Source organism: Solea senegalensis, linkage group LG10, assembly GCF_019176455.1.
Source record: "Solea senegalensis isolate Sse05_10M linkage group LG10, IFAPA_SoseM_1, whole genome shotgun sequence".
Classification (NCBI taxonomy): Eukaryota; Metazoa; Chordata; class Actinopteri; order Pleuronectiformes; family Soleidae; genus Solea; species Solea senegalensis.
Window position 1 is genome coordinate 24629184 of NC_058030.1, and position 72089 is coordinate 24701272.

At 43.4% G+C, this 72089-nt stretch overlaps 2 protein-coding genes and 1 long non-coding RNA gene across 5 annotated transcripts; 1 reads left to right on the plus strand and 2 right to left on the minus strand.

The window, feature by feature from the left end:
• The first annotated feature begins 31236 nt into the window (after positions 1–31236).
• On the plus strand, positions 31237–31598 carry LOC122776516. The gene is made up of 2 exons (XR_006361229.1): positions 31237–31308; positions 31421–31598. It is a non-coding gene; the product is annotated as an uncharacterized LOC122776516 (long non-coding RNA).
• Positions 31599–45553: 13955 nt separating this feature from the next.
• On the minus strand, positions 45554–54244 carry LOC122776179. Its single transcript, XM_044036579.1, has 11 exons — positions 54145–54244; positions 53360–53522; positions 53010–53202; positions 51991–52086; positions 51337–51432; positions 50641–50751; positions 50436–50522; positions 48226–50323; positions 48023–48106; positions 46391–46517; positions 45554–46295 (listed from the first exon to the last, which is right to left on the minus strand). Exons 3-8 carry the CDS (start codon positions 53127–53129, stop codon positions 48926–48928), a joined length of 1908 nt encoding a protein of 635 aa, XP_043892514.1. The 5' UTR covers positions 53130–53202; positions 53360–53522; positions 54145–54244; the 3' UTR covers positions 45554–46295; positions 46391–46517; positions 48023–48106; positions 48226–48925.
• An 817-nt stretch (positions 54245–55061) lies between these two features.
• On the minus strand, positions 55062–56958 carry LOC122776454. Of its 3 annotated transcripts, XM_044037006.1 has the most exons (7): positions 56945–56958; positions 56751–56871; positions 56484–56650; positions 56046–56335; positions 55761–55933; positions 55403–55651; positions 55062–55297 (listed from the first exon to the last, which is right to left on the minus strand). In XM_044037006.1, exons 3-7 carry the CDS (start codon positions 56606–56608, stop codon positions 55223–55225), a joined length of 912 nt encoding a protein of 303 aa, XP_043892941.1. In that variant the 5' UTR covers positions 56609–56650; positions 56751–56871; positions 56945–56958; the 3' UTR covers positions 55062–55222. The 3 variants fall into 3 exon arrangements, with proteins under 3 accessions (XP_043892941.1, XP_043892940.1, XP_043892939.1); XM_044037005.1 differs by lacking the exons at positions 56751–56871; positions 56945–56958 and having other exon boundaries at positions 55422–55651; positions 56484–56668; XM_044037004.1 differs by lacking the exons at positions 56751–56871; positions 56945–56958 and having other exon boundaries at positions 56484–56668.
• Positions 56959–72089: the final 15131 nt, after the last annotated feature.

Below are 72089 nucleotides of genomic sequence, written 5' to 3' on the forward strand. Positions count from 1 at the left end.
GGACAGTCCCTCAGTAGGTGACCCACCTGGCCACACCCCCAACATGAACCCGCTGGGCCACGGGGCGGACGCCTGGTCAATGTTTGCTGGGGTGCAGGGCTGCGGAGCTGCGGAGCTGGCCAACCTGCGTGGTGAGCGTCCTCATCAGGCCGGTCAGATCGTCCACCCACTCAGGCTTAGTCTCTGGTACACGCACCTCCCGAGCAGCTCTCACTACGTTGGCACCGCCCCCTTGGTCTCTGGCATGTGACCACACTGCCTCTCGCTCCACTGCCAGTCTCAACGCCTCTTCGATGGAGGAAGGATGAGCCAACTGCACCGCGCAACGTAACTCCAGAGGATACAGAGCCCCTACAAAATGGTCCCGGGCCATCTGACTACGCACTTGTAGGGACATGTCAGCATATGCTGCGTCAAAGTCTTGATGTCGCCATACAGTGCATTAAGCGACTCACCAGTGCGTCTGTGCCTCCCGCTGAGTTCAGCCTGCACCGTCCACGGCCCCATGTCCGCTCCAAAACGATGGCTCAAAGCGGCCACCAGCTTGACATAATCTCCCCTCTCCTCCGGGCTCAACATGGTTATGCACATCAGTGCGTCCTCCGATAACTTTGATGCCAGGAAAAACGCCATGTCTGACGGCGACCACTCCATCCTCCCCTCAATCAGCTCAAACTGGCTCTCAGTCAGTCTTTCCATTGTACCGGGCTGTACCGCAGCTTCCAAGCGGGGGAAGAAAGCGACGGCTCCAGCACACGCTCCGAGTCTCCGCCGTCACCCGCACTCCGCCGCCTCCATTGTCTGTACTGATCTGTCGTGCACAGCTCGAGTGGCAGATGAGCCCACCGCAGGTTGACTCACCCCCGGAGCAAACAACATCCGCGGCCCGCCGTCCTCCTCCAAGCCTCCACAGGTACGCCATCCTCCTCCGGCTCCCGCTTCACATACACGCTCTTGTCCATGGCCGCCCTATCGCACACAAAAACAAAGAAAGAGAGAAAAAGGCGCGGCGAAAAATCTGCGGCGTGGATTCAATCACGATTCTGACACCAGTGTAACACTCTCAAGTGACGAGGAGAAGTCTCTCTTTCGCCGTTCCCGGCTAGATTAATTGCGTAACTCCATTGCAGCCACAGCACATGTCTCTCACATACCGCTCTTCACTTCTGGCGCTGAACCAACGTAAACACACTGGATGGGGGCGTGCTCTTAAACGTAGCTACGCTACAATAGACTTATTTCAAACGATTAAAATAGATGAAAATGAATAAACAATAAATAAAATAAGAAAATAATAATAACGCTAATAATAATAGCATCAGCAGGACAAGCGAATGATAAGGGACAATGCAGCTTCTTCAGGTGAATGTTTTGGTACTGATATGATAATTCACTAATCTGTATAATAAATATAACAGCTCCTTGTGATTTTTTTGGATTTCAAATAATATTGTATAACACCAATATTTCTTATTCTTATCACCATCAGACAACACTTCATCTGTAGCTAAGATGGAAACAGGGTCGTCAGATCAAGAGGCACAGACATGTCAGGAGGATGCTGCTCCAATGGACAACACAGATGGACAGCAGGTGGACCAGGAAACTAGCTCACGCCAAGATCAACGTGGAGCGAGTTATTGGTTGTATGCACACCAAGTTTAATATTAAATGGGACCATGCATCTGGTGTCGTGCAAATGAAGGCAAGGAAAAGACTTTACTTGATAAGATTGTTATGTGCCCAAGTGTTGTTCTGAAGCTGTCATTTTACAATGTAAACCTTGACTGACTTGTAAATATGTATCTTAATAACCAAATTATCTTTTTATGTCATGCATTTACCTTCATACATGTAATGATTTTTACCCATTATATGCAAATCAAATTTTTTTTGGCTTTTTGTAAAAATATGGTGCAAAGAAAAGTTGCATAATATAGCACTCAAAGAACAGACAGTGTTCACACTGCAAAACTGAATTCACACAGTTATTAAATGTACAATATAGAAGTAAAATGACATGACACCTCGAGGTAGGGGATGAGTAGGGCACATCAATTCCACAAGAAGGACATACTTTGCCTCCAGGGCCTGTTCAATGCGACAAAGTGTAAAAGTACAGAACATGTACCTCCATTGTAAAACATACAATAGTACAGTGCCTATCACAAGTATTCACTCCCTTGGTGGTTTTACCCTTTTATTGCTTTCATAAATCAATCATGGTCAATAGAATTTGGCTTTTTTCATACAAAAATGTATTGTAAAAAACTCTTTTTTCTATGAAGTAATGTTAATGAAACAAAATTATATAAAGAAAAATAATTGTTTGCATAATTATTCACCCCTACCTGGTTCTTTTTAAACCATTCCTGTGTAGCTTTTGCAGTATGGTTTGGATCATTGTCTTGCTGGAAAATAAATCTTCTCCCAAACTGTAGTTCTCTTGCAGACTGAACAAGATTGTCCCCCAGGATTTCGGTGATTTTGCTGCATTCATTCTGCCCTCTAGCTTTGGAAGCCTTCCAGGGCCGGCTGCTGAGAAACATCCCCACCGCATGATGCTGCCACCACCTTGCTTCAGTGGGGATGGTGTGTTTTTGGTGCTGTGCAGTGTTTGGTTTCCGCCAAACATAACGTCTTGTCTGATGGCAAAAAATCTCAATTTTGGTCTCATCAGACCAAAGAATCTTCTTCCACTTGACCATGGTGTTATGTCCACAAATTCACGTACACGACTGTGTGCTCACGGAGGTTTATTTTACAACGTGCACTCATAACAACACTTCCAGCGTCTCTCTATTATGACGTCACACTTATGCGACTTCGCTAACCTAGAGAGTACAGCCGTATGGTACATTTACCCCCCCGTCAGAAGAACACATACAAAAACAACCTGAACCGTACAGTGGCCTGAACATGGCCAACCTGACTAGATAACCCGGGTAGACTGCCGGATTACCTGCAAAGCCTTGTGGGTTATTCTGCCACATAACAGGCAATGCCCTAACTGTTTTTGTTTTTATGTTTTTAGCCAGTATCATAGTCCCTGAGGTAAAGAGGCCTACGGCGGACCCGGAATGGGCGGAGGTTGGGCTGTAGAGGTTCAGCTGGTAATTCCGCTTCGGGCGGTTGCCCAACTGGGACCTCAGGTTGGTCTCCCAGGAAGTCCCAGCTCGGAACCGTGTGCCCTTGGTCAGCCACAGCTTCTTGGTCAGAGGTGGACGGTGGTTTCACCAGCCTAAGACGGCTGGCGTGACAGCGTGAACCATCAGCCAGGCGAAAGGTTGCTGGTCCCAGCTGTGCGGTGATTTGTTGTGGTGCAGACCAGAATGAAAGAAGCTTATGGGACCGACTGGGTCGACGGATCCGGACCCAATCTAAGACACCAAGTGAAAGGCCCTTCACGCGATGCTTCCTGTCAAAACGCTGCTTCATGCAACGCTGCTGCTCTGCCACTCTCCCGCGTAGTGAGGGTGCTGCTGCTGGAGTGTTACCCCTCTGAGGACGTAGGCGATCCAGGGGAAGCTGCATTTCACATCCCAGCATTAGGAGTGCTGGAGAACTGCCCGTCGTGGCGTGCGACGTAGCCCTATAATGAAGCAGGGTGCTCTGTAGTGCTGATAAGAACGGGAGGCCGCCTGCCAGGTGTGCTCTGAGCCCATTCTTAAGGGTCTGGTTGAACCGCTCCACGCCACCATTGGCCTGGGGGTGGTAAAAGGTCGTCTTAATGTGTTTAATTCCCCTCCCTGCCAGGAAGGAAGAGAAATCGGCCGAGATGAACTGGGGCCCATTATCAGTCGTGACGGTATCGGGCACACCCCAACGGGCAAATAGAGAAGAGAGGAAACCGGTGACCACACTGGCAGTGACGGAACCTGTGGGCAGCACCTCAGGCCACTTAGAGTGGAGGTCGTAGGCCACCAGGAGGAAGCGTTGGTGCTGAGGGACGCCGTGAAGTTCCCCGCAGATGTCCACCTGGATGTGGGTCCACGGTGTTAGTGGCCACGGCAGGGGCTGCAGCGGCGGAGGCGGGGGAAGGCCTGTCTTACCGCTGGTGAGGCAAGCTGTACAGTCTTTTACCATAGTCTCCACGTCCCTGTCGATGCCTGGCCATCAGACCAAGCCCCTGCAGCGTTGCTTGACTCTAACAACACCCAGGTGACCCTCATGCACCATGGCAAGGATGCGCGCCCTCAAGGCGCTTGGGACCACTGTGCACAGCCCCCTTGCCACGCACACATCATTCCAGCATGAGAGATCGTCCTTGACGCGGTGAAAGGGTGCCAGTTCCTCCGAAACTTTGCTGGGCCAGCCCTCTCGAATGAAAGTGCGGAGTTGATTGAGGACGGAATCCTGCGCAGATCCCGCAGGGAAACGGCTCCTTGGAGGGGCGTGTGCAGCATGAGGACGAGCTCCGGCTCTGAAGGGTCCTGAGCAACGTCTCCAACAGTCTTAAGCTTGACCCTGGAGAGCAGGTCCGCCACAACATTGTCCCGACCAGGTGTGAACTGTGTGGTGAAATTGTATGCCTGCAACCTCTCAGACCACCGGTAGAGGCGCAGTGGCTTGTGTCCCGATCCCGTCGTGGCCAGCAGGGCTGTAAGGGCCTGATGGTCTGTCCGCAACGTGAAATGACGTCCGTACAAGTACATATGCCACCGTTCACATGCCCAGACACAAGCCAGCGCTTCCCTCTCACCGACAGAGTACTTCTGCTCGGCTGGAGTGAGTGACCTAGAAGCAAATGCCACTGGGCGTTCGCCCCCTTGCTGAAGTTGAGACAGTACAGCGCCAACCGCAGCATTAGAGGCGTCACAGGTCACAAATGTGGGGCTCTGTAGATCAAAGTGGGCGAGCACCGGTGGGGAAGTGAGCTGTGACTTGAGCCTAGAGACTGCGGTGGAGCAAGCAGGGGTCCAAGACCAAGCTGCATCCTGCTTGAGGAGGGCGCGCAGCGGCGCAGTGGTTTCGGAGTAGCGGGGAAGGAAGCGCAGATAGAAGGCAGTCATCCCCAGGAATGATGATAGCTGTGCAGGGCAGGAGGGCTCAGGCAGGCGCAGGATGGCATCGACGTTTGAGTGGAGTGGGCTGAGGCCAGAAGCAGTTAGACGGAACCCCACAAACTCGATGACCGGCACTGCAAAGATGCACTTCTCCCCGTTCACCGTGAGGTTGTGGCGAGCGAGCACATCAAGCACTCTGGAAAGACGGTCGTCATGTGTTGCAGCTGTCTCCCCATGCACCACGATGTCATCCAGGTACACGACCACACCCGAGATGCCAGCGAAGATGGTGGCCATGATCTTCTGAAAGCAGCTGGGGGCGGAGCTGAGACCGAAGGGCATGCGGGTGTAGCGGAAGACCCCCATGTGCGACACAAAGGCAGTGAGGTTGCGGCTGTCCGGATGTAGGGGAACCTGCAAGTAGCCCTGGCGAAGATCAAGTTTGGAGAAGACCGTGGAACCATGGAACTGAGCAGACAGCTCCTCCATCGTAGGCAGTGGATATTTGTCTGGGATCACAGCTCTGTTTACCTGTCTGAGGTCGACACAGGGGCGCAGGCCGCCTGACTTCTTCTTCGCCACCACCAGGTTGGAAATCCACGGCGAAGCGTCAATCCGCTCAATAATGCCCGCTTCCAGCAGCTTCTGCAGCTCAGCTGTGACATCGTCACGCAGGGCGAGGGGTAGCCGACGTAGAGGTTGAATGACAGGGGACACTGCCGGGTCAATGAGTGGCTGATGGTTGAACGCGGTGAGACAGCCCAGGCCAGCGAAGAGCGACGGCCAGCGTTGCTGCCAGGGCGCGGTCACCGTAAGTATGGTGGCGCCTGTGTTGTCCGTGATGGAGAAGCCCAAGGCGCAGAACAGATCAAACCCAAGGAGGTTGGCACCATGGCGGGACACCTGGAAGGTGAATGCGGGCAGGGATTTCGAGCCGTAGCGCACAGAGAAGGTAACGGTGCCCACCATGCCGATCTTAGTGTGGCCATAACCGTACAGCTCCTCTGCGCCCGCCCTGATAGTTTGATGGGGAAAGAGCTGCCGAACTGTGGACTCGCTGAGCAGAGACCTAGAGGCCGCAGTGTCCAACAACAGTGGCAGGCACACATCATCCAGCTCCACGGTGCACCACTTAAAAGCCTTGACGCTGGAGCCAACAGAGTGGATCGTGGATGGGCTGGACGGACGGGACAGACGAGGTCGGGGGTTCGTAGAGGTGGGCACAGAGCGGCACACTCTAGAGAAGTGGTTCAGTCTACCGCAGCGTTGGCATCTCTGACCAGTGGCTGGACAGGTCGGTGCGCGTGTGGGGTGAGAGGAAGAACCACAGTTACCACAGGGCCGACGTGCTGCGGTGCTCTGCCGTCCTGCGACATTCACTTCGAGTTCATCATGTGGAAAAGCGGGGCCTGAGAGCTGAGTCGCAGGCACCACGGCTTGTGCCAATGAAGCAGAGTGCGAGGGGGCGGGGTCGGAGGCTGCCAGATGCGAAACCAACAGAGCGGCAGACTCCAGCTGGAAGGCAAATTCCACCGCCTTTGACAGCGGCAGGTCATCTGGGGACATGAGCAGCCTCTCCCGCAACTTGGGATCAGTTGTGTGCTCCGCTAGTTGGTCCCGAATCATCTCGTCTTCCAACCGTTCAAATCTGCAGAGGCTAGCCAAACAGCGGAGGTCGGCGATGTAATGCTGGACCGACTCACCCGGCTGTTGGCGGCGCCGCCGGAAGATAATCCGCCGAACGATAACGCTCTGTGGAGCAGCGAAATGCCCAGTCAGTAAAGCAACACAGTCTGCATATGTTTGCGCGGGTCCGAGAGTGCGAAAGATCCGTTGTCCCTCGCTCCCCAAGCTGTGGATCAATATGGCCCGGCGTCTAGCGTCGCTAGCATCGGTTAGCCCGGCAGCCGTAATGAACGTCTCGAACGACTCGTGCCAGCGGGACCACGGGATCGGCGGCTCCCCAGGCAGGGCGAGGAACGAAGGTAACGGCAAAAAGGGAAGCTCCATCCTCGTCGCCAATGTTATGTCCACAAATTCACGTACACGACTGTGTGCTCACGGAGGTTTATTTTACAACGTGCACTCATAACAACACTTCCAGCGTCTCTCTATTATGACGTCGCACTTATGCGACTTCGCTAACCTAGAGAGTACAGCCGTATGGTACACATGGAGTCTTCCACATGCCTTTTGGTGAAGGAGGGCAGGAGTTGCTATATGCACAGTCTCTCCCATCTCAGCAGCTGAAGCTTGTAACTCCTTCAGAGTAGTTGTAGGGGTCTTGGTTCTCTCACTAGTCTCCTACTTGCACGGTCACTCAAATTAGGAGGGCGGCCTGATCTAGGCAGATTCACACATGTGCCATATTCCTTCCATTTCTTAATAATTGATTTCATTGAACTCTGGGGGATGTTCAATGCCTTGGAAATGTTTTGTTATCCATCCCCTGGATTGTACTTTTCAATCACCCTTTCCCTGAGTTGCTTGGAGAGTTCTTCTGTCTTCATGGTGTAATGGTAGCCAGGAATACTGATCAACTAGTCTCTGGACCCTTCAGACACAAGGGTTTTATACCTCAATCACTTGAGACACACCCATACCACTCACCAATGGACCTCTATTGAATTAGACCATTAAATTAAAAAGGGGGTGAATAATTATGCAAACAAATATTATTCTTCATATATTTTTGTTTCATTGACATTACTTTGTAGAAATCTGTTTTTACTTTGACATTAAAGAGTTTTTTCCAATAAATTTATGTGTGAAAAAAGCCAAATTTTATTGACCATGATTGATTTATGAAAGCAGTAAAAGGGTAAAACATCCAAAGGGGTGAATACTTATTAGGCACTGTATATTGAACAGTAAATAATGTATTGAATGAAGCATAGTTAATGATAGACAGCTGTACGCAGCTCTCCTGTGATGGACTGGTTGAAATGGTTATTTTACAGCAACAACTGGATAAGAAAGGACATTAACAGTCATTCATCAACGTTACAGCAAGTCAGCACTGCACACTCGGCCGAGTGCTTAACACACCAGCAACAACAACAACAGTGTTTGACTGGGAATGACATTCAGTAAGAGAGAAATCTTCCATCATTTTACATTTACTTTATGCATGATGTGTTAGTGAGGAAATGAGGTTGTTCTGTCGTATGTTGAAAGTTCGGCAGGACCTTATATCAAACGTCCACTCCGAGGGTTCGTATGGGTCTAGCCCTTTCACTCCTTCTATCCTATTCTATCCCATCTTCTGCAAATACCGCAACCTTTTCTTTCGTGCCTTCGCCCGTTCCATTTGTTGTCCTTCTTCATGTTTGTGTTCATTTGTGTGCGTCAATAGTAGCAAAAAAAACAGCCCCCAGGATGCATTGCGTGTTGGTCACATGGTCTGCCAAGCTCTATTTTATGCCAGTCCAAATTCAATTGCGCACCACGTGATCAACAGCGTGCAGCAACAGCAGGACACGTCGTAACGTGTGCTGGCGCAGGTGAATGTCCGACTGTCCGAGTGAATCTCGCGGGGAGACCGCTATCTCCTTTAGCTCGGATTAGCTCGTTACGGCACTTCGTCTGCGTTGAAGAACTGCACTTTATTCACAGCACTGCAGGGTGATACACAGACTCTCTTATTATTGTGCGGCCCAAACAGTAAGAGGAATAACTCGAAATATGCAGGGTGACAGAGAGATTCACCTTCGGCTCGCTAATGTAAACACACAGCACATATTACTTCGTGCTCCACCTACGCACCTCTGACAAAAAATGCCAATCAGTGCATCCCTAATGTAAACATAGCGCCATAGCGCAGTCTTTTCCGGTCAGTTGTCATGGAAACATGATGCTTATCCAGTGGTCCAAGTTTTGACTGAGAAGTTGGTTTGGACCAGAGTGAAAACAAACATGTGTCCAAGCTGTGAGATGAAACTAAGCATCACCGTATCCCACCAGTATGTGTGAAAAAACCCACTGTGGCTGCAAGTTTTTAAAGGAATTGTTGTTCATAGGCCAGTCGTGTTATTCATGAGTGGGTCAAGTAAAACATTTTTTTAGAATTTTATTTTTATTTGTCAGTGCTTAATATATTTTCATATTTCTTTAATAGATTTATTAGTGAGACCCTAGTGAGGTACAGTACAGTCTGTTATTTCTGTATAACAGACCCATGTCATGTATAACAGACCGCTCTGATCAGAGGAGCACAGAGGAAAAGAGTTTAAAGAGAACATATGCAGGGTATTTACCTTATGTTTAATTTCTACCTTCATTAAAGAGCTTCAGACTAATTGTAATGTTTGATAAATGCCCTGTAAACTTGTTACAGGGAGAGTGGTCCTTCCACATTGCGGCTGAAAACCAAACCTGCATGATCAGAGCCTCTGACAGGTATGACAACACAAATACACACATCGTAACATGTATCGCTAAATGATGTAATTTATAAATCAATATAAGTCGTGTTTTGATAAACATTATATTTCCAATTAAATATTTAACCTGTTAGCCTTGTAATAAGCGGGATAGTGAGTTAGTCGGTTGTTAAATATTATTTCATAAAGTAAAGTGATTAATGTGAAGCAGCGCTGAACTGGACTGAAGTCTCTGCTGCTTCACTGACTCACTGCTGTGACTCTTCTCCTCCGTCGTCTTCTCTCAACAGGTGGAAGGAGTGATGCAGAGTGATCCTGCTCTGTGACGCAGCTTCAGCAGATCTGGAACAAACATCATGTGAAGGACTTTTTCTGTGACGTCACTTTTAACGTGGTCAGTCCTGTCGTCCTCAACCTGTGACATTGTGACATTTCACATATTCACAACTTCATTCTTTCCGAGGCGTCTTCCGTGCACGTGTGTGGGCTCTGTCTTCACAGAGGTCGTCTGTAGCTGCACTATATACAGTACATTTTTACTAATGTTTTATTTATTTATTATCACATGTACTCACTATAATATGATGTCATTGTTTTGACATAACCATTTAACATTTTTATTTTCAGGACGTTGCGATCACCTTTGATGGGACTTTATTTTGAAAACAGGAAATAGGACCACTTGGTTTGGACCTTTTGAGTAGAATTAACATAAAGCAGAGAATATTGGCGCTCTTCACATTAAGGAGCAGATGATTTGACCACAGGAAGCCAAGTGACCGCAGGACCAAACTCCGTCATTTAATCATCTGAAATAACAATATAATTTAACCCTCCTGCTGACTTGTGTGGGTCATTTTGACCCGAGTGGACAACGACGACCTGGGAGAGGCTGAGGACAAGCCAATGGACACAGCAGTGGCGGCCTCCAGTCCAAAGACGGCAAAGTGAGATGGTCCTCCTCCACAGTGGCATGTTGCCGGCACCCGAGCCAGGGAAGCACGGCAACCGTGAGGAGTACTATCGCGATGAGGAGGGTGGCTGCGGCATCCTTGTTATCCTCATCCGCAGCAACCCTGGCAGCAGCCACAGGGGGAACGCCGAGAGCAGACGGCCAATATTTTGCGGCACGATGCCGCTCAGTGTGTTTTACGCTTACTTGGGGCTGCTGAGGTTCAACGCCCATGAGACCAGAGCTGCGAGACACACTTTTGACAAACTGGCCACAGTCAGGGACCTGTGGGACCTGTGGGTAGACAAGCTGCCGTACCTCCACCTTGGTTTGTCTCTGGACAAGCAGGATTTCATGTTCAATTCAAATCAATTAAATTTTATTTGTATAGCGCCAAATCATAACATACATTATCTCAAGGCACTGTACATAGACAACATCAAAGAGAGCAGAGAACCCCGACAGTTCACACAATGAGCAAACACTAGGCATCAGTGGAGAGAAAAAACTCCCTTTTAACAAAAGAAGAAATCTCTGACAGAACCAGGCTCAGAGATGTGCCGTCATCTGCGTCGACTGGTTGGGGTGAAAGGAAAATGGACAGAAAGGGGGGATAGAAAAGACAAGAGGGAGATGAGGTAGAGACAGAAGAGAGAGAGACCAGGAGCAGATACACAACAACTGTATCAAGTTACAAGTTTATGCAGTCAATGATATCGACAAGGTTAATGACATATAAAAAGTCATAATCATATCCTGAGTGTGAGAGAGTGAATGTGTGTGCACCACAGGAAAATCCCCCAGCAGTCTAGGTCTATAGCAGCATAACTAAGAGATAGTCCAGGTTTCCCTGAACCAGCTCTAACTATAAGCTTTATCAAAAAGGAAAGTTTTAAGTCTAACTTTAAATACAGAGAGAGGCTCCAGCTCCCGAACTCTCATTGGAAGCTGGTTCCACAGGAGAGGAGCCTGGTAACTGAAGGCTCTGCCTCCCATTCTGCTCTTACAGACTCTGGGAACCACAAGTAAACCTGTATTTTGTGACCTAAGTGGTCTATTAGGGTGATAGGATAAGACTAGGTCTTTCAGGTATGAAGGGGCCTGACCATTAAGGGCTTTGTACGTGAGGAGGAGGATTTTAAATTTAATTCTAAACTGTACGGGGAGCCAGTGTAGAGAAGCTAACACTGGAGTTATATGGTCTCTCTTTCTAGTTCCTGTCAGAACTCGTGCTGCAGCATTTTGAATTAACTGAAGGGAACAGACTAACAGACTTGTTGGAACATCCTTTATCATTAACATGAACAAACTGGAATCTATCAGATAAGTATGATTTAAACCAGCAGAGGGCAGCACCTGTGATACCAAGAGTCTGCTCCAATCTCTGCAGTAGAATATTATGATCAATGGTGTCAAATGCAGCACTAAGATCTAACAGGACAAGTGAAGAAACTAGACTATTATCTGAGGCCAAGAGAAGATCATTACTAACTTTAACTAGTGCTGTTTCTGTGCTATGGTTTAATCTAAAACCTGACTGAAAATCTTCAGGCCATTAATGTGCAGATATTCACATCATTGATTAGCAACTGCCTTTTCTAAGATTTTAGAGACAAAGGGAAGATTAGATATAGGTCGGTAATTAGCTAAAATATCTGGGTCAAGGGTCGCTTTTTTTAGAAGGGGTTTAATAACTGCTACTTTAAACGTTTGGGGCACATATCCAGTTAATAAGGATAGATTAATTTGAGTTAATATAGAGTTGTTAATTCAAGGAAACACATCTTTAAACAGTTTGGTGGGGATAGGATCTAACTGACAGGTTGATGGCTTAGATGATGAAACTAATGATGTTAACTCAGGGAGATCTATAGGGGAGAAACTGTCTAACTGTGCACCTGGTGCTTCTAAAGCTCTTGTGCTAGAAGATGAGTCAGTCCCAATATGAGGGAGGAGATGATCCATTTTTTCTCTAATTGATGTTATTTTATTCACAAAAAAGTTCATAAAGTCATCACTGCTCAGTGTTAAAGGAATAGATGGTTCAGTGGAGCTGTGGCTCTGTGTCAGCCTGGCTACAGTGCTGAAAAGAAATCTATGATTATTCTTATTTTCTTCAATTAGAGAAGAATAATAGGCAACTCTAGCTTTGTGTAGGGCTTTTTTGTAAGCTACAAAACCATCTTTCCAGGCTATATGAAGTTCCTCTAGGTTACTGGAACGCCATTTTCTTTCTAATCTACGTAACGTCTGTTTAAGAGCACGAGTATTGGAGTTAAACCATGGTGCTCGTCTCATCTGATTCACCACTTTCTTTTTCAGAGGGGCAACACGATCTAATGTAGTACGTAGTGAGGTTGCTGTACTATCAACAAGGTTATCTATGAGGGCGGGAGTAAAATCACAAAAGGTACCTTCAGATGTACTGACATATGGCACCGAGTTAAATAAAGGTTGCACTGTCTCTTTGAATGTATTAATATTATTATCAGACAGTATTTCTTATTTATGTTATTGTAGTTTATTATTGTACAATTAAATGTGAGTAAATAATGATCAGTAAGGAGAGGGTTTTGAGGAACTATGTTTAAATTATCAATATCAATACCATAAGTTAAAACAAGGTCGAGGGTGTGATTAAGGCAATGAGTTGGTTTATTAACGTGTTGAATAAAACCTATTGATTCCAACAGTGAGTTAAATGCGCAGCTAAGACTATCACGGTCAACATCTACATGGATGTTGAAATCCCCTACAATTATGATTTGATCTGTTTTAAGCACCAACTCAGATAAGAACTCAGAGAACTCTGATAGGAACTCTGAATAAGGTGCAGGTGGACGATAAACTGTGACTATCATAATTGGTTTCTGTGATTTACAACTAGGATGAGATAGATTAAGAATAAGGCTTTCAAATGATGAATATCCTGGTTTGGGCTTGGGATTGATTAATAATCTAGTATTAAAAATGGCTGCTACTCCTCCTCGGCCTGAGCTTCTAGGAATATGGGTATTAGCATGAGTGGGTGGAGTTGATTCATTTAGACCGACGTAATCGTCTTCATGTAACCAAGTTTCAGTTACACAGAATAAATCAATACAATTGTCGGAGATAAGATCATTTATTAAAACAGATTTTGAGGAGAGAGACCTTATATTTAATAGTCCACATTTGAAAGTGGTATTATTTGACTCTATTTTATTGTTGGTATTAATCTTTATTAAGTTAGAATGTCTAACTCCTCTTCTGTTTGTTATTGGTTTATTTACTTTATTTACTTTAGTTTTTACTTTAGTAGGTCGAGGGACAGACACAGTCTCTATGGGGTTTTAATAGGTGACGGCTCGAAAAGAAGCACAGAGAAGCATGAAAGACTGCAACTCTGTGTCCTGGTCTCAGCTCTGGATTGTCATGGGTTTCTAATAAAATGCCCTAAGCTGCTAGATAAGAGAGCTGCTCCATCCAAAGTGGGATGGACGCTGTCTCTCCTCATGAGACCAGGTTTCCCCCAGAAGTTTTGCCAGTTATCTAAAAACCCAATGTTGTTTTCTGGACACCACCTCGACAGCCAGCGATTGAATGACGACATGCGGCTATACATGTCATCACTGGTTACATTGGGCAAAGGACCAGAGAAGATTACGTTGTCAGACATAGATTGTGCGTACCTACACACAGACTTAACATTAACTTTAGTGACCTCCGATTGGCGTAATCGGGTGTCATTACTGCCGACGTGAATAATAACTTTACTGAATTTACGATTATCTGTAGCCAGCAGTTTCAGATAAGACTCTATGTCGCCCGCTCTGGCCCCGGGAAAACACCTGACTGTGGTCGCTGGCGTCGCTATTTTCACGTTCCTCAGGATGGAGTCACCAATTACCAGAGTTGGTTTCTCAGTCTGTGTGGTGCTGAGAGGGGAAAACTTGTTTGAGGTGTGAACAGGTTGGTGGTGGACAGGACTCTTAGGCTTAACACTACGCCTCTTACTGCGGACAGTCACCCAGCTGCCCTGTTTGTCTCCCGGCTGCACGGGAGCTGCTGGGGGAGCTAATGCTATGTGGTCCGCACCGACTAGAGGGGACTGGCTAACTGATTTAGCTTCTATGGTGCGGAGCCGGGTTTCTACTTCACTAAGCCTCGCCTCCACCCTAGCCAGCAAGCTACATTTTTTACAAGTACTTTTATCACTAAAGGAGGCAGAGGAGTAACTAAACATGTGGCACACAACACAGGACAGAGCAGGAGAAGGAGAGGGAGAGAGAGAAGCCATCGCTGCTAAGCTAACTTTACGCTAGCAAAGTTAGCTAGAAAGAAACACCGTATGTGATCTACGTAAACGATAGAGTTTACGAATAAGTAGCGGGTGACAGTTTTAGTCTTAGTACTAGTATTAGTAATAAAACGAGTGTTTGTTCAGTGAAACGATAGTTCCAGTAGATATAAAACTCCAGAGAGCGCAGGAGACACACAGCGGAACACCAGTGGAAGCACAGGCAGTGACACAATACGTTACCGCCCCTCTGAATTCACATGTCAGTCCCATGTCAGACAACTGGCAACCTACTCAGATCCCCTTCACTGCAACCCCTGGACCCCGGAGAGCTGCCGCAGAGCTGGATTCTGACCTGAGAGCTGACTTCCTGGAGCTGTTCCTCACAGATGAGCTGCTTCAACACATCGTGGATCAGACCAACTTGTATGCTAGTCAGTATATTCATGCACACCCTGACAGTCTGTCACATAGCAGAGCAAATGTATGGAAACCAGTGTCAGTCCCAGAACTGAAAGCTTTCTTTGGACTCAGTTTTCTCACTGGCTATGTAAAAAAGCCAAATATTGAACTGTACTGGAGTGTGGATGAGGTGGATGCCATACCGTATTTTAGCCGGGTCATGTCAAGGAACCGATTCCAGATTATATGGAGGTTCCTTCATTATAATGATAATGAGTCACAGGATGTGACTGACGAAATGTACAAAGTCCGCCCAGTGTTAGACTACATTGTGGAAAAGTGCAGGGAGCTGTAGCAACCAGGGCAAAACATCTGTATTGATGAGGGTATGATGCAGTGGCGGGGGCGTCTGTCTTTCACGGTGTACAACCCTCAAAAACCAGTAAAGTATGGGGTCAAGTCATACATACTGTGTGACTCTGCCACAGGGTACTGCTTTAACATGCAGCCTTATGTCGGGACAGCTAGTACTCTGCCAGACACAGTGTTCGCTCTCCTTGATCGTCTCTCAGGCCATGGTGACAGGCTTTTTACGGATAATTTCTACAATTCTGTAGTGCTCGGTGAACGTTTACTGGGAGCACAAACTAATGTGTGTGGGACATTGAGGAAGAAAAGGGTGGAACCTAAGCTCATCACAGAGCTGACAAAAACTGACCTGGGGGCAGGGGGGAAATTGTGCGCCACAATAAGAAGGTGATGTTTGTAGCGTGGCAGGACAAACGGTTGGTGAAGATGGTGACAACCTGCCACCAAGACAAGATGCACAGGGTTGACGTGTGGCAGAAGGGACACAAAGAGAAGGTTCCTCAGTTTAAGCCAGAGTGTGTTGTTGCGAACAACTTGTCCATGAATGGGGTGGATAAGTTGGATCAAAACATTGCCTACTACCCCTTCATCCGAAGGTCACTGAACTGGTCGAAGAAATTTGTCGCCTACCTGTTCCAACTCTGTATGTTCAATGCATACAGAGCCAAGAACCCAGGGGAGTGTAAAACCCTCTTGGAGTTCATGCGCAGGGTTGTGAAGTCCTGGACTGCAAAGCGACTTATGGGGGAGGAAGAGGAGGTGGGGGAGCAGGTAGAGGAGGAGGAAGTTGCAGGTGTGGGGGCCGAGTGGGGTGGGGACTTGGAGGAAGACCGACGTACTCCAAGGGCCCCATACAAAAGTGACCCAGATACTAGGCTAGATGGCAATATAGCCAAACACACACTGGAACGGCTTCTGCACACCAGCAAAAAGTCCAGACCGGCAAGGAGGTGTAGGGTCTGCGCATGCAGGGGCCAGCGCAGTGAAACTAAAATTACATTACATTACATTACATGTCATTTAGCAGACGCTTTTATCCAAAGCGACAGGAGAGTGTTTCACTGCTTATCACACAAAGCTGAGTTATTCTGTGGAATACTGAACACGCACGCACACAACACTCGCACACACAAACGATTCACTTTAGCTGTGTCAGCATGTAAAAAGTTCATAAATTTTTGTCAGATGTGGAAATTGTTGATGTATTGTTTTATATGTATTTTTGTAAATAAATTATTGTTTTGCCATCAAAAGCTCTTTTTCAGTGTTGTATTTGTTGATTTTTAGAAGGAAAACACTGTTAAGATGTTTGAGGTGTCACTAAAGCAAAAACTTTTAGCCCCAAAGTCACTGATCTGCTTGACATACTTCTTTTGACAAAAAGCTAATTTTCTCAGCTTTTTGGTCAAAAACTGTGTTTTTGGTGAAATCAGCCTATGTTCTAATGCCGATTACTAGTGAACGGAAAAAGGAAAAAAGAGCCTAATCTTTCATTCAGAGTTTACATAGTCATAGAACACAATATTCTGTGGGTCTTGAAAGATTGGTCAAAATGCTCTAAAACGGCTGGCAGTATGGAGCTCTCTGCTCTGAAAATGAGTTCTCCCTTCTTTAATGAGTTAAAGAAGGGAGATATGTAATAGTAAAAGGGAAATTGCATAATAATCTAGTGACTCTGTGTCAATGTCTATGTGCGACCCAACTCTGATCGAATGTTTTTGAAATTATTGTTTGAGATCATAGCCCTGGAAAATGAAGGAATTCTAATATGTGCAGGGGATTTCAACCTGATTTCAACCTGATTTCAACCTGATTTCAACCTGATTGACTCATCTGTCAAAACCTGTCAGCGCCTCTCTTTGGAGAGAAGTCCATCCATTAGAATCAGAATCAAAAGAGCTTTATTGCCAAGTACGATTTGCACATACAAGGAATTTGTTCTGGTGTCATTGGCGCATAACAAGCATACAAAATTTTCTAAAGTGAACAGTAAACGTATATATACACAGTATATAAATGTTTTTAAAGATGAAAAAGAGCACTACAGAAAGAGCAGTAAAGAGCAGTATGACTGGGCAGAAGTGAGTAACAGTGCAAAGTGCAAAGTTCACAGTAATGAACACAGTAATGACGTTAATATAACGCATAAAAAGGATGTAATGATAATGTGACATGTAGAGGCAGAGGAGGAGTGTGAGGAGTCAGAGTGTCGGGGGGGGTCTCCGGGCCTTGTTGATAAGGCTAGTAGCAGACGGGAAAAAACTGTTCTTGTGGCGTGAGGTTCTGGTCCTGATGGACCGCAGCCTCCTGCCAGAGGGGAGTGACTCAAAGAGTTTCTGTCCGGGGTGGGAGGGATCAGCCATAATCTTTCCTGCACGCCTCAGAGTTCTGGAGGCGAACAGGTCCTGGAGAGATGGAAGATTGCAGCCGATCACCTTCTCTGCAGACCGAATGACACGCTGCAGTCTGCCCTTGTCCTTGGCCGTGGCAGCAGCGTACCAAATGGTGATGGAGGAGGTGAGGATGGACTCAATGATGGAGGAGTAGAAGTGCACCATCATTGTCTTTGGCAGGTTTTTTGATGAGAGAGCTGATGTTCAGCTCCCACTTGAGGTCCTGGGTGATGATAGTTCCCAGGAAGCGAAAGGAATCCACAGTGTCAACTGTGGAGTCACAGAGGTTGATGGGTGCAGGTGAGGCTGAGTTCTTCCTGAAGTCCACGACCATCTCCACTGTCTTTAGAGCGTTGAGCTCTAGGTTGTTTCGGTTGCACCAAGTGACCAGCTGGTCAACCTCCCACCTGTAGGCGGACTCGTCACCATCAGAGATGAGTCCGATGAGGGTGGTGTCGTCCGCGAACTTCAGGAGCTTGACAGACTGGTGACTGGAGGTGCAACTGTTTGTGTACAGGGAGAAGAGCAGAGGAGAAAGAACGCAGCCCTGGGGGGATCCGGTGCTGATGACTTGTGAGTCGGAGACATGTTTTCCCAGCTTCACATGCTGCTTCCTGTCAGACAGGAAGTCAGTGATCCACCTGCAGATGGAGTCAGGCACGCTCAGCTGGGAGAGCTTCTCCTGGAGCAGAGCCGGGATGATGGTGTTGAAGGCAGAGCTGAAATCCACAAACAGGATCCTGGCGTAGGTTCCTGCAGAGTCCAGGTGCTGGAGGATGTGGTGGAGGGCCAGATTAATTGCATCGTCTACAGACCTGTTGGCTCTGTAGGCAAACTGCAGTGGGTCCAGGAGGGGGTTGGTGATGGCTTTCAGGTGTGAAAGCACAAGACGCTCAAAGGACTTCATAACCACAGAGGTCAGGGCGACGGGTCTGTAGTCATTGAGTCCTGTGGTCCTTGGCTTTTTGGGAACAGGGATTATTGTCGAGGTCTTGAAGCAGGCTGGCACGTGACATGTCTCCAATGAGGTGTTGAAAATGTCTGTGAACACTGGAGACAGCTGATCAGCGCAGTACTTCAAGCTGGATGGGGAGACAGAATCCGGACCAGCTGCTTTCCTGGGATTCTGTTTCCTGAAGAGTTTGTTGACGTCCCTCTCGTGGATGGAAAGAGTCAGGGAGGGACTAGAGAGGGACTACACACATTATTCTGCTCCACATTCAGTGTACTCCAAAACAGATTATTTTTTATGAGCACAATAGACAGATACAGAGTAGAGGAATGTAAAATGAAAATACACTATGGAGATTAAATGTGGGTATGCTGAATAACCAGAAAACACAGGAGGAGGTTAAGAAAGAAATTAATAACGGGCAGCCCAGTGGATTCTACCATACTAACATAGTAACATAAAATGAATAAAGATGAACCAGCTTTAGAACAAATAGTCAGCGTGAGGCAGCAGATAGATGACATCCTGAGCCAAGAGGTTGAGAAAAAAACAGGATTCATTAAGCAGACCTACTAAAGCAACTAAATACTTGGCAAGAAAGCTTAAGGTCCAGCAAGCTTCCCACACAGTACATAATGTGAGTTAATAAGTTACATCATAATTTAGATAAGTTAATAAATAACCGCAAGTAACGGTGATTAGGTGGCCAGAAAGTGTCAGCCTACATATTTGGGGATAAATCTATGTGCTGGTGCTCATGTTTGTTACATGCTTCAAGGTTTAAAGGGTAAATACACCTCCGTAAGTAATCTTGACTCAAGCAAGTAGACGATTTTAATAAGAAATTACCTAAAGGAATATTGTTTAATTTGAAACTTAAGTTTATGAAAGGTAACCAAGTTAAAGGGCCATTTAAGCACATTTAAAGGCTCTTTGTGTAAATTATGAGTGATTGAACACACTTCAAAGCATATTTTCTCTGAAAGTAAGTTGGCGTTTTCAGTTTTGTCCCCTTCTGGAAGGTTTAAAGGGCTACTTAACAAAGTTTAAAGGGTCACTCTTTCAGTTAAAAATGTTTTTCTTGTGTGAAAGTTAAGTGATTTAATGCATCCCTGAGCATATTTAATCTGCAATTAAGGGTTTGTTTGCATTTGTGCCTTAATTTTCTCATATTTGTTTTGAATTTGAAGTGAACCTGAAGTCTACATAAGTTTAAATGTTGATATAGTTATTTGACACAGTATTGGAGTGTATTGTAAGACAGTGAGACCACACCCTGGAGACAATAGACGAAACGTCATCACTCTGTATATTCTGCTCTTTGTCAGTCATCAGTCATCATCTAACCGCTTTATCCTTCACCAGAGGGTCGCGGGAGGTGCTGTGCCAATCTCAGCTACATCGGGCGATAGGCGGGGTACACCCTGGACAGTTCGCCAGTCCATCGCAGGGCCACACACAGCTAGAGACAAACAACCATCCACGCTCACACTCACTCCTACGGTCAATTTAGAGTGTCCAATTTACCTAATCCACACATTGCATGTTTTTGGACTGTGGGAGGAAGCCGGAGTACCCGGAGAGAACCCACGCACTCACGGGGAAAACATGCAAACTCCATGCAGAAAGGCCCTTGTTCCAACCGGACTCGAACCCGGGTCTTCTTGCTGCAAGGCGAGAGTGCTAACCACAGGAGTCGACAGCCATACAGGATGAAGTGATCATTTCTTGGTTGTTAATTAATGCCTTTTCATATGTTGGCTCATTGATTCAGGTCTTTCATGACATGAATCCTGCACATTTGTCACTTTGATTCATGCACCAGCCGCAGATCTAACATCATCCTTATATTGTTTATCTGTCAAGCGTCTCTCTGCCAAATGTTTGATGGTATTACATTTATGCAAGCACTAGATGTTGTCCTGAGGATGAATCCATGATTCCTAACATCTGGTGTTACAATTGCTTTATTCAGCCTTCTGAGGTATTTTATATGTTTAATAATATAAACACATGGCACACTGCAGGGATACTCTGTACTGCCCTGTAAATTGGGCTGTAAAGTATACACATTTTCTATTTCTATGTGTATACATGTACTGTATGTATAAGCTGTCATATTTTGTTTTAAATGCCAACAGTAATTGAATTTCCCCATCGTGGGATTACTAAAGTCTTATCTTAACTAATTTTCACTTCAAATCAAACTCCTAAACAGAGTAATAGAGTAACAATTTCATGCAACTCTCACAAGGAAAGCAAATGTATTTTTATGAGACTTGACATAAGAATGGATGCAAGGTTAATGTCTCAATTGCTGGTTTTAGTTATTGTTGACAATTTTGTAAATGATGTCCCCATTTAGAAGAACATAGTCTACAAAGCACTGCACATATGAGTGAACACCAGTGTGACTGACACACATCTCAAGGCTTCACAATGGGAGCTTGTTTCGCAACTGGAAGATAGGCCTGGGTCCATGTTTGATAGCGTGACTGCTTATTTACAAGATTAATCATTACAGTGTTCAACATGAATCCATGCTGTTACATAGAGTAGTTGGGACATTGGGGGGCACTTTGGTTAGCATTTGTGATCTTAGAGCCTCTGAAAAAATCCAGAGGCTCTGACACCAACACAGGCTTTAAGCCTCCACGCCACGTCATGGCAGAGCCCATGTGGAGGTTTTTTTTTTTATTTGTGCACTTTTTTGTATTTATTTAAACATTTTTCCCTGCAAACATGCACTTTTTTTTGTATTTATTTAAAAAAAAATTCCGTGCAAACTTAAAACTTAAAATACACTTCAAACTTTGAACTCTCTATTTTCTTCTAGGATACTTTTTTCTTGGGCTAAACCCCAGCTTCACTTTAACTTTCTTCGCCAGAAGCTGTGAAGCGGACGGCTTCTTCCGTGGCGTCACCTTCAGAATAAAGAACAGGTACACATAAGGTTAGTGAATTTTGACAGTGGCGTGATAGGAATTGCAAGGGTTTAACTTACTCCTAAGGGACGAGAAAAAGTACCCATTGGTGGGCACTGATCTCTTCCGAAGACGGAGCCATTCCGTAAACCAAGCGTATTCCTCAGGCTCCAGGTATAGCTGCGCCACCTCAAACGTCCTCACAGTCTTGTGGTCCAAGACCTGCAGAAGACAAAGTATGACACCACGGATTTGTAAGCGTGGAACAGAAACAAAAATTGACGTGTGAATGTTTAAGAAGTTTTGGGAAAGAGATTAAAATGATACTTACATTAATGAGGTACCCTGTTTCTGGGTCCCCGACAGCCGCCTTTACCTCCTTTACCCTCATCTTTGTGAGGACACCCGACCGGTGTCCATATATGGACAAGAGGTAGGCCTCCAGGTACCCAAAGAACCGGTACCTTGTCTTGGGGTCCCGGGGTGGCGCATTTGCAATGTCCTCTGTAATAAGAGTTAAAGAGAGAAGAGAACAATAACACTTAAAGCTTTTAGGCACTGAAAAAAAAGTGTGTGAAAGAGAAAGAGAAATAGGCAGCACAGACTCACCGAGGAGTCTGGTCTCTTTGGCCAGGGACTGGCAGGTAGTGAGATCATCCTTGGACACCAGCCACTGCTGTTTAGTCTGCTTGACCAACAGCTGGTGTCCAAGGATGTTCTGCCCCACGTCCCTGTAGAGTTTGCGCAGCTCCCTGACCAGAAGCGTCTGCTCACCACCTTTTACCCTCGAGTGTTTCAGGGGGGTGTCATGAAAGTACTCCATGAAGGAGATGGCCTGGCCCCAACTACAGTGCCACTGTAGTTGGGGCCAGGCCGACGTTCCTCAGGAGCGCAGGGTAGCTGTAGAAAGACCAGTCTGGCTTTAGTCTCAGTCATATGTTTTGAGTACTTCATCATGATCATCATCAAATCATTACGGTAACTAAGCAAAAGACTTGACAAGAAAAGAACATTCTTAACATCCGTAAATTCACTACTTACAACTTAAGCAGGGGCAGGTTGAAAAGGAACCTCCAGTCCCACAACTGCAGTGATGGGCAGCCGAGGCAAAGAAATTTCACCAGTACCTTGGCCCGGCTGCTCTTTGTCACTACGTTCTCCTGCATTTTAGGTGTTCCTTGAGGGCAGGAGATGTAAGCTGCGTACTCCTCCATGTAGCTGTCTGTAAAGACAGCTATGATGATGAATGTAGCGTGAAAACACTCCACACACCTGCACAAGCACACAATGTGTTCATTCTTACTCATGGAGGCGCCGAACTAGATGGTCCTCAACTGGGAGCCCCTGCTCCTGCGTGCAAAGTAGGGAGACATGGCGTGGAACAGCTTGTTCCCGCCAGCCAGCTGCTCCGCTCTTTGTCCTAGAAAAACTACTACATGACCAAATGTGCGCATTGGTTCTACACTTGGTAGAGACTTGTAAAGTTATTGGTGAACTCATCCATCTCACTCACATGTTCCCCCTCCTCCTTCTTCTTCTGCAAAAACAATAAGAAGACATGAAAAGGTCTGAATGTAAAGTGCATTATGATTAAGACAATGAATTACACCATTAATCTATTAACTTCTCACCTCAGGGGGAGAGGAAAGGTGTTTAAGCTTAGCAAGCTTTTTGAGCTGCAGTCGTGGCTGCTGCTGTTATTGTTGTTGCTTCTCCTCCTCATTGGAGGAGCTAATAGGGAGCTGTGTAGGGGGCTGTTGGGAGTAGCTGCTTCAGAGAGGGCCTGTCCCAGCCGTCTCTGAAGAGGGAAAAAACAGTAAAGTAAAACAGGATGCGATTAATTGACAATGTAATGCCTCCATTAGGGATAGAATGCGTTCTTGTTATCTTGTGTCCATTTACTCACCGTGAGCTCATCATTAGCCTTTTTGAGGTCAGCCATATCCTCCTCGAGTTGGCGGACCCTCTGCCTGCAGGCCTCCAGGTCCAGCCTGGAGACCATGGGAGGAGTCGGGTTACTGTCCCTGAGCTCTGCCAGCAACTTCAGGCCAGTGGAGCGCTTCAGTGCCCGGATCGCCCCGTGCTGCCGGGCCACCCCCACGTCGTGGTGAGTGCGGACATGTTTCTCCACATGGAGGATGTATGGCAAGCACATCAACATGGGGCATGGCCCAGGGGGCACCACCGTCCGCCCAGTGGCAATGTTGTTCATGATTGCCCTCTCTTTGTCATTCATGATTTTATGAGTCACCCTGAGGTGCCGGGACACGAACACCAGTACTTTCCCACAAATGGGGCACTCGAGGGGAACCTTGGGCTTTGTCATCTGTGAAAGTGAGGAAATAAAAAATAAAAAAAGTATACACAGTGGTGGGCTGTCAGGGCAATATCAAAAAAGTATTTTTTTTTGTATTATTATTATTTTTTTTAATAATCAAATTAATGTGTGTCTGAACGTGTCTAAATTCAATTACTTTTTCAGTATGTTATGATTATATTTCCAGAAAGAATATGGTTATTTTTTGTGAAGCTGAGCTGGATTTTCCTGGAAGTCATTAAATGCATCATAGCTCCGCGGACCTGCTCTAGTAGTATTGCTGGCCTTTTTTAACATTGACTGACATGTGTCGTCAGCCAATCAAAATGTGATATCATAGTGACAGAACGCCCCGGGGCCAGCGATGTGTCTGGCGCTAGCCCCCGCTGTCGTCATCAACACGTTTGAACCTTTGGCGGGTTTTGAAGTAAACTATGATCACTGCATTAACACCACCGATCCATCATGTTTCTGATCTCCTTCGTGGGCACTTTTCACGGCGATCGTTTGGAGAAAAGAAGGAAATTATTTCAAGAGGAAGACCTACACCCAAGAGGTACATCATTTACGGTAGTTCGAGTGTTAATGATAAATTTATAAATTTTTTTAGAAGTGGTGAGTACAAAACTGTTGATCATAAATAGTGCTGGGGACGTGTTCCCCGCGTAGCTGACGCCTATGCTTATGTGGAAGCTTGTTTTTGTGTCATATAGTGGCTTGTGAAATTGCGTTTGCTGACTGACTTAACGGAAGATGTGGTGGTAATGATGCAGTAGCCTATAGATGCCCAGTGGTGTGCCTGTTTTTTTTTACAGAAGGCCCTGACTGAAACCCCACATTCTGCTACTGAGTATACATATATGTGTACATGTCCACATATGTATATGTACACAATTGTATACATGTACATATATACATATATGTGTAGAGATACACATATATACATTAATTTGAGTTTTTATTTTTTTTCATTTTAATTCAGTTAAACACTCAAAATGTGTTTATTGTTGTTATTATTATTATTATTATTGTTAGGATTTCTGCGTGCTCACGCAGTACCAGTTACTATCTGTGAGAACCCTAACCCTAGCACGTGATCAGAGCATGACACTTAACAAGCACTTAATTGACATGTCGACAAAACTCGACGAAAAACCCCCTAAACACATTAAAAAAACACCAAATGCACACCTGACAAACATAACTAAACACAATTAACACATTTTGAGTGTTAAATTATTATTATTATCATCATTTAATTATTTTATTCTTTTTATTATATTGTGTTGAGGTCAAACAGCCGTTTGCCTTTTGTCCGAGTCCGTTGATGCGGTGAAAGGAGGACCAGGAGAAGACGGAGTAAGAATTATACAGATTTATTGCGCAGTTTGCAAAGTGCGGAGAATAGTTCAAGTACAGTACATGTATCAATGTCGTGTACAAGAAGAGTCTGCTCATGTCTAGGGGTGTTATCCTATATAGTCAACAGGTGAGTCGCCGCCTTATTTGTGTGTGCGTCAATGTAGCATGAAAAACAGGAGGCAGAAGTTAGGGAGAGTGAGTGCATGGTACCCAAGGCCGTTTGTGAGGATGTGTGTGGGTGCGTGACCTACCCACAGTCATTTGTGAGGGTGTGTGTGTGTGTGACTGCTTCAACAAGTATATGTGAACAAGTTCAGATAAAGTCATGTTCGTGCGACAAGGGTGTTTTTTGAGAAAGTGTAACTATGTGTATTATATGTTCTGTGCTCACAATTGTTATTATTATTATTAGTTTAATACTATTGCTGTTATCTTTATTATGCTTTTATTATCATTATTATTATAAGGGTATCACCAGTTACTATCAGCGTGTTCCCTGGCGATCACGTGAACAGAGCATGACACTTAACAACTGCAGTCACGCCAGCCGTGGTTCGCGAGTGCCTGGTCAAATCAGCCGCACGTTGTTTTCTAGTGCGTGAATTTACAAACGTTTACGGTAATCGTAATGAAACGGCATTGAGAAGCTGGGAGGGACTGTGAGGAGTTCAAGATTCATGCTGCTGGGACTGAGTATCGTCCAGCTGCATCCCCGGAGAGCAATAACAACACTCCGGCGTTATGGAAGTTATTTATTTAGTTATTTACTTAAACTCTGTTTACACACACCGAAACAGACGATTCCGTCAGAAAACTCACAAAAAAGAAGAAGAAACGAAGTGAAAACTTGAAAGTAGTGAACTAAATACGTCCCAGACTACCTGCAAGCGTAATATGAAGTATTTTTGGAGTAATCCTCTGTCAAAATACCTAACAGAGGACATGATTAAGTCAATTTCGACCTACTTCAACATGGTATAAAAACCTTATTTTAAATAAGTAGTCCAAAACTCAGACACTACTGCACTAAGTACTTCCTAGACTACATGTATGAACAATATGAAGTACTTTTACTGTGTACTTTTGGAGTAATCCTCTGTCAAAATACCTAACAGAGGACACGATTAAGTCAATTTCGACCTAGTGTATGACTGTTGGACTACTTATTTAAAATAAGGTTTTTATTCCATGTTGAAGTAGGTCGAAATTGACTTAATCATGTCCTCTGTTAGGTATTTTGACAGGGGATTACTCCAAAAGTACACAGTAAAAGTACTTCATAATATTCATACAGGTAGACTAGGAAGTACTCAGTGCAGTAGTGTATGACTCTTGGACTACTTATTTAAAATATCCCCTGTTAGGTATTTTGACAGAGGATTACTCCAAAAATACTTCATATTACGCTTGCAGGTAGTCTGGGACGTATTTAGTTCACTACTTGCAAGTTTTCACTTCGTTTCTTCTTCTTTTTTGTGAGTTTTCTGACGGAATCGTCTGTTTCGGTGTGTGTAAACAGGGTTTAAGTAAATAACTAAATAAATAATAATAACGTGTGTTGTTAAGTGTTGTTATTGCTCTCCGGGGATGCAGCTGGACGATACTCAGTCCCAGCAGCATGAATCTTGAACTCCTCACAGTCCCTCCCAGCTTCTCAATGCCGTTTCATTACGATTACCGTAAACGTTTGTAAATTCGCGCACTAGAAAACAACGTGCGGCTGATTTGACCAGGCACTCGCGAACCACGGCTGGCGTGACTGCAGTCACTTAACAAGCACTTAATTGACGCGACTTTATGGCGCCTCAACAAAACGCCATGAAAAACCCACTAAACACATTAAAAAAACACCAAATGCGAACCTGACAAACGTAACTGAACACATTTTGAGTGTTTAACTTAATAATAAATAATAAAATAATACTCACGTTTGAAAATCAAACACCCTATTCTCTCTCTCGAAATCTCTCCAAAACCAGCAAAAAAAACACCACAAATCCAGCACAAATACTCCTCCAACCACATCTCACTCCTCTTCTCTCCCTCCCCTGACCGCGATGAAATCAGTTTCACGACACCCCTCTCCCTCTCCACCCCGAGATAGGGAGAAGGGTCTAGCTGCAGACCCGCAGACTACTCAACGACACACCCGTTTACTCAACGACACACCCGTTTACTCAACGACACACCCCCTCACACTCAACGACACACCCCCTCACACTACACGACACTGTGATTGGGTCTCAAGAGACTGCGTCTAAAACGTGATGACGTTTACGTTGACTGAGTATGAAGAGAGCGAACACGAAAAAGTAACACGGGAAAATGACGGAGGAAAAGGTCAGAATGGATAAAAAACACATTTTGATATTGAACACTGGATGAATAGTCATTATTTGTATCCATTAAATCAATTAAGTGCGATTTATTAACCAGTAATGTCTGCATGCTGTAAGGATAGCGATTGTAACAGCAAGCAAGACGCAGCGATTTTCTCCCTTTTTTTTCTTTTATTTATATGTACAGGTTATAACATTTACAATATAACATTGTCTCATTTTCAACCAAGAAACGTATAAGATAAACTATATGATCTCTATATATTAGTATTTATCTGTTTTTTAATCTTTAAATGACTGAGAAGTTGCACACAGCTTTGCTCATTTGAAAACTTGTGACCTCAGTTCTACAGTTGTTAAGATAAAAGATTTGATGATGAATAATATTTTTCATGTTTAGAAATTAGAAGTTCTGTTGAATCACAGTCAACAATGTCATTTGATTTGATTTATTTCAGTTAGCCTGCATATATTTTAGGACAAGGAAAGTCTTACAGGCAAATGCAGTCCAGTTCATTACTACTTGATTCTGGATTAAAAATGTTTCCATGTTAAAAATACAAAATACAATTTTATTTTACATTTTCTCTTATAGAGCAACACTACGTTCAGTGAAGGAGCAGACCCTGAGTCTGTTGGTTTTTGCTTTGATTAAAGCACTGTTTGTACAACAGTGCTTTAATTGATCTCCAGCACTTTATTACTTTGGACTTGCGTCAAATAGTGATTTACCACCACTGTGCCCTACTCTGACACTAGCTGTGTGTGAATGTACAAAAGTGGGGTGCACAACAAAAATAATAAGCAAGGATTAAGTGTACACATCTCTTACTTTTTACATGATCAGCCCTGCACGTCTTAAGGAATACATGTGACTAACTTCTCAGTCACTTATAAGCTGGCACTTGTTAATTATGTTTCATGTCTTAATTTCCATTTTCATTACAGTATGCCTGGTATTTTTCAATGGAGGCTAGTTTTGACTTCAACATTGTAAGTATTAATTCAATTCACCATTGTTTTGAACATGACATTTATAACACAGTTTCATGTGATGAACAGGCTGATTTATGTTAAAGGGGACATAATATGCAAAATCAACTTTTTAATCATTTTGATACTTATATTTGGGACTCTGGAGGCCCTACCAGTCGCCAAAGTGTGGAAAAACAATACTCTGTCATGTTTTCGTGGTCCCCCTTAGTGTAAGTATAGGCGATAAAACACACAATGTTGAATTCCCTGCGCTTATGACGGCAGCATGTGCATTTCACCGCGAATGTTACCGCCCCACCAGTAAGTTTACTTCGCGAGCTCCACCTTAGCTCCACCTTGTCCCTGCGAGAGTGCAGGCGAGGGAGGAAGAGTGGTATTATGTCAACGCGGAGGGACAAGTGTGCTGTTGGTGGCTGCACAGTGGAGCACAGTGTTTTACAGAGGATTTCATATATGAAGCTAATGTGCCGGATAAAGTCAGCAAACGTGTGTTCGTGTGTTCGCACCACTTCACATCAGACTGCGGCCAGCGGTCGCCGTATTTAGTCAGGGGACGTATTTCACCGACGTACGAACACACACATTGTTAGGAAAAGGTCACATAGAGCTCATAACTGACCATTCTGACACGTCCTAATTAAAAATATTTGTTCAGTACGTCCTCCATGACTGGAGCACAGACTCAGTCTGATACAGTCACATACAGCAGCTGTTTATTCAGCTCGCCGCGCGCCGCTGGCGATCAGCGGTGGCGATCAGTGGTACTGTCCTTAAGTGTTTTTAACTGATTTACAGTTCGGCAGTGTTCGGCTCGATCCTTATGTAGGACGTCTCTTCCTGTGACGGCACTCTCGCTGTTTTGTGCGCACGCTGCCATGTTGATATTGTCAGAGAACTAGTGGAGGGAGGGGAAGAGGAATAGAGCTGTAAAGCGCTGTAAAGAGGACAAATCAGAAACCCCCTGGAAGAAGTGGGTGTGTGTTTGCCTGTGTCTCATTTGCATATAAAGGGACTATGCACGAAAACTGAGCGTTCTGAAAGGGGCGGGTTTAGCAGGGTTATTGAACTGCTATGATGCTTCATCCTTATGGTATTTTGACCAAACCATGTCACTGACATGTTCATTAGGACACCAGGGAACTATTTTAATGGGGGAAATAGGGTATAATATGTCCCGTGTGTAAAGTAAATGATAATGAGAAAAGGCAAATGAGCAAGTTGTGAAGTTGAAGATAAATCTCAACAAGAGGTGGGTCCTTTAGTTGACCTTGGATTCCCTCTTGTACGTCAGAAATGATATATTACCTCGGACAATGGGACTGATGCTGGCTCAAACTGATTAAAAACATCCTAACTTAAAAAAGAAAGCATTTCTGACTGGAGGCACAAACCAGGGTCACCTCAATACCTGCTTACCCACTATTTACATGATTAAAATATAGCCATTAATATGCTACACGAATTTATATGAATTTGTTTTGTGTAACTGTGCTTTGTGTTTAGTATGACATGTCTTCACTGAGGCGGTGGTGGTGGTGGTGCATTGTCCTGGTGGAAAACCTTGTGCTGCAGTGGTATGTTGCATGCAATTAAAACAACAGCGTTGGCAGTTATTATTTTTGAGGGGATATTGGGTTAAGACCCGGTATAATTTCAGTCCTACGGTGAAGAAATGTGTTTTTGCTTGTAGTTATGCGAGGAAGTTTGCTCACTTCACCAAGGAAGGCAGAGCAACACTCCATGACAACCCAGCCCGTCCTCAGGATCAGCAGGAAAAGAAGGCACTCAAGCTGCACTGTGGTCAGTAATACATACTACATGGATTGTTATGACACATGCAGCATGTTTACTATGGTACTGTGTCATTATGAATCCAACATGGATCTCTATTGGAAGTTGTTGACATTTGCATATGGGACACGCTGGAACAATTATGATTCTGATGATTGTCTACAGGTCCCATCAGACGCTGAGGACCATCTGTACAGTCTGTACAAGACTTTCACATGTGATGACCACACAGTTCTGTTCTCTCTCAGACAGGCTTATCTGTATATCCATTTAGGGCAGTGATGTTACTGTGGCCAAACAAGTTGCCAGCCAGGATGACACCTCTTATCAGAGGAAGTGCAAATAATCAGGGAAAGAAAATGTCTTATTCAATGTTCTTAATCACATGCATTCAGTGTATCATATTATGTGTAATTTAATTTTAGGAAAGGGCCCAACAAGCCCAACAGAAGCGACGCGAGGCAAGTTGTCTGTTAACCAGTGTAATCACAGAGGATCAGGGCATGCTGCAACACCTTAAAGTGAGTGACAATGGCATTTAGTGTGGTGTTTGTGTATTTGTATATGAATACCCAAACTAAAATCCTATACAATTTTTATAGAACATCATCACAGGCAACACGGTGTCTCCTTGAGATCTCAGACACTGACACGGATTTGTAGACTACATGTTTTATATGACTGCATATGTCTGTCTCCTTTTAACACATGGTCACTGTCTAACACAATCTTAAGTCTTAATCTTCATGCCACAGGCAACAGTATACGCCCTTGGAGCTGTTCACTCCATCTCCCTGGACAAAGCCAAGGAGATGTACATGCATGGCACAGAGTTTGACTCAAGGTAAGCCGGATAGTTTAGGAAACTGTTAATCCAATTTTCAGTTTATATCTTATTATGTATTTGAGTGTCTTTAACGACTTAATTATTTTGCTATATCATTTTGTCTTGTCAGCGAGATAACCCAGCTTGGGGAACAGCTTCAGAGCCACATTTCCTCAAAAGCGAGGCTTCCTGAGCAATTACAAGAAAGCCTTGGAGCGTGAGGAATTCCTCAGGCGCCTGTAATCCCTGGGTAGTGAATGTGTCTGCTGGATAGTCTGTTGTGTATAAAATAAAGAAAATATATCATTCATCACTTGTATTCATTACATGGATTTGAAAGTTATACAACTTTCTGTGCAGAATCAAGGGTTTCAGTGCATTTGTTTTACTTTCATCAAAAGACCTACTGATGTCCAACTGGCTGGGTTTGATTCAGATACCAATGTTTCACATATCTTCCTGGAAATAGGTAACATCTCCTTAATGACATACTCAGCAGCTCTTGTCTACTTAACATCTGTCTACCACCACCTGGACCACACCAGCACAGAATTTTAGGAGGTCTTTTTTTTTTTTCCCCCAGGTTAAAAACCTGATCAAGTAGACTTATTATTAGTTCTAATCGTTGACTAATAAGACATTCAATAAATGTAGGCCTATATTAAACACACCTTTTTGTAACATACAGGTTGCCATGATGTTGAAAGTTTGCCTTGTACAGAAGTGTGTTCAGTGGAATTTGTGATACTACATTGTATAAACGTGATATTATATCACAAAAATGTGATACTATATTGTGTAAACGTGATGTACAAAGAACCTTTCCAATCGGCATTTATATATTTTAGCAGTTTGGCTATAACATTTCATACTTTACAAAGTGACATTAATTATCACAGAAAGTACATTTCTGTGTTCATAAAAGTCAACACGAGTATTTATTCTTCTCTATTCCTGTCGCACACCGGGATAAAAGTCTCTTGTCAACAAGTGTCTGTGAGATACGCGTGTGTAAATAAAGTTTCAATAAAAGAAGACGTTATCACGTTAGTAAACGTCATCACGTTTCAGACGCAGTCTCTTGAGACCCAATCAGAGTGTTGGTACACTTGGTAGAGACTTGTAAAGTTATTGGTGAACTCATCCATCTCACTCACATGTTCCCCCTCCTCCTCTTCTTCAAAAACAAGAAGTAGACATAAATAGGTCTGTATGTAGGGGGTGTTTCGTTGAGTGTGAGGGGGTGTTTCGTTGAGTAAAGGGGTGTGTCGTTGAGTGGTCTGCGGGTCTGCAGCTGGACCTACTTGGAGATAGGTGCACGATCACGGCTTGTTCAAAGTCCAGCCCATCACTCTTGACTTTCGTGGTCTTATTTAGGGACCGTCAAAAAATTACTCTTGAAAAGCCAATATTTACATAAAAATTGAGAAAAACATATATAGGAGGTACTAAAATGGAATAAAAAGAGGTGTGTCCTGACTAGGCAGTCTAGTACTATGTTTCTGCACTGATTTGGTGCCTTTAGGTCACATTACCTGAAAGCTATTGAGCTAAAATGCTAATATTTACATTGAAGAAAATTATAGGTAGGCTAGTACTATGTTTCTGCACTAATTTGGTCAGGACACACCTTTTATTTGATTTTAGTACCTCGTATATATGTTTTTCTCAATTTTTATGTAAATATTGGCTTTTCAAGAGTAATTTTTGACAGGCCCTAAATAAGACCATGTAAGTCAAGAGCGATGGGTCTGACTTTGAACAAGCCGTGATCGTGCACCTATCTCGGTGTGGAGAAGGGTGCCGTTGGATCGGGAGCGAATGTCTGTTGAATATCCAACCTGAAACTGATTTCACCGCGGTCCTCTCCTGCAGGTGCAGACGGGGTAGGGGAAGATTTACCTTTCTACCTTTCTTTTTTTTTTGACTTGACAAGAAAAGAACATTCTTAACATCCGTAAATTCACTACTTACAACTTGAGCAGGGGCAGATTGAAAAGGAACCTCCAGTCCCACAACTGCAGTGACAGGCAGTCAAGGTAAAGAAATGTAACCAGCACCTTGGCCCGGCTGCTCTTTGTCACCACGTTCTCCTGCATTTTAGGTGTTCCTTGAGGGCAGGAGATGTAAGCTGCGTACTCCTCCATGTAGCTGTCTGTAAAGATGCAACACACATGATGATGAATGTAGCGTGAAAACACTCCACACACCTGCACAAGCACACAATGTGTTCATTCTTACTCATGGAGGCGCCAAACTCGATGGTCCTCAGTTGGGAGCCCCTGCTCCTGCACGCAAAGTAGGGAGACATGGCGCGGAACAGCTTGTTCCCGCCAGCCAGCTGCTCCGCTCTTTGTCCTAGAAAAACAAAACAAAACATTAAACACCTCTACTACATGACCAAATGTGCGCATTGGTTCTACACTTGGTAGAGACTTGTAAAGTTATTGGTCAACTCATCCATCTCACTCACATGTTCCCCCTCCTCTTCTTCTTCAAAAACAATAAGTAGACATGAATAGGTCTGCATGTAAAGTGCCTTGAGATTAAGACTAATCTATTATCTTCTCACCTCAGGGGGAGAGGAAAGGTTTTTAGTCTTTCCAAGCCTTTTGAGCAGCAGTCATGACTGTTGGCTGCTGTAACGGGTATTGACTGGACCAAATCGAATGAACCAGCAGAGTATAGCAGGATTCAAACCCGGGTCTTGCAGGTGCCAGGCGAGCAAGTTATCGGAGGGCAACAGGGCAGGCGAGAAGTCATATCCTCGGCCTGAACTTCTAGGAATATGGGTGTTCGCATGAGTGGGTGGAGTTGACTCATTTAGACTAACGTTATCTTCTTCATGTAACCAAGTTTCAGTTATACAGAATAAATCAATACAATTGTCAGAAATTAGATCATTCATTAAAACGGATTTTGAGGAGAGTGACCTTATATTTAATAGTCCACATTTGTCACTCTGGCAGTTTGCCCCGCCCCCTCCTCCGCCGGCCTGCTGGTCCTGATTAGACACACCTGCCGACAATTAAGCCATGTGAACCTTTAAAAACTCTCTGGCCGTTTCTCAATATCCATACTTGTGTGTACTTGGGATGGCCATGTATCCCAGAATACATTTCGGCGGAGCATAGCAGCAGATAATAGAAATATAAATCTGAAATAAATATTTCTCTGTGTCCCGGAACAAATTTTTAACATCAATTAGTCATTTAGAATTCAAACATGTGGTTTGTGTATGAAGATAAGACGTATTTATAGTTTGGCAGTGACGTTTGTCGGAGGTGATCAGCTCCGCCTCTGCAGACGCTCGGCGCTCACTGTGCCCGGCACAGAGCAGCGTTACCTCGGCCTGTCCTGATGAAATGATCCGCTGGCTCAGACGTTGCTGTCATTTGATGCTCGGTGTGATCCATAGATTTGTTGTTGACGTGTTATTTTGATTTTAATGGAAACGTTTTGACTGTTTGAAAGTTTGTATATAATTAATGTTTTTTTTATTTTAACTTTGAATGTCAGATTTATATTAAAGTTGCACGGTCATTGTATCTGTATTTAAATATAATATGTAAATATTAGATATGTAGAGTAATATATATTTTTACACGTCATATATATACTACTCTACAATGCTGTACTATATCTATTTTCTACATTGTATTATTTGTATTGTATATTTTAATAGAAATAAATTAATAAATGAAGTTAAATATTTAAAATGTAAGAATAATAACAACAGATATATACATTTATAATTCCATATGTGTTCATTCATAGTGGTGATGCCTTCAGTGAGAATTTACAATGTAAAGAAAAATAAAGAAAAACCATGAAATGAGAAAATGTGTTCAAACGTTTGACTATTACGAATCTTGGGACCAATACTTCCTCCTACTTTTTGCCTAAAAAGGTGTCAAAAATGACAAATGTCGTGTTCATAAAAGCGAATGAAATAACAATAACAATAATAATATGTGTAAAAATGACTTCACATCCCTCAAGGTATTATCTGAAATCAATCAGTCCACAGGTAATTGAAGTGAAACAATGTCCAAGTCTATCTCCCTTTAAGTGTAAATCCTTACAGTTTAACACTTAGACTTTGTTCTTGTCATAAATTCAACCCCCAACAATTGTCCCTTTTTCCTTTTCTTTCTTTTTTGTCGCTGTTCTGCGGTTCCCTTTCCTCAATGTGTTTGACTGCGACTGCTGAGTGTGAGTCAGTGTGTGTGTGTAAACATCCATCTGTGTCTGTATTAAACTATACATAGATGAATCTGTTTTTCCTGTTGCTCTTAACCCTCCTGCTGCCTCCATATCCCACAGCCAGCCTGTGTCCTCCTTACCCCATCCTCACCTCCTTCCTCCTCTTCACCCCATCACCTCATCCTGCTCCTGATCAACCTCCCCCCTCCTCCTCCTCATCCTTCCCCTGATGAACCTCACCCTCTACCCCACAGGTCACCACACTGTGTGAACATTGTTCATTGTTGATCTATTCTGTTGGCGCAGACAGGGCAGATATATTTCAAGCACCAGTGGCACACGGTGTGCGTTTTACTGTCCTTCTTCGTGGGGCAGACCTGACACCTCTTCCTCTCGCTCGCTACCAATGCCGCCCCTGTTGCTGCTGATGCTGCTTCCGCCACAGATGATCCACGGGGGGGACGAGGCGAGCGCTCACTGGGACACCCGGGCTGCCCTGACAAGCACAGCGAAGGGGTCGGCGCGACCACCCTGTCCAGGTTGTCCACGCCGCCTTTGTTAGCGCTGTAGTGCATGATGGCGATGGGCTTCGTTTTGGCGTGGTTGCTGACTTTGGGAAGCGCCCGCATGCAGCATGCTCATCAACATCACACTCCTGTTTTTCTTGGGCACGTAGGAGAGCAGCACGGCGGGAGCTCAGGCTTGTTCTTCCTCTTGAGGAGCTGCTGTCCGAGCTCGTAAGACGTGAAAAAGTTGTCACAGGTATCGTTGCGGGGAGGGCTCAGTCCCTCAGTGACGTCGAGCAATACACGCATACCCTGGTTCCTGTCTGGGGTTCCCGCTCCCCATCCTCTTCCTCATCTGCGCGCCCCCCGGTTCCTCTCTGTGGTTCCACTCCTCGTCCTCGTCCTCTTCCTTGTGCTCGTCCGACTTCTGCGGGGGGCTTCCCAGTGTAGACCTGCATCTTCCAAGTGTAGCTGGACTTTCGTCGCATGCTACCCACGACTTGATCCCGTACTTGGACATGTAATGTCAAAAGGACAGCGACCTGAGAGAGAGAGAGAGAGAAAGAGAGAGAGAGAAACATGAAATCCTGCTTATCCTAGGTGCAGGTGAGGAGAGAGTAGGAGAGCAGAGCATAGCTGAAGAGTTTTCTTCCCGAGACAGAGAAAAACAGGAAATCCCCCTTGTCCTGAGACAGACCACAACAGACCTCTGACCTGGCGGTAATGTATTGTGTCACTTTCTGTGCTTCCACTGGTGTTACGCTGTGTGTCTCCTGCTCTCTCTGCAGTTCTCTATCTACTGTAACGATCGATTAACTGAACAAACACTCGTTTTATTGAATTGACTAATACTTTCACCCGCCACTTTTGCTTAAACTCTATCATTCACGTAGATTCACGTACGGTGTCTCTTTCTTTGCTAGCACAACAAGTTAGCTCAGCAGCGATGGCTTCTCCCTCTTCTTCTCCTGTTCTTTCCTGTCGTCATTCAACTGCTGGCTGTTGAGGTGGTGTCCAGAAACCAACATTGGGTTTTTAGATAACTGACAAACCCTCTGGGGGAAACCTGGTCTCATGAGGAGAGACGGCGTCCATCCCACTTTGGATGGAGCAGCTCTCTTATCTAGAAGTTTAGGACATTTTATTAGAAACCCATGACAATCCAGAGTTAAGACCAGGACACAGAGTTGCAGTCTTTCATGCTTCTCTGTGCTTCTTTTCAAGCAGTCACCAATTAAAAACCCCATAGAGACTGTGTCTGTCCCTCGACCTACTAAAGTAAAAACTAAAGTAAATAAATCAATAACAAACAGAAGAGGAGTTAGACATTCTAATTTAATAAAGATTAATACCGACAATAAAATAGAGTCAAATAATACCACTTTTAAATGTGGACTATTAAATATAAGGTCTCTCCTCAAATCTGTTTTAATAAATGATCTAATTTCTGACAATTGTATTAATTTATTCTGTATAACTGAACCTTGGTTATTTAACTCAATGCCATATGTCAGTACATCTGAAGGTACCTTTTTTGATTTTACTCCCGCCCTCATAGATAACCTTGTTGATAGTACAGCGGCCTCACTGCATACTACACTGTAAATAGTGATTTTGGAGGGAGGTAAATATAATATATGTAAATCGTGTAAAATGTACTTGATAATTGTAGTCAGCCAAGGAATTAAAAAGTATTGGGTAAATTATACACATACTACCTATCATACAACTTTTACATTACATTACATGTCATTTAGCAGACGCTTTTATCCAAAGCGACTTACAAAAGTGCATTCAAACATTTGGGTACAAATAAGAGCTAGAAGTAAGTAAGAGCTTCAAGTAGATCAAATTATGAAGTGCTAGTCATAAGTGCGATGTATTACCATTACCAATATCACCTTCTCCGGCCACGACATCCACCTCTCTTCATCAGTCACCAACCTTGGTGTAGTAATGGACCCTCACTTGACCTTTGGACTTCACATTAAACATCTTTGCAAAAACTCTTTTTTACCACCGAAAAAATATTGCAAAACTCCGCCCCTCTCTCTCACTTCCAGATGCAGAGAAACTTATCCACGCCTTTATCTCCACCAGGCTGGACTACTGTAATGGTCTTCTTGTCGGGATCACAAACAAAAACATTCAGAAGCTTCAACACATACAAAACTGTGCTGCCCGGATCCTCACAAAGACTCGAAAATATGACCATATCACACCAATTCTCAAATCCCTTCATTGGCTCCCAGTCTCACACAGGATTGAATACAAAATCTCACTACTAACCTACTTGAAGGAGCTAATCACCCCTCAACCCACTCCACGACACCTCCGCTCCCGCCAGGCAAACGTCCTGCAAATCCCAAAGACCAAGCTCCGAACGATGGGAGACAGAGCCTTCTGCCACACTGCTCCCAGTCTTTGGAACGCTCTACCTGACGACCTGAGCGCACCACTGACCCTAGACACTTTTAAAAAGGCCTAAAAACCCACCTTTTTAAGAAAGCTTTTTAAGTTTAATTGGAGATGTTCTCTCTCCAATTATTTTTATTTTTTTAATTTATTTTTTAATTTTTATGTATGAAGCACTTTGAGATTGTTTGTTCAATATAAAGTGCATTACAAATGAAATTCATTATTATTATTATTATTATCATTATTATTATTATTATTATTGGAGTATATTACATGGAAGCAGTACAGCATTTAAAGGGCTGCCCTAGAGTTGTGAGATCTTGGAACTGAAAATGGCAATGTTCGAGGCTTTCAGCGTTTCCTTGTCTCGACTCACCAAGATGACACAATTGATAGTTATTTGGAGGGAGCCAGCACTGCTAAACAAAGAATTGAATATTGGTGAGGTTTTCTTCGAAGACAATGCATGGAGTTCTGGATATCCCTGTTTGCAGACCTCAGAGACAACAGACTCTTTGATGGTGGAATTCTGGACAAAAACCTCCTTCAGTTTTGCTGAAGGAGGTTTTGCTACCAGCCAAACCTCGTCCAGAGAACCCCCACCTGCACCACCCGACAGCCATCAAGGACCCCTCCTGACCGACACATGACTTCTTCCCACCAAGCAGTAAACCACTCCAGAAGCCAGCCAAACGAACAGGACCGATCATACCCCTACATCTGTCAAACCAACAAACCACTCAGCAGCCCACCTTCAAATTCCAGAAGACCCCCACCACCCAGCCTTCTACAATTTTTTTTTTTTTTAACCTGTCCTGTCTAGTACCCAGGACATGTAATATGATTGACTGCATGCCTTTTGGTGTCGGACAGATTTGATATGTGCAGGACGAGTCTGGGATACTCATAACTGCAGTATTTTTATTTATTCGTTTTATGATTATGTGTTGCGGGCAACCGGAACGGACAGGGGGACAGGGAGTGGACTGACAAGGGGATGGGGAGTGAGCGGGGAGGAGGAAGGAAGGGGGAGAGAGAGAGAGAGCGAGAGAGAGAGGGAGAAAAAAAGAAGAGAGAAGGAGATCGAGAGTGAGAGAGAGGGAGAGCAAGGTGGACAACAGTATAATACATGGGTTAGTACCATTAAATTGAAATTATATAAAGTAGACAGAACATACCTGATAAGACAGAACCTAGGCAACTTAAGGGTGACATTAGTGTGTTAGTAACAGGTTAATAACATTAAACAGTTGAAATTATTTAGCATATACAGAACATACTTTCAGATACAGTTTATATAGTAATTGTTAACGACCACATCAAGAGAGTATGTCCGGGCTTACAACAGTTATATCAGTTAAATTTAATTTATCTTAGCGTGTTAGTGTGTGTGTGTGTGTGTGATCGTGCATATCAGTGTATATGTGCAGCCTTCTACAATTGTACCAGAACCCAACCACAGCAATACAGCACCGGCCACTTCCACCCTGTTGCCCCAGAGGACTAAGAAAGTCATCTGGGGCCCCACACCCATCAGAACTGCAACCCGGATCACAGCCCTCGCCCCCGCCCCACCCAAATATCCCATCTTCCACCTAACCCCCACCAACAACCTCCCATTTCAAGCCAATGACTGTAGAGCCCCCCTCACCGATGCCCCCACTGTCACAAAACGCACCCTAGTGGAAGTGAAGGCCCAGATCCAAAAGACAATATTCACTGGACCCAGAAGACAGCAAAACTCATCTTTAATAACTGGTGTGCCCAACTAAATTTATAGTCACACCAGAAACCAAACCGGCCCCCGACTCACGACTAGACCTCACCCCCCCACCGCAGACACCTGACACCATATATATATATATGATAGGGCCTGTTTTTCTATAAACAGTTTTTATTGTTAATAAATGATAGATAGATAGATAGATAGATACTTTATTCATCTCACAGAGAAATTCACAGTTCAGCAGCTCATGCAAAGTACAGTCTAAATATAAGATGACGTTGAAAAAGAAATGAATTATAAATCAGAAAGTTCCGTCATTACAGTGCAAGGTGAGTGTGTGCATGCACATGTACGTGTGTGTGTGTGTCATGTATGATGCAGGTTGAAGGGTCTAATGGCATGGGGAGGAATGATCTCAGTCTGTGGAGCAGGACATTGACAGCATTCTGTCACTGAAGCTGCTCCTCTGTCTGTGTATGGTGCTGTGTAGTGGATGGTGTGGATTATCTATGATGGACAGGAGCCTGTTGAGTGTGCGTCGCTCAGCTATGGATGTCAGGCTGTCCAGTTCTGTGCCTACAACAGAGCCTGTGTTACAGGTCCCAGAACAGAGACCTTGTTTGCAGTTAATAATTAAAAATGTGAAATTCTGTCTCACTGGATAACACTGGAAAGCTGGAAAACAGACAGAGAGAGAGAGACAGAGACGTGATGTTGAGGTTTCTTCGGCATCCCCTAATACAATGAGTACCTCCCTGAACAGGACCCATGTTTTTCTGACATGTAGCCTGGCTGACTATTGGGTGACTGAGTTCTTATTGGCCTGTCTAGTTCTTGTGACCCCACCACATCTAACCCTTCCCCTTCCTCTACTAGCACTGGGTCAAACGTAGGGTCTTCCGACACAGCAAGCAAGGTCTCTGCAGGAGGGTGTGAGCCGGGTCTCTCTCTGGCTTTTGAGTGGGTCTTGGCAGTCCACTGATGGGTTCTCCCCTTACCGGTAGTCAGAGCCAGTATCCAGTGTCCCTCTCCTCATCTGAGTCTGATAAGTCACTGTTCGCAGCCAGTTCATTGTGATGTTGACTGTTTAACCCTCTTTCTCTTCTTCATCTCTCGTTAGGTAGTGATGAAGACAAGTTTCTCCTTTTTGCAGGTTCAGATGGTACAGATAAGTCAGAAGGTAAATCGTTTACAACAGGTGCAACAGGTTACGATGCAGGGTACAAGTTCTGCCTTCTCCTCTTTCTGGACACGTTTTGTACATTGGCCCACTGTTCAGTTGCTCCTTGACTTGGTACACAGTGTCTTCCCAGTAAGATCTCAATTTTCCTGGGCCTCCTCTTTTGCCCAGATTGTGAACTAGGGTTCACAATCACCTGGCAACAGAGTCATTCCTTTCACATGTTGATTGTAGTACTGCTTATCCCTGGCACTTGACTGACGGCTGTTTTCGGAGGCAACTTTGTAGGCTTCCTTCATTTTTGCTGCCCACCTTTCCGCATATCTCCGTGGGGATGTGACTTCCTCCTCTGTCCCCAGTCCAAATAAGAGGTCTACAGGCAGACGAGGATGGCGACCGTACAGTAAGTAAAAAGACGAGTACCCTGTGGCTTCGTGCCTGGTAGGTATGGATCATTTGCGGCAAGTGTTCTTTCCATCTGCATTTTTCTTTGTCTTTCAGTGTTCGAAGCAGTTGCAAAAGGGTCCTGTTGAACCTCTCTGATGGGTTACACTGAGGGTGGTAAGGCAAGGCAAGGCAAGGCAAGGCAAGGCAAGTTTATTTGTATAGCACCTTTCAACAACAAGGTAATGTGCCCAGGGTTGTGCAGCTAGCTAGAATGACATCGTGCTTGGTTGGGTTGGCCACAGAGATTTCAACATATGGTCTCTCTGTGTGATGCACTCTCACCAGCAAATCCCCCATATCTAGCTGCTCAAGCTGTGGATCACCAGGGCAGTAAACGGAAGCAGACACTAATTTTTTGAAAACCAGATCCTTATTCATTTAAGGGTCAAACAAACTCTCTTCAGAAGTATGGAAATACTTACCTGAAACACTAATTGACACCAGAAATGTACAAAAATAAATACTTCAAACAACAATTAAAACCTAAAACTACGAAAACACTTACCTTAAATCATATCAACCTTAAATTCCAATTGAGACCTGCTTACCTGGAACCTCAAACCACCTGTGGAAAAACCTGAAAAAGAGAAAAGAGATTAATAATTAGGCACTATTACATAATAATTAACCCTAAACTACTGGAATATCTTAAATCACATATACTCACCTGAAGGCTGGACGGCTCGGGGCACATACAGTTTCCCTGGAGCATGGAGTGTGCACGTGCCTCGGGCCCCCAGCCTGATGGTGAGACCAGGTCAAGGTCTAATGGTCACCGTTTTGGAGAAATTTGATGTGGGAATTTAGAGATTTGGGGCGTCGGGACCAACTTCAGGAACCATAAACTTTGGACTGACCTCAGGGGGGCACGAGAGTAATGGAAATTGCTCGTATTAAAGGCAAAATAGCCCTAACCCCAAACATATGCCCTAACCTTAACCAGTTGGGGTCCAGGCACTAATCTTAACCCTCTCGCAACCTAAAGTATCTGACGTGAATCACAATGACCTTTGACCTCCTCAAAAAACAAAAAATAATGACGGGAAATAACCCATTGGATATTGACAAAATTGAAAAATCATGTTTATTTTCCTCTTCCTCAGTTTACCTCAGGATGGCATTGGATTCCAGTAAGGCGAAATTAGGCGAATTTGAAACTCCAATCCGTAAAAATTCAAAATCCGGGCCATGGAATTTGGAAAACCAGGAGGGTATAAATAGAGGCACAAAAGTGCATTCACGTCAGTCCACACTTGATGGGCAAAGGGCAAACATCGCCCTACTGAGAGATGATGTGTAATTTTTTGTACCTGGGGCCCGAAGAAGACCCATACAGGTTGAAACGTAGCGCAACCCAGGTACACTTTTGGCCATAACAACAATGATAATGTGTGGTGTTTTTGTTTATTGTTTACGTGGACAGTAGGCAGAAGCAGACACAAATTTTTGAAAAAACGGTTCATTATTAATTTAAGGGTCAAACAAACTCTCTTCAGAAGTATGGAGATACTTACCTGAAACACTAATTGACACCAGAAATGTACAAAAATAGGAACTTAAAACAACAATTAAAACATAAAACTACGACAACACTTACCTTAAATTCTAATTGAGACCCACTTAGCTAGAACCACCTGTGGAGAAAAACCTGAAAAAGAGAATAACACTATTAGGCACTACTACGTAATAATTAGCCCTAAACTACGGGAATATCTTAAATCACATTTACTCACCTGAAGGCTGGACGGCTCGGGGCACATACAGTTTCCCTGGAACATGGAGCGTGCACCTGGCTGTCCTCTCTTTGGAGGGGACGGGCTCAACCTTAAAAAACCTTACCAGCCAGTGCCTGCTCCAGGGGCAGCGCCTCGGGCCCCCAGCCCGACGGTGAGACCAGGTCAAGGTCTAATGGTCACCGTTTTGGGGAAATTTGATGTGGGAATTTTGGGGCGTCGGGACCAACTTCAGGAACCTTAAACTTTGTACTGACCTCAGGGGGGCACGAGAGTAATGGAAAATGCTTGTATAAAAGGCAAAATAGCCCTAGCCCTAAACATATGCCCTAACCTTAACCAGTTGGGGTCCAGTCCCTAATCTTAACCCTCTCGCAACCTAAAGTATCTGACTTGAACCACAATGACCTTCGACCCCCTCAAAAAACAAAAAATAATGAAGGGAAATAACCCATTGGATATTGACAAAATTGAAAAGTCATGTTTGATTTTCCTCTTCCTCAGTTTACCACAGGATGGCATTGGATTCCAGTAAGGTGAAATTAGGCGAATTTGAAACTCCAATCCGTAAAAATTCAAAATCCGGGCCATGGAATCTGGAAACCCAGAGGGTATAGAGACACAAAAGTGCATTCACGTCAGTCCACACTTGACAGGCAAAGGGGAAATACCTCCCTACTGAGAGATGATGTGTAATTTTGTGTACCTGGGGCCTGAAGAAGACCCATACAGGTTGAAAACAGAGCAACCCAGGTACACTTTTGGCCATAACAATGATAATGTGTGGTGTTTTTGTTTACGCGCACAGTAGGCAGAAGCAGACACAAATGTTTTGGAAAAACCGGATCTTTATTCATTCAAGGCTCAAACAAACCCTCTTCAGAAGTATGGAGATACTTACACGAAACACTAATTGACACCTGAAATGTACAAAAATACTTACCTTAAATTCTAATTGAGACCCACTTAGCTGGAACCACCTGTGGAGAAAAAGAGATTAATAATTAGGCACTATTACATAATTATTAACCCTAAACTACGGGAATATCTCAAACAACATTTACTTACCTGAAGGCTGGACGGCTCGGGGCACCAGTTTCCCTGGAGCATGGAGCGTGCACCTGCCTGTCCTCTCTTCAGAGGGGATGGGCTCGACCTTAAAAACCCCAACCCTTCCCCGAATTTACCCAAAGCCCTTAAATCTCCCGGATTTACCCGAGTGCAATTAAGTACCATGGGCGAGCCATCCCGAATTTCCCCGAGTGCCCCCAGGTGGGAGTACCCAAAGTATGGTATTTTACCAACCTTTTCAGATGAAGACCTTGTCGTCTGAAGCTTAAGTGATCAAATAACGTGCACATACACTTGGACACCAGGAAAGGAGGGAAGTTGTGTTTTCAGGGCATTTTGGTTAGCATGTGTGATCTTAGAGCCTCTTTAAAATCCAGAGGCTCTGATATCACACAGGCTGTAGGCCTCCACGCCACGTCACGGCAGTGCCCATGTGGAGGTAAAAAAAAAAATACAACAAAAATAAAAAATAGACACACTGAACTTTTTTTTAAATTATTGTTATTTATTTATTTTTTCTTTCTTTTTCTTTTTTTTTTTTTAAACACACTCACGCAGCCTTGTCTATATCTACTCGTGGGGTCACAAGACGTGGACATGCTATCTGGGGACCAATCCTATCCAGACCTCTGAAGGTCCTACAGCACTGAAAAAAATCAGACACTATACTGGAGCAGCCAGAAACACATGTGTCACTTCAAATTGCCAATCAGACAAAGTAGAGTCCCTCACCTGACCAGGGACCACCTCCTGGGGACTTGTCAGGTTTTAGTCAATAGTGGGGTCCACATATACACACTGTCAGATTTTTCTATCTTCGTTTGGACCACTTAACACACAGTCAGGTTTAACTTACTTTGTGGAGATCTAAATGTGCATTTAAGCTTTTAAATAACTACAAGTAATCTTTAATGACAAAGACAGTCAGTGTGGGTCAAAGGCATATTTTTTTATTATTTTTTTTATTATATTATTATTAACTAATGGCCTAAACCTAATGTAGTATCATAATATTACATATGGCCATAGAGATGTTTGGCAATTTCTGAGAGGAAGAAGTTGTATCATCATTTCAGAATGCCACACATATAAAGAACAAAGCATATAAGAGGTCGAACTGCACACGAGTATTTCAAAAAACAATCAACAAAAACAATGACAATAAAAACAGGATTTAACATTATTTTAACATTGACATTTAACATTAACAAAACAAGAGTCCGCCTGCAATGTTTCATTGTCTCTTTTTTTCCACGGTAAGGCTTCCCATATCAATTAAAAGATTGTGTGCAGGGTTGAATATATTCAGTTAACCACTGTTTTTTTCATTCGCAGTCAGATAAAGAAAGGTATTCCTGTATTGTCTTTCTCTGTGTGTATAACACATGACCTTAACAGGTGAATGTAACATTAAAATCCTAAAAGTCATTCAACAACAGCCAACTTTTGGTGAGCTCAGTTCAAACATAAACAAAAGCAGAGAACAAACTCTTGCCAACTGGAGCTTTAAACTTTCTTCTTCAGAGCTGTGATGCGGTTCTTGACATAACATTTAATGGCTAGCCAATCTCTATTCCTAAGGGCTGTTTTCTCAATGTTAAGGCACTTATCACAATCGCTTTTTCCTGGAACACGACATGATGTGATGAACGACATCATGTGCCTTTCAACAGCAGTGACCTCATCCTTCTCCCACATCCTTTTCTTGCCCTGTCGCCCTGTACCAACACACAACATAACAAAAAGTAGCACCATTAGATTATATTATATTTTTGAGCAGCCAATCTTGAAGTGTAAATTTTAAAAACTTTACCTTTTAACATTTTCAGAGGTTTGTGACGATCTTTGGGCTGTGGAGGTGTCACAGAGTCCTGCTGTGGGGCTGCATTGATGTGGCTCACATCTGGCCCTGTTGTCTCACTCTCATCCACAGTGATTCTCTGAAAACCAGAAAAAATGAATTACTGCCATATAATTTTTTGCCATTTTTGTTTGAAATGTTGTCACAATTAGTGTAATCATTTTTGAACTATGGACCAAAGTATATTTTGTGAGGGCACAGCATGGTTTACCCGGGTTAATCCTTTAGTTAGAGTGGATGCTTGTGCCCAATTTAAAAAAATTGTCTTATGGCATTCTTGAGATAACATGTTTACAAGAATGAGATGAACAAGTATGTTTACAGCTTGTACAGGACTGAAAGACCACGTGGTTGTATCATTGTTTTCTTGGTAAAGATAAACTCTTTATAACATGTAATCACGTCAGAAACACCCTAGAGTAGTAAGGTGAACTAGAATTGTAAGAATAGTTATGAAGAAGTAAAACAAAGGTTTATGAGCCAAAGTCACTACAACGTGCCAAACACAGTGGAGGCATGGAAAAGTATGGCTTTAGATTAAGATTCAGAAAAATGATGATCTGATGGACCTTCTTTGTACAAATGGATAATGATCCATGACATCATGTGTAAGCAATGACAAAGCTTCTTAAGGCAACAAAATTAAATGGTGAAGTCAGTCAGCTGACCTCAAGCCAATCAGGCATACTTTTCACTGACTGAAGACGAACCTGAGTGAAGTAAGACGTACAAACAAGAAGAGGACAGCTGCAGTAAAATCCTGCCGAAGCATCTCTGTCCATGGGATAGACTTAAAGCAATCATTGCCTACTTTAAACATGCATCAAAATAATCCTAATATTTAGAATGATAATGGTATGTTCAATTACAGTTGAGCCTCTGAAAATGAAGGACTAAGTAACGAAATGATTCATTCCTGAAGAGTAAATGTGATATTTTTGTTCTAGCTCTTACAACTGAAAATCTACTCTTCATGATTTTGTTTCAAATTCATAGTGAGGTAAAATTATGAATTGTGTCATTCTCCAAATACAACCTTTATTGAAATTTCTCACATGCAAATGTAGCAGCCAATAACATAATAAATTTGCCCGCTTTCTAATGTAATAAGTCAATAACAGTCCTGAACCAATAACTTAATAACTATTTGCCAATAACACAGTAAGTTATTACATAATTGGCCTGTTAAATAAATCCATTGCAAATGTAATAACTAGAGTGGATAATAATAGTAGTATACTAATATGACTTTAAGTTTTATTTATTGGATACAACTATGAAAATGCATACACTCTGTACGTCTCTCTCTCTCTCTGCCTGTCTGTCTCTCTCTCTCTGTCCTCTCTGAGTGTCTCTGTCGGTCTGTCTGTGATTGTCTTTCAGTCTGTCTCATTTTTTATTTCAAATTTGAAGTGCTTTATTAGCATGCCTGTGTAAATGCAATGTTAATGTTCAGACTAACGTAGAATAATGTAGGAAATATCAATATCAGGGTGAACACAAAATCAAACTACAATAAAAGTAAACTTTATATAGTTTTCTTTTCATATTTAGGATCATGCTGAAAAAAACCCCAACACTTACCCAGTGAGTCTGACTCATAGGCTTCCTCAGGGTCACACAATGCCTCAGGGTCTCTGTCCTGGTCACTGTCTAGGTGCACATTGTCTGTGGAGGATCGGAAGAGAGGGAAGAAAATGAAGTGAAAAAGACACCACATACTCCAATAACGCCAAAGCAAATAAGTCAAAATAAGCAGATTGTTGGAACAATTAAATATTTGGTACCTTCAGGATCAATGTTGATTTCATCAAGGGACTTGCCCTTAAATTCTGACAGACGTCCCTGCTCCAGAGCGATGAGGACTTTGCTAATTTTAGCCAGTTGGAGCGTGCCCTCAGGAAGTCTGTAAACTTTTCTGTGCACTCTTATGTCGTGTCCAAGAAAATCAGCGAGCTGATCTAGCTCGGTGTTAGTGAGTTTAAGGACTTGGGACAGGGTTCCTGTTTGTTTACGAAGTTTTGTCGAAGTCAAACTTTCAGGGCTCCTCGCACCACAGACCTTTGCGAAGTATCGAAGACTGTCAGACCCACGGTAGCAAATCATACTGGATGGTCTTGCAAATAAGTACGTGTTTTCTTGGAGAATCCCACATTCCTGCCGTTTTCTGATGAGCAGATCCAATGTCTGTTGCATTGATGGGGTCAGAAGTACAGGAACCTTTCTTCCCCTTTTACCTCTTATTTCCATTCTTCGGAAATGCTGACAAAGTCTCTTCTCTAGATCTGAGAGTGCATCATTCACATCATCCTGTGGGTCTGATGGATTATGAGGAGAACAATAAGCAGAAAGTGGAATTTTCGACACTTCCCCAGCTCTTCGTCTGTTAAACAAAATGACTTGTGTCAAAATTATTTTTGTCAGCTCTACATATGTCTGGAGGGAAGTCTCTGAAGAGTTTGAGTTGAGTTTGCTGAAAAGATCTTGTTACTGAGCATCTAAATAGGAATGGAGTGTCTGGACATCTTTTGTGAATGGAAGTAACTGAGGAGTGTTCCACTTAGACTCCTGAAGGGTCCTAAGTGATGCAGAGGATATCATTTCATTCCACCTAGCTTCATACACTTTGCGAAATGTACGTGCATCTTTTGCTGTACTGAAGTCACTTTGCACATTTGCCCGGCTTTCAACGAGCATTGAAATTTTTTTCAAGCTGTATCCAATTTTCAGAGCCAGACTTGGGCACTTGTATGCATTTGTTTCACAATTGTAGCCTGCCAGGTCTCTCACAGCTTGAACAACTTGCATAAAATTTGCAGGTTTTATGTGATCTTTTATCGTCTTCAAGTGAGTGTTTTTTCTTGAGAATATCAGAAGCCTTCCCAGCTCTCTCAACTTCTGACGAATATATTCATGTTTACTGACATCATAGCCCAGCCTGTTGTATAAATGTTCACCATATTCCATTAAACAGGCATCAGTTTTCACAGCAAAATATACATCATCTTGAACCATGTTGTTCAGCAGCTTCCAAAGTTGTTCCTTCACTGAGGGTGGTGGAGGTACAGCAAATCCACAGAGGGCCTGGACACACGTTCTGCCAGGTTTTAGTGGAGTACTAGGTTTGAATTTGCAAACCTTCATGTGCTTCCAAGGCATGTGCTTGCGAGGCACAGGAGTTCCAACACCCGAATTAACAACTTCGACGTTGTGTGCAAAGTTGCCCCTGTTTCTTAGAAGTTCCATATGCATGCGTCGTTCCTTGGAGCCTTTTGGGAAGGACACAGCCCTTTCAACTTCTGGCTTGTCTTTATGAGCACACTCCAGATGCCTTGCCATTTTTATGAACCCCTTCTTACAGTACAAACAATACTGTTTTTTGTTATACATTCTTGATCCATCCTCTTTTTTACAAACAGCAGGTATGGTCACTTCAACCAAGGAAGAGGCTCCATCAGGCAGATTTGGTACCAGATCAGGTGCTGAATTTACCAAAAGGGCTTCAGTGTATCCCCCTTCACTCTGTTTTGTGGAGTTAACAGTACTTGTTTGTGTTCTTGGGCTGGTTACACTACTTGAACAATTCCTTTGACGTCTCTTACCAGAGGTGCCTTTTTTTCTTATATGTGAGCGCCCTCTCTCAATAGTTGGGTTCAAAGAGTTTTTGTCAAGTTCTTGCATTGACAGACATCCATCTCTGACATCCACAATCTTCCCCATGTTTGGAAATCTCTGCATCTTCATTTTATGGTCAAATGAGACAATGTTGGTTCCGTCTGAATCTTCAGAAGAATCTTCAGTACTCTTAGGAATGTATTCTTCTCCACTGTCGTCTGAGATGGGATCGAAGAGCTCATCGGAATCAAAATAAATCCGCTCTTTCATCTTCAGGACAGAAAAATGATCAATTCAGTAACGAACTCGCCAAGTCAGAACGCCAATCAAGCATTTGTCATACATATTTAATAAAATGAAAAAAGAAATGTTAATTGCACACCTGTATGCTCTTGGTCCTCAACTGTGGAATAGACTGTCTGTCCTGGTCGGTGAGGATAGGATCAGATTCAAAAATCTGACTCTGTATCTATAATGTCAAAACAAAAAAAAAATTTACATTTGTACCAAAGTACCTAATGAAAAAGAAAGAAAACGAGAACACCACAATGTCCGTTCAATACTAAAATTATTTAATTTCAAAGTACCTGGCTGCTGCAAGGATTGGTGCATGGACCCTGAGATTCATCAGAATCCGAGTAGTCTACAAGGCAAGGAACTTTCTTTGTTGACACAACAAAGTCTGGTTCATCCAAGGCCTATGAAGGAAATAGTGGAGAATTAATATATCAATGACAGCACACATTCACAAACACACACATATATAAACAAACTGGCATTAAAAAACATTGAATCATTAAGATATCTGTATTACAATTGGGATCAACTTCAAAATGTCGGCATTAAATTGATTTAAAATAAAGAAAGGACATTTACTTTCTTAAAGTCTGCTATCAGAGCTGAATTATGCATGTTTAATAGATAATTACATGAAAAAGCAAAATCCCATTTCAGTATATTATTATTCTCTTGTCTATACCAGAAAATCATTTGGCTTGAATGATGACTGAATGTGTCTATCACAAAGTCATTGTGAATGGTATGGTTAAATATTTCCTCATATATCGCTTTAACAGTACAAGTTGATTATGATTTCTCATGAATCTGATGCCTAAAAATAGGACTGTTGTGAACACTGATTTTAGCTTGAAGAATTAGAGACAGAAAACCCAGGGCACATTTGAATCAGGAAAACCAGACTGTGCTTGGTAACATGTGTGACGCCAACATTGCACATATTTGAAGAAACACTAATGTTACTAACTCAACGAACTGATTCCTACCTGCGTGATGGGGGATGTAGGTCTCTCTGAAGTCTCCAGAACAGCATTGAAGACTGCTGTGGTACTGGACTCAGCATCATCTGACTGTTCTTCAGCCTGAAATAAAAATTCATCATTAATGAGCAGTTTGTCAAAAGAAACAAAATTATTAAACTAAATAATAAGCAACAGTTCAAAGAGAACTGAAGAAATTTGCATTAACATCAAAATCTGTGTGTATCTGGCTCCAAATCACATTTTCTTCCATAGGTTGAAGTGGGTTCTGGTTGATGTGTTAGCTGTGTAGCCTGTTATAGCACTGCAGTGATTGTGACAACTGAAAACAAGTGAATAGCAAGTGCTACAGGGTTGTATTGACCTGTGATAGAAGAACTGGTGTGAACTGTAGAAAGCAAACTTAGCCAGTGTTATAGGCTGTGTCTAATACAAGGTGTTTTGTTGACTTTATGAATGAAAGAGTCATGTCAGTGTCAGTAAATGTGGAGAGTATTACTTAGCTAACGTGGTCCCCACAAATGAAGACACCAGACAAGTGTGTAAGATAGCAGCCACAGTAAATGACTGGTTGGTCCCCACTGGATCAGGAAAACCAGACTGTGATTGGCACATATTTTAAGAAACACTAATGTTGAAACTCAACAAACTGATTCCTACCTGCGTGATGGGGGATGTAGGTCTCTCTGAAGTCTCCAGAACAGCACTGAAGACTGCTGTGGTACTGGACTCAGCATCATCTGACTGTTCTTCAGCCTGAAATGAAAATTCATCACCAGTGTGCACAAGAGCACGCATTTGACTAAAATACAAACACTAATCTTGAAATTCAACAAACTGACTCTAACCGTACAAATTATATTATATTATATTATATTATAACTGCACTTGGAGCTGTACAAGACCATAAATGATAGGCTGCAGTTTTCTCTAACTGGCTAAATTTGAGCAGAGGCAGAAACAATAGTGTTGAGTTCAATCTAGAGATGTTCCAATACCATTTTTTCCCTCCCAATACCGGTCCCAGTATGTTATTAAAAAAAAAATAACACGCCTGCGTGACTGTGATATGATTATCATTGTGGTAAGGCCTGGCTCAAGTTAAACCCTTTACAAAACATCAGTAGAACAGTAAGAAAAAATAGTAGTGCAAATGCAAAACAGAGAGCAGAGGAGAATTGTTGACACGCGACGATGAAGAGAATTAATTAACTTTACTTTCAGGGGGAGCGCTGGGTAGTTAGCTGCTAGTTAGCTTAGCTCCAAGCCTCACGTCAACAGGCTCTGACCGACGCACATGTGTCAAACCGTCTTTGCGTGTGTCTGTCACGTGATCAATTTTTCCTCGTCCATCTAAACAGCAGGCTGCAGGTTGCAGCACAGCGCCACTGTTTTAAGAGCGGCGAATAGGAACTGTGCCAGAGCTAAGGGAGCTAACCAATAAATAGATTCCTTAGTTAATAAATTACGTGGTATTGGATTGGTGCCTTGACTCCAGTACTTGCCGATACAGATGCCAGCATTTTCGGCAGTATTGGAGCAATTTCCTATACTGGTATCGGAATCGAAACAACTGTAGTTAAATCTGAGAAAAATGTATGCACAATTCTTATGTTTTACATTTAAGCCACTATTCATATTCTTCCTTCACTTCACACTGACCACCATTTATGACAAACCTGTTTCCTCCATGGCCAATCCTTTCCCCCATAATCATAGGTTATCTCCTCTCCTGGAAGAATTTCCCTCAACGCAAACAGGAACAGGTGTGGTTTGCCCTCTATTATGACTCTCTTCATTTTGGAATTTGGACTCCTATGGTCATCATTGACCAGTCGTCCAAGGCTTCCATCTTCTTGGGCTGCATCAATACTTGAGAATGAAAAAAAAAGAAAAAAAAGAATGACTAAGCTTGATAACATTAATTTACTGAATAATTACTGATTACTGTATTAGTAGTAGATATACATGCTAACCACTTATTCTCAAATTTGTCTGTGCTATGAAAAAAAACTTTGCAAAACCTTACCACCAGATCTTTTCTTGCCAGAGGAAGTCAAAGACAAACACAGCGCATGCCCTGTTATATGTCCTCCTTCTCCTTTCTGATTCCTGGCATGTTATTAACTCCCCTCTGTACTCGACAACAAAGTCGCCTTTTCCAAAATGCGCTTTGGAAAACACCCCTCGACCTAGCCAAACATGTGTTAAAATTTTTTTAATTTTTCAATACCTTAAAAGCTTTTTTTAAAAGCTATTTCTTCATAAGAAATCAATAACTACATGGAAATATATCATTAATATGGGCTACTACTTACATAATAAAAGCTCTTTTGGTACATGTATTTCTGTCACGATGTGCAAAAAAAGCTACCTTTTACCACCCTGTAGCCTCTCTGCTCTTTGTATCATACCTTCTGTCACTGCTATGTCCAGCAATTTGCTATTAAACAACTTTTTTAGTACGATTTTTAATAAACGATACAAACACTGTCAATTACTTCCCTTGCAGCTGACATGAAAACAATTTTAACTCATTAAATTTAGTTTAATATAAGTCAGACTGATGAAGGCATGTTAGGCCACCAGTCACAAATACTGAACACAGACTAGAGGCGTGGAAGTGCACCACATTGAATGTGGGCTGGATTCATACCTCAAGACAAAACACAGGGTAGGTTATATATCCTACACAAGCGAGGTCATGAACTTGCATTTGGCAGGTGGCTGGCTCTAATTTTGGACCCTAAATGTACATGTTGCACTTTGAGATTTGCTTCAAATGTCACACATTATATAAAAGACACACATTACCTTTAAAGGAGTTAATATACCGGACTTCTAATTCTGCTGACTTATCCAGTGCCTTCACGGCATGTATTCTTGCATCCTCTAATGGTGTTTTTCTCCTGCCTCTCCTTGCAGCCATCACAAATCCTATCATAAAATACAAAACCATTACAATGTCACAAGATATCCCCATAAATCTCACATTTGATAAAAAATATTTTGGGTTATGTTAGACAGCCAAATATAGACCACATGACATATAGGCAGAGATCATTGTTATATTTTACTGCATTCCTTTTAAATTCAAGTCAATTCAGTCAGAAAATTAACCACTCAAAATCACCAAAGATGATGATCATTATATTACTCAAATTGAAGCTTATTTACATATGTTTACATACATATATAGTTTATATATATGTGTTTTGACATTTTATGAACACATATTTCATGTGACAGCCTCATATCTCATCTCATCTCATATGATGTCCGTTCCTGGTCCCCACCATGTGACACACACACACACACACACACACACACACACACACACACACACACACACACACACACACACACACACACACACACACACACACACACACACACACACACACACACACACACACACACACACACACACACACACACACACACACACACACACACACACACACACTCACACACACACAGACAGACAGACACTCATGTCCTCCTGGCCCTGGACGGATACTTTTTTTTCGGGCTGAAGCCAACCCTCACTTTTATCTTTTTAACCAGCAGCTGTGAGGGAGAGGGCCCATACTTCTGTGGGGTAACCTTCAAAACAAAGAAAAGGTACACATGAGCTTAGTGAACTTGGACTGTGGTGTGATAGCAATTGCAAGGTTTTATTTTAACTTACCTTCGGATCCATCTCCTCCTCAGCAGTGGAGGGCGTGGAGGTGGAGGGCACAGAGGTGGAGAACGCTGCAGTGGAGGGCGCAATGGAGGACACAGTGGAAGCAGATGAGTGAGCAGGTTGTCCTCTTCTGAGTGACATGCACACGAAAAGCTCCCTCATCTGCTTCGCGCGGCTCAGGATGTTGTGGAGCGAGTAGAACTGCTACTGTGTCCTCACATCATGGCACATAAATGTAGCCACATGCTGGCACACCTCCGAATCATTGGACTCAAAGTTCTAGAGAAAAGAAAATGAGGCATTAATTAACAAGTTTCAGTGAAACGAACACAACTGAAAGGCCACAAATTGACCAAATCCTCATCATGTGTTTTTGATACCCACATAGGTGGCCACCGCTGACCTGATATCCATCAGGGTGGGCGATCCCCTCAATCCCATCTCCGACCAGGCCTTCCTGAAGTATTTAATGAGATCCTTTGCCTCGCCACGGCCAAGGGTGGAGAAAAAGTATTGATTTGTGGGGACCGCCCGCTGTCGGAGGCGGAGCCACTCAGTGCACCATCCATATTCTTCCTGAGTGAGATATATCTGTGCCACGCCAAACTTTCTTACAGTTTTGTGCTCCATCACCTGCAGGAGACAAAGTATGACACCGCCAATTTGTACGTGTGGTACATGAACAAAAATTGACGTCTAAGTGTTGGGAAAAGTTTGGGAATGAGATTAAAATGATACTTACATTCACGAGGTAGCCCGCCTTTTCGTCCCCCACAGCGTCTTTGACCTCTTTGACCTTCATTTTGGTTAACACTCCTGACCTGTGGCCATATATGGCTGAAAGATCGGCCGCCAGGTAGCCAAAGAACCGATAATGGGTCCTGGGGTCTCGGACTGGAGCCTTTTTCATGTCCTCTGTAATTAGAGTAAAAGAGAGAAGAGAACCCTTAGACTTAAACACTTAAAGCTTTTAGGCTCTGACAAAAAGTGTGTGAGAGAGGAAGAGAGAGAGGCAATACAGACTCACCAAGCAACTGTGTCATTTTGGCCCTGGCCAAGACCTGGGCCAGGTCCTCCTTGGACACCAGCTGCTGCTGCTCGTCTTGTTTCACAAGCGACTGGTGTCCAACGAGTTTCCTCCCAATGTCTTTGTATACCGTCCTCAGCTCTCGCACAAGGACATTGACCTCGACACTTTTGAGGCGCGAGTGCTTCGGAGGTGTGTCCCTCAGGTGTTCGAGGAAAGAGATGGCCTGGCCCACATACAGTGCGACTGTCGTTGGGGCCAGGCCAACATTGCGCAGGAGACCAGGGTAGCTGTAGAAAGAAGACCAGTCTGGATTTAGTCTCAGTCATATCTTTTGAGTACTTCATCATCATCGTCATCATCATCAAACCTCTACGTAAATAAGCAAAAGACTTGCAAAGAAGGAACATGCTTATCCTCCGTGCATTCACTACTTACAACTTCAGGAGGGGGACGTTGAACAAGAAAGTCCAGTCCCAAACCGTCAGGGAAGGCCAGCCGAGGCAAAGATATTTTACAAACACCTTTGCCCGGCTGACCTTTGTCTGAGCGTTTTCCCTCATTTTCTTTGTTCCCTCGGGGCAGTATGTGGAATGAGCGTACTCCTCCATGTATGCATATGAAAAGATGAAACACACATGACGATGAATGTAGCGAGAAAACACTCCATACACCTGCACACATACACAATGTGTTCAATCTTACTCATGGAGGTGCCGAACTCAATGGCCCGAATTAGGGAACCCCTGCTTCGGCCAGAAAAATATGGCCGCATTGCACGGAACAGTTTTCTTTGTTCATGCGTCCATTTTGACTGCTCACTCTCCTGGAAAAGCAAAACAAAACATCAATAACACCTCTACCACATGACCACATGTGCTCAATGATTCTACACTAACCTCCTCACCGCCTGTGTCCTCCTTCTCTTCCTCCCTCTTCTTCTTCTTCTTCTTCTTCTTCTTCCGGGAGTTGAATTAAGGTTAGTACTTTGGACTTGGGCAAAATGATAATGACAATGAATTACACTAATCTATTATCTTCTCACCTGAGGGGGAGAGGAAAGGTATCGCTGCTTTTCCGCCCTCTTCGGCTGGAGCAGGGCAGCGGACCGCCGCTGCTGCGGTGGTGGTTGTTGCTCCTCCTCCTCCTCATCTGGGAGTGAGGAGGAGGAGGAGCTACTTGCTGGCCGGGCAGGGAGCTGCGCAAGCAGCTGCTCAAGGCTGGGGCGCTGGCGACGCGGAGCTAGTTTTTGGAACTCCCTCAGCTGTCTCTGAAGAGGGAAAAACAAACAGCAAAAGAAAACAGGACTACAATTATTGACCAAGCAATGATTGCATTATTCAAAGAAATTAAACATGGATAGAAAGTATAATTGCTATGTTTTTTTCATTCACTCACGATGAGGTCAGCATTGAGACGCGTCGCCTCGTCCAGCTTCCTCTCCAGCTCTCGGACCCAAGAGTTATGCAAGTCTGGTTCCTGCAAAGGCCAGAAACCCCCTCCTCTGGGTCCTCATCAGCATCTGAGATGTCCAATAAGGACACCATCGGAGGTGTGGGGTTACTGGCCCTCAATTCGGCCAGCAGTTTAAGGGCCGTCCTCCGCTTTATTGACATTAGTTCCGCCTGAATGCGGCCAGCAGTTAAGTCCTTGTGGGCCCTCAGGTGCTTTTCAAGATTTAACATATACGGTGCACACAGTGGGAGAGGGCAGAGCCCCGGTGGCACTCGGGTCCTCCCTGTTGCCAGATTGTTTATAATGCCCCTCTCCCTTGGGTTCACCAAATTGTGGCTGAGCCTTAGGTGCTTGGCCACGGACACAAGGACCTTCCCACAGATAGGGCACTCGCCCTGTTTTTTAGGCTTTGTCATCTGAAAATGTAAAGGATGAAAAAGAAAAAAAACATGAACAGTTTTTTTTTTATTAATATCATTATTATTATTATTGTTATCATTATCTTTATTATGTTATTATTATAATTATTATTATTGTTATCTTTATTATACTTCTATTATCATTATAACACCCAATGCGCACCAAACAAACATAACTAAACACATTTCGATTATTATTATTAATATCATCATTATTTAATTATTTATGATTATTAATAGCATCATTATTTAATTTTTTAAATAATACTTACGTTTGCAAATCAAACAGTCCTTCTCTCGCTCTATCTTTTTCTTTCAAACTCTCTCTCAAATACCAACACAAATCCAGCTCCAACTCCAGCTCGTACATCCACTTGTAACTCCTCTTCTCTCCCTCTCCTGCAGGTGCAGACGGCGTAGGGGTAGATGCAGAGTGGGGCGGGGATAAATGTTTTTTTTTTTTGCGTTTATCGTTGCAGATCATGACATATATACATATATATACACATATATATATATACACATATATATATACACATATATATATATACACATATATATATATATATATATATACACACATATATATATACATATATACACATATATATATACATATATATATATATATACACACATATATATATACATATATATATACACATATATATACATATACATATATACACATATATACATATATGTATATATATATTTTTTTTAAGCATGGGAACACGTCAGTCGTATGGCTTACCTGGTAAAGCTACAGCTTACAACGCAAGAGGCCCGGGTTCGTATCCACGGTGCCGAGTTTCGGACCGGTGTGAAGGTCAAAGGTCAGCAGTTTGGGGGAGATCTGTGACATTCAGCCTTATCCCTCAGTTTTTTGCAATAAATCCTAAAGGCATTGAGCCAGGGGTCCGATCTTCCAGTATGTGTATCGAGAACAAAGGCTGATCCAGGGTGCAGAGTTTCGGACCCGTGTGGCCTTCGGAAAGGTCAACGGTCAGCCGTTGGGGTGTGTTTTTTGCAACAATTCATAAACTCATCAAGCCAGGAGTCTGATTTTCGACTATGTCGTGCGACACAGTCTCCTGTTGGATTTGTTTTGTCCCGTTGCGATAGCGCCCCCTTTTGAGACACAGGACAAACAGGACTTTGGGCTTTTTTCCCCCAGATTATTGTCCAGTGGCTCCGGAGGATCCTCTGTTCCGGTTATGGGGGCTTTTGGGTCAAAGGTTGCCACGTAGCGGCATAAAAGACAGTCTGTGAAATTCAAACGTAAAAAAGGCGGGAAACTGTCTTTTCTTCAATAAATTGCAGAAGACACTTTAACTTTTTTTTTTATTTTTTGCTTGTTCGCATACCTCAGTGTCATGAGACTAGAAGTTCTGCAAAAAAGAAAAGGAGTCATTAATGAACAAGTATTTGTGAGACGAACAGAACTAAAAGGCCCCAAATTGACCAAATCTTTATCATGTGTTTTTGATACCCACATAGGTGGCCACCGCCGACCTGATGTCCATCAGTGTGGGCGACCCCACCAAACCCATCTCCCCCCAGGCCTTGCGGAAGTATTTAATCAAGCTTTTGCCTCCCCACAGCCAAGGTTGGAGAAGAAATAAGGGTTGGTGGGGACCGTCCTCTGACGACGGAGCTGCAGCCACTCCTTGCACCACCCATATTCCTCAGGGTGGAGGAAAATTTGGGCCACCCCAAATTTTCTCACAGTTTTGTGCTCCAACACCTGCAGAAGACAAATTATGACATAACCGATTCGTCAGTGTGGAACAGAAAGAAAAATTGACATCTAAATGTTGGGAAAACTTTGGAAATGAGATTAAAATTATTCTTACATCTATGAGGTAGCCAGCCTTGCTGTCCCCAACAGCTTCCTTGACCTCCTTAGCCTTCATTTTAGTGAGGACCCCTGGACCTGTGCCCATATATAGTAGAGAAGTACGCTGCAAAGTACCCAAAGAAACGGTACCTTTCTGATGTCCTCAAAAGGAAAGCAAAAGGGAGAAGAGAACGCTTTGACTTAAACCTTTTAGGCTCAGAGAGAGAGAGAATACAGCCGCCGCTGCTGCTTGTCCTGCTTGACAAGCGACTGGTGCCCAATGAGGTTCCTGCCAATGTCCCGGTAAACCTTCCACAGCTCCCTTACCAGGACAGTGACATCCACACCCTTGACTTCGGACATCAGAAAGGTACCACCAGTGCTTCGGAGGTGTGTCCCGGGAAATGCTTGAGGAATGACATGGCCTGGCCCTGTTACAACCCTAACTCGTTGGGAAGGGGAAATAACCAGATGGAATTGGTTTAGCAAAAATTAGTTGGTTTTATTAATAAGGAGGGTAAACTTAACATAAATCAATCACCATAAACCAAGGGAGGAGGCAGCTATTCCCAAAATCAAAATACCAAAAACACATCAAAATCAAAACACCAAACTGGGAATAGCGCCGATTTAACAGGGACAGGGTTTAGTACTAAACAAAACACAGGCTCAGGGCCGTCAACTTAGAGTACACACACTTAAAACCAAAAGGAATATCTTAACTCAAAATCTGGCGCGCAGGCCGAGCCAAAGTGGCTAACAAACAAACTAGTATTCACAATAGTCAAAACTCACAAATATCAACGTGAATACTCAAGAGCAGCTACAAAACCAGCGCAATAAAGGGGTCAACTGTTCACTTGAAAGCACAGTGCCCACGAGTGAATCTCTGCTGCTGGTTCTTAACAGGTGTGATGGTAAACGAGCTGAGGCAGGATTGGTTAGGTGAAGCTGGAGCCGGGTGACCCAATCACAGTGCAGGGGAACAGGCAGGCGGAGGCAGGCAGGTGAATTGGTGGAGGAAGACCAGGCAGGAACCAGGGCCACCAATCAGGAGCAAGGGCTGGCACACGTCTTCTGCATACTAACACATGACAAACACTGGTGGCAGGGCGTCACAGCCAAGGGCCGTGACAGGCCCACATACAGTGCCAGGGCCAGGCCAACATTCCTGAGGAGTGCAGGGTTGCTGTAGAAAGAAGGCCAGTCTGGATTTAGTCACAGTCATATCTTTTGAGTACTTCATCATCATCATCATCATCAAACCTGTACGTAAATAAGCAAAAGACTTGCTAAGAAAGAACATTGTTATCATCTGTGCATTCACTACTTACAACTTCAGGAGGGGGACATTTAACAGAAACGTCCAGTCCCAAAATGCGAGGGAAGGCCAGCCAAGGCAAAGGAATTTCACAAAAACTTTGGCCCGGCTGACCTTTGTGATTGCGTTTTCCTGCATTTTAGAAGTTCCTTCTGGGCAGTGTGTGAACGTACTGTACTCCATGAATGTGTCTGTAAAGATGCACCACATGAAGATGAATGTAGATGAATGTCTCTGCTTGCATCACTTAATCTACCAACTATTACAAAAGATCAGAATAAAACTTTGCTGAACTCCAGAAGGCAATTTCTAGACTCAAACCTAATAAGTCCCCAGGCTCTGATGGGTTTACGGCAGAATGGTATAAGACTTTTGGTGACTCTTTATCACCATTGTTGCTTAGAACTTTCAACAACTCTCCCTTCTTCCTTAAGAAGGGAGAGATTCCTCCATCTTGGAGGGAAGCTATTATAACTGGATACCAAAAGAAGGGAAAGATAGGACAGACTGCTCTAGTTATCGCCCAATTAGTTTGTTAAACCAGGATTATAAGCTCTTTACATCGATTTTAGCAAAACGCTTAGAAATAATACTTCCAGATATTATACAGTTGGATCAAACAGGTTTCATCAGACAGAGGCAAACACAGGATAACGTTAGGAGGACATTACATGTAATTAATCATATAAACAAAGATAATATAGAGGCTGTCCTGTTAGGGTTGGATGTGGAGAAGGCATTCAACTCTGTCGATTGGTCTTTCCTATCTAAGACATTAGAGAGATTCCAGTTTCACGATGACTTTGTTAGGATAATACAAGCTTTATACTATAAACCAACAGCTAATATTCGGATTCATGGAGGACTATCAAATATTTTTGATTTAGAAAGGGGATGTCGACAGGGTTGTCCAGTGTCCCCACTCTTATTCGCCATCTTTATAGAGCCCTTGAGTCAGTGGATAAGACGTAGATATAAGAGAAGATAAGGGGGATCATGGTGTCCCAAGAAGAACACAAAATTTCCCTTTGCGCAGATATCATTTTGATTTATTTGGGGCATCCATCTGCTTCCTTTCCAGAATTACTCATAACCCTGAGAAAATACGGAGATTTTCTCAGAACCCTGAGAAATTACATGCCATTGACTAATGGCATGTAAACAAATTTAAGAGCAACATGTATAACAAAATGTTTTTCTTCAAATAAAAAAACTTTAATAACAAAAAAAGACAAAAGGAAGATGGCCATTATGAGCTCCGACTTCACTTCAAGACAGACGCCCCCAATCTCCCAGATAACAAACCATGTGCAATCCACAGACTCTCCTCATTAGAGCGACAACTAAGAAGGAATGAACAATATTATAAGGATTATGTCCATTTCATGAATGACATGATAAGCCAAGGAGATGCTGAGAAAGTCCCTCAGCCTGAACTCGATAACCAACCAGCATGGTACATTCCACACCACGGAGTCTATCCACCCCACAAACCTAGAAAGAAACGTGTGGTTTTCAATTGTTCAGCACGCTACCAAGAAACCTCCCTAAACGATCATCTCTTGACCGGGCCAGATCTGACACCTTAATTGGAGTACTGTGCCGGTTCAGAAAGGGTCCGATAGCTATAATGTGCGACGCTGAAAGGATTCAGCAAAGAGGCTATTGGCTGGTTGCAGCAATACCACCTGAAGAACGTGCCCAAACCAAGGATTTAGACATGGCTTTCAGAGAACTGCACATTGAGCGAGCACTTGGAGTTCAGTGGTGTGTTGACGTGGATGAGTTCCAATTCAGGGTCATTGTTAAGGAAAATCCAATGACAAGAAGAGGGGTTCTCTCAACCGTTGCCTCTGTCTATGACCCGCTGGGGTTTCATACTCGTCTGCAAACTATTTATTATCCAGGCTCTATGCAGAGATAAAGTAAGATGGGACGAAGATCTACCTGGGCACATCCTGCTACAGTGGGAGTCGTGGCTTAGAGATCTGCCTCACTTGGCAGCTCTGAAGATTCCAAGAAACTACCTTCAACCAAACTTTGGTGAGGTCACAAGATATGAACTTCACAGCTTCTCCGATGCAAGCCTCAATGGGTACGGTGCAAGCTCATATCTCTGAGCGATAAACGAGGCAGGACAGGTCAGTTGCTACCTTGTTATGGGGAAGGCAAGAGTAGCTCCGACCAAACTAACGACCATCCCAAGACTTGAACTGTCATCAGCTGTGACTTCAGTTCGCAACGCCGATGTCTTCAAAGGAGAGCTTGACATTGAAGACTTGCAAGAGTATTACTGGACTGACTCTAAGGTGGTCCTTGGCTATGTGAGCAATGATGTTAAGAGATTTCACACATTTGTTGCCAACCGGATCCAACGCATAAGATCGAGCACAAACCCTGAACAATAGCGACATTTCGCTCTGAAAAATCTGAAAATAATCCAGCCAGAAATGTGGTGTGAAATGCAGGAGATACAGAAGATCTACAGAGGTTCAACAAATGGCTAATTCACTGAAGAGAGAACTGAGCCATTCCCTCCCTTCACGTACTGTGGCCTTGATTGTTTCAGTCCTTTCATCGTAAAGGAGGGAAGGAGGGAGTTAAAACATTAGTGATTGCTGTTTACCGGCTTGTCATCCAGAGCAGTACATATAGAGACACTAGATGACATGATGACAGACGCATTCATGAATGCTCTTCGGGCATTCATCAGAGGACCTGTTCACCAATTAAGATGCGATCAGGGAACACATTTCATGGGTGCCAGGAGTCAACAAGCATTTGGTTGTGAATTTGTGATCAACATCCCATCAGCTAGCCATATGGGCGTGGTCTGGGTGCGCCAGATTCAAACAGTCCGCAGAATCCTGACTGTCATGCTCGATAAGTCTGCAAGCAGACTTGACACCTCAACTCTGAGGACATTTCTTTATGAAACAATGGCTATAATCAACAGCAGACCACTAAGTGTTGAACATATTCATGACCCTACAGGCCCAGAACCTCTCACTCCGAACCACATATTGACTATGAAATCATCGATTATTCTGCCACCTCCTGGACAGTTCTGTAAGGAAGACCTTTATCTGTGTAAAAGGTGGAGAAGAGTGCAGTTCCTGGCAAATTAATTTTTGCAAAGATGGAAGAGAGAATACCTCAGAAATGGCAAAGACCAACACGAAACTCACAAGTAAATGACATTGTGATCCTTCAAGATGACAACTCACCAAGAAATGAATGGAAACTTGCCAGAGTTGTGGAAGCTCACCCCAGTGCAGACAGCATGGTACGAAAGCTGAAGCTTCCTCTCACTGACACTACGCTAGACAAAGGAAAAGTACTTACCAGGTCAGTTAATCTTGAAAAGCCCATTCACAAGGTAGTCACCTTAGTTGAGGCTAACTGAGTAGCACACTTAAGTCACATACAGTACATTCAGCCACCCACCTTCCACTGAAGTAATGAGAATAACGGGAGACGCTAATTACAATGTCATCAAAACGGACGTATGCGTCTGGTGCAGAGAAACGCAAAAAGAAGAAAACCGATGAAGAGAAACGTTAACAGGACAAAGGTAAGGCATTTGATGTGGGGTGGAGGGGGACATATAATGCCAACTTTTTAACAAGTTAGTTTGCCACTTTTGTATGCTGGCTAGCTCCTCAGCTAGGATCAGATAAATGTGAGCTACCTCAGCTAACGGGCTATGATTGTTTGTTTGTATGCAAATAAAGTCAGCTTTATCCACAGTTTGCTTTACAAAAAGGCTCAAATAAATGTGTCTCAAGCATTGACCTGTGCTACTATTTTATAAATAAAACCAGTTATTATCAGACTGATTATTGTTACTTGTAGCAGTGAGGGTCTGTCCTAGGTTTCTGCCTTTTAACAGGCAAGTTTTTACTTGCCCCTGTCGCCAAGTGCTTGCTCATGGTGGTACTGTTGGGTCTCTATTACTGTTGGGTAAATAATGTTAGAAGGAGTACAGTCTAGACCGGCTCTATTTGAAAAGTGTCCTGAGATAACTTCTGTTATGAATTGGTGCTATACAAATACAACTAAATTGAAAAAAAGTATAGCAGTGGATTATTCATATAGTACTATGAATTTTAAATGATCACTGTGCTATGAAATATTATCCTATTATTTGCTCTATTGTATTTGTATTTACTGGGATTTGGTTACTGGACAAATCTGCTGATTTAGTTGAATTCCCCTTGCCAAATTATTAGAATATATTTTGTTGTTTGTGTAGTTTACTAATTTGAACACGCATGTACATTTAAAGTGGCCTGTACTGCATAGGACTGCTAGTTGCCAATGTCCACTTTGTAATGCACTGTAAGATATATGCAAACTTATATATGCAAATTTCCCTTTATATCATATGGTGCTCATCACTCATTTACCTTCATTTTTATTAATTTACTATAATGTGGAGATAAAACCAGAAATAGATGCTTAAACAGGGACACTGCGTATTGTAATGTTTAATATAAAAACAGATTCAGAATATATTATTAATATATGAATATTTGCTTCTGATTGCTTGGTAACCTAAGGAGCTTTGTCTTTGCAGGAGCAATTTTGAAATATTTTGGAGGTCCAGTTCAAGGAGAGCCAGGGGGACCTTCATCAGCTTCTGATGAGCAAGCAGCAGGGTCACCAGCAACTGCTTCTGACCAGCAAGCAGCTGGACCATCACCTCCTACAGACCTGGAAGCACAACTGCCAGTTTTTGATAGATAAAATAATTTGTTCTATGTTCATACAGTATACAGTTCTCACGACGTGAATAAGACGGAGAGAAGCAGCAATAAACGCCGTTTCAAAGAATGACCTGTGTCTCATGTTGTGGAGAGGATTATACATAAGATTAGTGACTCCTTAACGAAACAACTACTATTTGAACCTGAAGAAATAGAAAAGGTTTTTAAAGATTACTGTGAAAACATATACACCCAACCCACGGCAAAAGGAGAGTGTGACATGAAAGATTTCCGTGACTCATTGGACCTAACGGCTATTGGAGTGGAGCAAAATAGAAAATTATTTTCCAGCGTCACAAAAAAAGAACTAGATGCCAAAATTAACAGATTAATATCAAACGCCAGGTAGTGACGGATTCCCCAGTGAGTGGTATAAAACATTTAGGAAGGAATTAACTCCTGTTACAGCCCGGCTCGTAGGCTGTGACAAAAACAGGGAGAAAAGACGAGGATGAGTGCAACGATTTATTTGCAAATTAGGGTTGAATATCAGTGTCAGTAATCAGTAGGTGTAGGCGGGTATGCATGTGTGTGTGTGTGTGTGTGTGGATGCATAAAACAAAACTAAATTAAAACAAGCAAACAGCCGTGCCAGCGCCAAGGCCCATGCCAATGGTGTCTGTGTCTGTGCGAGAGAGGCCAGCCAGAGTCTGAGAGAGAGAGAGAGGAAGGAAGATTTCTTAAAACAAGTGGTGTGTCCAGGTGTAGCTCATCACTGTGATGATGACCCCGCCTCCAGGCCTGAAACAAAACAAAGAAGGCCAGCACAACACTCCCACAATTAAGGAGTAGTCACACTCCCCTTCATAAAAAAGGCTTCCAACTAGGAACACTTGACAGCAAAACTTTGACTTCATTTGGCCCCACCCCATCCAACCAACCAACACCAACTACGTCCTCTCAACAACTTCGGACACAAAAGGACGTTCAAGGCCAGAGAGGGTGAACACATTGGCCAGGATATAAACAGTAGAGGAGCTCTTGACAAAGCATCAACCACAACTATGTCATGCTCTATAACATGATTTATACTCTGTAACGTCAAACAAAGACAGATAATGAGCCGACAACTCAGCACTTTCAGCAGATAGATGACCGACTAATGCCACTAAATGTTTCCGTGTTTTTCAGTCTGCGACGCAACACGCTTTCATCAGGTGCTCTAACATCATCATCCTCTCCTGCAGAGAGTTGAGTCCTCACTGCTGCCACTGCTGAGGGGCAGTGGCATGCACAGGTAGACACTAGGTGGTGCTATAGCACCTGCCGTTGCCCTCTGGACCAAGCAAGTGCTCTTTTGAAAGTTTGTTGTTATTTTAAACAGTGTATGTGTCCCATGCTGACATGATCATCTGTAAATTCTCAACGATTAAAAGCGTGTGATAGTATTGCCCCAATTAATATGCCACCGCTCCTCCTCCGCCGCACACACCTCTCTTCCTCTGTCAACGTGAACGTGCAGAGTGGGCACAAACGGAGGCGCGTTGCAGCAGCAGTGCACATCTGTAGCCCGCACAGCCCAACTAGCCAGGTAACACATAAATGAATCGAGTCGAGTGTATTGTTTGCCCCCTAAGCCTCAGTTGCCAAGCTATAAGTTGCATTTTTCTTTTGTCTCTGTTGTGAAGTAGCCTGTCTCACACAGCGCCACCACAGCTGAGCATAAATCAGCCGACTGTGCACCTGCTTAACAAGCTAGACACTAGCCCAAATCACTGATATGACGTGATGACCACCACATAACTAATGTTGGTGGAGTTTGTCATTAGTACAACATGTGAATCTATCAGTACACTTAAGCTGAATATTAAGTATTGTGTAGGTTTACATTAGGCTACATATTTAACACGTATGCTTATGCTCACTTTAGAGAGTGAGCATTGCCACTCTCTGAAGGCTGTTCTGGAAATTAGTTTTATGTGTGAATCAAATGACATTTCCTGGTCAAAAGTAACTCCAAGGTTCCTCACAGTGGAACTGGAAGCCATGGTGATGTCATCTAAAGTGGCAATGTAGTGAGAAGGTTTTTCTCTGAGGTGTTTAGGGCAGAGTATAATGACCTCAGTTTGTTCTGAGTTTGAAAGTAGAAAGTTACAGGTCATCCAGGACTTAACGTCTCTGAGACATTCCTGGCGTTGAACAACCTGATTTATTTCATCCGGCCTCATTGATAAATATAGCTGTGTGTCATCTGCATAGCAATGAAAGTGTATGTTGTGCTTTCTAATAATGTTGCCTAGAGGAAGCATATATAAGGTAAAAAGTATAGGCCCAAGCACTGAGCCTTGTGGAACTCCACAATTAACCTTTGTTTGTAGTGAGGCTTTATCATTAACATCAACAAACTGGAATCTATCAGATAAGTATGATTTAAACCAGCAGAGGGCAGCACCTGTGATACCAAGAGTCTGCTCCAATCTCTGCAGTAGAATATTATGATCAATGGTGTCATCTGAGTTACTTACTTTAACTAGTGCTGTTTCTGTGCTATGGTTTAATCTAAAACCTGACTGAAAATCTTCAAACAGGCCATTAATGCGCAATTATTCACATAATTGATTAGCAACTGCCTTTTCTAAGATTTTAGAAACAAAGGGAAGATTGAGTGGCAATACTCACTCTTCACTCACTCATGACACTTTGTACGACAGTTCTTACACCTGTAGTTCTTGACATGTTGACATGAATAAATATGTAATGACACTGAACATGCGCCACAGTGCCTGTAATGTTTTTTTATAATCTCTCACTGCTATAATGAGGCAGCCGATATGTCCACATGCCACACAAAGTGCCCTTATTTTTCACTGAGCACCTGCCCCCCAAAATGTCTGTGCACTCCACTGTTGAGGGGGATTTACAGTCACGAGTATAATATGTCTTGAGCAGATTGACGTGACACAGCTGAGTTAACTTTTGTCCAACTTGACGTGGACAGTAGATCATAGACACCTGACGCAGCACCGTAAAAGGAGCAGAAAAACGTGCTGAGAACTGTGAACCAATCAATGGCAACAGAGCAAGAACCTGATCTCCACGATAAAACACCACACTCTGCTTTCCGATCATAAAGAGGTTCCTTTTAGCCATCTCTCCTGCTGAGTACAAACGTGAACCTCACCTGTACCTGTAATTTGACATGTGGCATGATTTTATATACCGTGACACGTCCCTCTTCAAACAAGGCCAAAAAAAAGTACGCAAAATGGAGTCATGTGTTTTGCCGACGCCTAGATGTCCCGACTGATCATGTGATGTCCTTAGGACCTCATCTCGAAATTGTCCCCATGTAGCAACCGTCTCCTCACCAACAAGCCTCTCTGCAGTAGGTAACCCCTGGCAGCGTTCTTCATTTGTTGGGCAATATTGTAGTTGTTTTTTTTATTTGCCCATTCTGCACTTGTATCTTTCCACTTTTCCATCACTATGATGCTTGACTTTGAACATCCATCTTGATCCTATGGCCTGTCGATCTCTTGGTAAATCTACTAAGTCCCAAGTGTCATTTTCCAGCAGCGACTCATATTCCAGGTCAGCCACTTCCTGCCATTCCTTTGCTTCAGGGCTCATCATTGCTTCTTTCAGTGTGCTTGGTTCTGTGACATGACAAACATTGGCATAACGTTCAACAGTCACCATGTCAGCAAACTCTTCATATCCATATCTCTTTGGAGGCTTTCTGATTCTGCTGCCCTCTCTAGCAGCTCCATCGACAGTGACCTTGTCAACCGGTGTTCCTCTCTCATCTGTATTCAAGACAACCTCATTTCATTTCACCTTCCTGTTTCCATCCAAAGTCTGATCCATTGAAAATGACATCCCGGTGAATTAGAATCCTCCTTTTTTCTTCATGCAGCAAGCGGTAGCCCTTGGAATTATTTGCATAGCCCATGAAACGCAGCTTAACAGCTTTCTTGTCCAGTTTTCTTCTCTCAGTGTCTGGCACATATGCTTATGCTCCACAACCAAACATCTTCATGTGACTCATGTCCGTTTTTTTCCCGCTCCATCTCTGGTCGGGTGCTTCAGAACAGATGTGGGCAGCCTGTTCTGTATGTAAGCTGCAGTTGCTACAGCTTCTGCCCAGTACATGTTTGATAGTTTAGCATGGGAGAGCGTACTTCTAGCTGTTTCGATCAATGTCCTATTTTTTCTTTCTGCCACACCATTTTGCTGTGGTGAATGAGGTACAGTCATCTCATGGTGGATACCCTGAGCCTTTAAGTACTGCTGAAACTCCCTGGATGTGTATTCTCCACCATTATCTGTTCTTAGTCCTCTAACTTTCTCACTGCACTCATTGAAGAATGTTTTCTCAAATTCCTTGAAATTGCTCAGAACTTCACTTTTCTGTTTCATAAAGTATACATTACATTACATTACATGTCATTTAGCAGACGCTTTTATCCAAAGCGACTTACAAAAGTGCATTTAAACATTTGGGTACAAATAAGAGCTAGAAGTAAGTTAGAGCTTCAAGTAGAACAAACTATGAAGTGCTAGTCATAAGTGCAATACAATTTTTTTTTTTTTTTTTTTTTTTTTTGTCGTCTTAGTCGAGGTAGAGTCGGAAGAAATGTGTTTTTAGTCGGCGTCAGAAGATGTGGAGGCTTTCAGCTGTCCGGATGTCGATGGGGAGATCGTTCCACCATTTGGGAGCGAGGACAGTGAACAGTCTAGAGTTCTGCGAGTGCCTCTGCGATCCTCTCAGTGAGGGAGCAGCAAGCTGGTTTGTCGATGCAGAGCGGAGTGGGCGGGCTGGGGTGTAGGTTTTGATCATGCTGGACCGGATCCGTTTGTAGCATGGAACGCAAGCACTAGAGTCTTGAAGCGGATGCGAGCAGCTACAGGAAGCCAGTGAAGGGAGCGGAGGAGGGGTGTAGTTTGGGAGAATTTTGGTAAATTGAAGACCAGTCGAGCTGCCGCATTCTGGATGAGTTGCAGAGGTCGTATGGCGCATGCAGGAAGACCAGCCAGGAGGGAGTTGCAGTAATCCAAGCGTGAGATGACAAGAGCCTGGATCAGAACCTGTGCCGCCTTCTGGGTTAGGAGAGGCCGAATCCTTCGGATGTTGTGCAACATGTATCTGCAAGATCTAGCTGTTGCAGCAATGTTGGCAGTGAGGGAGAGACCACAGAGTTGTCGAGGGTGATGGTTAGATCTGTGGTGGGAGAGCCCTTTCCTGGGAGAAAAAGAAATTCAGTCTTGTCGAGATTGAGTTTCAGGTGATGGTCAGACATCCACTGAGAGATGTCAGTCAGACAAGCGGTGATCCGTTCTGCTACCTGTGTGTCGGAGCTTGAGGTCGGAGGTGGAGCAGTTTCTGGTGAAGATGGTGAAGATGTATACCTTGCAGCATCAAGAGTAGTCATCAATAAAAGTCACAAAGTACTTTGATCCACCTATGGATTCAGTCTGCATGGGACCACAGACATCACTATGGATCAGCTGCAACTTGTGTTTAGAGCGTATTTCTCCCACTGGCTTGTAATGCTTTCTGGAGAGCTTGCCCTCCACACGCTTCACAGAGGGAAACTTCTTCTTCCGCAGAAAAGTCCACTCTATTTACCAGATTTTTGAGTTCCTTTAATTTGATGGTGTGTCCCAGTCTGCCACAGGCTGACTGCTACTGATGCACTTGATGCATCGCGACAGACGGGTGAACTTCCCTCGACATCCAGCTGATACAGCCCATCAGCTCTTTGTCTCCCTTTTCCTTTAAGATCTCCATCTTTACCACGGATGTAGCAGTGAGACTTGTTGAACTGCACCGTATTTCCTTTTCTGACAGCAGCTCCCAATGAGAAGAGATTTCCGGATAACTTGGGAACATACAGCACATCATACATTGTGACATTTTTTCCATCACTGACTTTGAATGTCATTCTCAGTTTCACATTACCAAGTCCTAGGGCGTCAACCACCCTGCCGTCACCAAGTTTCACTGACTGTGGTTTTGGAAATTGCTGATAGTCTTGAAAAATTTCTTCATGACACGTCATGTGCTTTGACGCTCCAAAGTCGACCAGCCACTGGACCTGTTGCTCCATGTCGTTCTGGTTTGCCTCATTAGCGACAAAGGCACTTTCAGACGAGTCTTCTTCATCTTCACACATCACGCTCTTGGCCTTGTGGATTTTCTTTTTCTTTTTCCAACTTGGCCAGGCGCGCTTTATATGTCCTTCTTTCCCACACTTATAACATCTCCAGCTTGATTTGTCAGTTCCCACTGCCTTGGAG

Excerpts from the sequence above, each read along its gene's own strand:
- LOC122776454 (XM_044037004.1), bottom strand. The coding sequence starts at position 56,656 with ATGGAGGAGTACGCTCATTCCACATACTGCCCCGAGGGAACAAAGAAA. Across the intron at positions 55,934-56,045 it reads CAAAATGACACAGTTGCTTG|AGGACATGAAAAAGGCTCCA; the intron begins GTGAGTCTGTAT and ends CTCTAATTACAG. Across the intron at positions 55,652-55,760 it reads AGGCGGGCTACCTCGTGAAT|GTGATGGAGCACAAAACTGT; the intron begins GTAAGTATCATT and ends TGTCTCCTGCAG.
- LOC122776179 (XM_044036579.1), bottom strand. The coding sequence starts at position 53,129 with ATGAAGAGAGTCATAATAGAGGGCAAACCACACCTGTTCCTGTTTGCG. Across the intron at positions 51,433-51,990 it reads CTACATCCCCCATCACGCAG|GCTGAAGAACAGTCAGATGA; the intron begins GTAGGAATCAGT and ends TTTTTATTTCAG. Across the intron at positions 50,324-50,435 it reads TGAGGACCAAGAGCATACAG|ATGAAAGAGCGGATTTATTT; the intron begins GTGTGCAATTAA and ends TCTGTCCTGAAG.